The 72,089-nt window shown below is 34.2% G+C and overlaps 4 protein-coding genes and 1 long non-coding RNA gene across 11 annotated transcripts; 1 reads left to right on the top strand and 4 right to left on the bottom strand.

The window, feature by feature from the left end:
- Nucleotides 1-30,115: 30,115 nt before the first annotated feature.
- LOC148597151 (ras-related protein Rab-11B-like) lies at nucleotides 30,116-40,536 on the bottom strand. The gene is made up of 7 exons (XM_088563263.1): nucleotides 40,377-40,536; nucleotides 38,956-39,010; nucleotides 37,743-37,854; nucleotides 36,971-37,054; nucleotides 36,012-36,205; nucleotides 34,752-34,832; nucleotides 30,116-33,303 (listed from the first exon to the last, which is right to left on the bottom strand). Exons 2-7 carry the CDS (start codon nucleotides 38,990-38,992, stop codon nucleotides 33,200-33,202), a joined length of 612 nt encoding a protein of 203 aa, XP_088419389.1. The 5' UTR covers nucleotides 38,993-39,010; nucleotides 40,377-40,536; the 3' UTR covers nucleotides 30,116-33,199.
- LOC148597150 (methionyl-tRNA formyltransferase, mitochondrial-like) lies at nucleotides 40,501-52,642 on the top strand. Of its 7 annotated transcripts, none has more exons than XM_088563257.1 (11): nucleotides 40,501-40,616; nucleotides 42,030-42,371; nucleotides 42,926-42,980; nucleotides 43,964-44,106; nucleotides 45,664-45,786; nucleotides 47,751-47,853; nucleotides 48,236-48,311; nucleotides 49,177-49,268; nucleotides 50,160-50,232; nucleotides 51,554-51,654; nucleotides 52,469-52,642. In XM_088563257.1, the coding sequence occupies exons 2-11, from the start codon at nucleotides 42,064-42,066 to the stop codon at nucleotides 52,619-52,621; spliced, it is 1,227 nt and encodes a 408-aa protein (XP_088419383.1). In that variant the 5' UTR covers nucleotides 40,501-40,616; nucleotides 42,030-42,063; the 3' UTR covers nucleotides 52,622-52,642. The 7 variants fall into 7 exon arrangements, with proteins under 7 accessions (XP_088419383.1, XP_088419384.1, XP_088419382.1 ...); XM_088563258.1 differs by having other exon boundaries at nucleotides 40,535-40,653; XM_088563256.1 differs by having other exon boundaries at nucleotides 40,535-40,669.
- Nucleotides 52,643-55,544: 2,902 nt separating this feature from the next.
- LOC148597149 (phosphoserine aminotransferase-like) lies at nucleotides 55,545-61,698 on the bottom strand. The gene is made up of 10 exons (XM_088563200.1): nucleotides 61,557-61,698; nucleotides 60,726-60,786; nucleotides 60,073-60,142; nucleotides 59,474-59,679; nucleotides 59,140-59,217; nucleotides 58,523-58,617; nucleotides 57,616-57,785; nucleotides 57,289-57,417; nucleotides 56,777-56,914; nucleotides 55,545-56,482 (listed from the first exon to the last, which is right to left on the bottom strand). Exons 1-10 carry the CDS (start codon nucleotides 61,608-61,610, stop codon nucleotides 56,380-56,382), a joined length of 1,104 nt encoding a protein of 367 aa, XP_088419326.1. The 5' UTR covers nucleotides 61,611-61,698; the 3' UTR covers nucleotides 55,545-56,379.
- Nucleotides 61,699-65,370: 3,672 nt separating this feature from the next.
- LOC148597148 (uncharacterized) lies at nucleotides 65,371-67,334 on the bottom strand. Its single transcript, XR_015918975.1, has 2 exons — nucleotides 67,061-67,334; nucleotides 65,371-66,560 (listed from the first exon to the last, which is right to left on the bottom strand). It is a non-coding gene; the product is annotated as an uncharacterized LOC148597148 (long non-coding RNA).
- A 2,364-nt stretch (nucleotides 67,335-69,698) lies between these two features.
- On the bottom strand, nucleotides 69,699-70,232 carry LOC148597147 (uncharacterized protein B0403.1-like). Its single transcript, XM_088563001.1, has one exon. The coding sequence runs from the start codon at nucleotides 70,230-70,232 to the stop codon at nucleotides 69,699-69,701; it is 534 nt and encodes a 177-aa protein (XP_088419127.1).
- Nucleotides 70,233-72,089: the final 1,857 nt, after the last annotated feature.

The raw sequence follows: 72,089 nt of genomic DNA, 5'->3' as shown, positions 1-72,089 counted from the left end.
AATTCGTCACGTAATATTGACGTCATTTTAAATTATGTCACGCAAAATAGGTAACAACTAAAGCAATGGTAGCTTTAGTACCAGGTTTATGCGGATTGAAGAGAGGGGCTAGCCCTCCCCTGAAGAAAAATATTTTGTTATTCATGTAAAAACCTGAAAATACTATGGAACCGATATTGTTAAATGCATTATCACATTTTTTATCATTATCAGAATAAAATCATTATCATATTCCTTATATGTTATTCTGGAGGAAAATAATTTGTATCGCTATTTTATAGTGTGCAACGAATAACAAATGTCGTCTTCGACTCATTCAAATCTTGGGTTTGTATGGAACGCATAACAGTTGTCTAAAGACGCGAGTTTTTACTATTATATAATGATTCAGTACCATCACATAGAAAAGTACCACAATAATTCAGTGTAATTTTTTGTAAGAATCAGACAAAAATTAGAAATATAAGAAACATGCATGAAACCGAACTGACAATCTAGTTTCACTCAATGATGCTTTGACTATCTGAAAAGCACCGTGTTGGGAAAGATGTCACGTTCCTCGCACGTTAAAGAACCCTGCTGTGGTATTCGATATGAGTAGGAACCTTTGCGCTCCGCCACAGGCTAAATTTCCCGACCCTACCCGTCCCTCCCTTTTAACCTGTAGCACTAGCTAGTACCACAAGATAAAAATAAAAATCAAACGCTTAATACTACATGTATGAACCTAAGAAAGAGACAAGTTGGAATTTACTGGATATGTCGCAGGTGAATGTCTTCTTTTTCTTTTAAAATCAGAGGTCAACGAAAGCAGATCATTGCTCAATAAATATATGAAAGAGTAATCAAAGGAACCAAGGTTATAGCGGTAATCAAAAGAATGTAAACCAGGGACAAAGACCAGACATGGAAAACAGACATACACAACAAAGAACATAAAGTAACAAAAATCATACATACAAAGTAACAAAAGTTACCAGGTGCACCGGTAGGGTAAGCGTCCTCTGCTTTTCTAGAAACACCCGCCGAGTTGCTCATAAAAAGTCAAGTCCGGGGTAGACAAACGAGGAAAGGAAAACTATGACCCGTTGAATAAATCAGTTTTCATGGTGCTGATGGATACACCATAACAATCCACGAGTTCATGATGACGACCATAAAACATGAATATAAAATATAATTCAATATCTTTCAGCAAGAAGGCGGTGTTGAAAACAGACAACAGTTGTTTGTTTATTTTTCAATTATTTATCAGGTAAACATACACTAAAATTTCACGTCTCTTTTCATGAAAACTGCTATTTTCTATTAACAACTTAGTGGAAAGACCATAACTGCAAAAAAAATAATACACATTCATAGAATTTAAGCTTTATATGTTACTTGCTGGTTATAGCTATATACAAAAGATCAGGTAAAATATCGACGACCGAGCAACCGTCTACAATATACAAGTAAAATGGTCATATCTGACCCAAAACAATTCGACACAAACATAGAAGTCTAGTGTAGAGTCAACGTTTCAAACGACACCGAAAATAATGATTGATTGATTGATTGATTATTGGGGTTTAACACCGGAGCAGCAATATTTCAGCTATATTCAGGCGATGAACATGAAGTGGATGATAAAATGAACATGAAATGAACAAAAGGGATGGGACACAAGGATAATAGGGTCAGCAAATTGTGATTGCCACAAGAAGTAGGGAGGGATGGGTAGGGTGTGGCGGACCTCAAAGGTTCCTAATCCTATTGAGTACCATAGCAGGGTTCTTTAACGTGCGAGGAACGTGACATCTTTCCCAACACGGTGCACCACTATGGTTTGCGGTCAGGTTTTCCGTATTATAACCTGACAACCCCAGCATGTAACACGCCAGGGGTACCACATTTCACCACCTGGGACACACATTCCAGTTTCTCTGTGGCCAGAGCGCCTAGCTCCCGGCTAGGTTTCTGAGCACTATTAAGTCGCCTTTACGACAATCTTAGCGCTGCTGCAGGCCTATTCTTTTGACCCCCCGGACCTTCACGGGGCCGAAAAAAAATGTCTGGAAACCAAACGTTACGTAGAAACAGAACCTAAAACCAGGAATTTAGTCTTGATCCCTTCGACTTTTGTCAGAAGTAAATGAAAAACCAACTTGAGGACTTAAAGAATATTAAAATATCTCGCTATAAAGCAGCTATGGCGTTCCACAGCGGCGAATGCATAGGACCAGAGTCGCGGATGTTTGACTTATTATCAATACATTGTTACATATTGCACCATTACATCGGCTCTGGCAATTGATATGTTATGAATAAATTATGGATAGAAAACAATTATGTGCCCTTCTAGATTTGTTTCTCCATTGTTTTTATTAGTGCTAATATTTCTTGTTTCTAAATAACTAAGAGACATGATCGAAGATTGAAGCCGTAATAGTATTGTGGTAATAGCTCACCTAGAAAAACGGGAAAATAGAGCATTTTTTTTTTGAATTATAACGTCATTGTCAACTTAAAGAGCTGATGGTACGTTAGCCACATCACGTAGATTTAATGAATGGGTATAGGCAAAAAATGCAATTAGAAAAAATTCGTCTTGTAATATTGACGTCATTTGACATTATGAAAAATAGGAGACAAACTAAAACAATTACGATAAAATCTGACGAGATAGCTTCAGTACCAGGCTTAAAAAATAGCGACAGCAACTATTTTCCTCCAGAATAACATGTAAGGAATATGATATTCAAATAATGATAATAATTCTGATAATGTATTTAACAATATCGATTTCAGAGTATAAATGACAATTAAAATATTTTTGTAAAAATTTCTTCAGGGGAGGGCTAACCCCTCTCTTCAATCCTCCTAAGCCTTGTACTAAAGCTATCAAATTATTTCATGGGGTCCAAGAAAAAGATCAATCCTCCTAAGCTTGTATTTGTTTACGTAAATTGCTGTCTTTTTTTTAAAAAAAATTGTTTAATTGTCTCGGGAACTGAGTTTGGGACAAAAGTGAGTGGAAGGAACGACAATGATTGCAGTGTGACGTTCTCAAAATGTAAACATTGTACGTAATTTCAATCCTCTTTTGCTATTTAAAGCTGCATTAGCTGCCAAATTTGTTCCGTTTTGATTCTACTGAATTTTGCTGATTCAATGAAATAAGTTTGTAGTAATGCAATTGAAGCAATAAATGTCGATAATACCTACCGAATATTGTGCAAACAACGTTTTTTTTAATCAAAGAAGGTTACTCCCGAAGATTGCCGACAGGGCATTCACCTGGGTTAAAAATAATACAACCTTTGTAAAAGAAAATAACAATAACGGATACACAGATAAGCACATTTAAATCTTAAGGACTCATTTATTATTTGCAATTATGACTACCGAAAAATGGCGGCATGATAAACTGTTGAGTTATATAACGTATATAGTAAGCTACAGAACACCGCAAGTGAATTGAAAATGTTTTTCAGTAGCATCACGATTGTAATTCTTTTTCTTTCATGTTATAAATCATTTAAAAGCAGATTGTTTTACATTTGTTTTGTTTTCTGTCATATGAATTCTATCATATCTTTCCGTCATTGCCATCCTTTGTAAATAGATTAAGGATTTGTATATACAGAAGTACGGGGATAGTGGGATAAAATATTCCAATCTTTACGCCCTGCTCGTCGAGTCGAATGTCTTAACGAAGGTTCGTCCGTTCTTCTGTCTTTTGACAGTGACAGGGAAAAAAAGAAAGAAATATGATAAGACCAATTCCCAAGTACAAATCTAAAATCATTAATATAGTTGATTGATTGATTGTTTGGGTTTAACGTCCGAACAGCAATATTTCAGCTATATTCAGACGATGAACATGAAATGGATGATAAAATGAACATGAAATGATGATGGTGATAAAATGAAAAAAAGGGATGGGATACAAGGGTAAAAGGGTCGACAAATTTTGATTGCCACAAGAAAAAGGAAGGGATGGGTAGGGTCGGATCGGCCAATTTAGCCTCCTGTGGCGGAACGCGAAAGTTCCTACTCCTATCGAATACCACAGCAGGGTTCTTTAACGTGCGAGGAACGTGACAACTTTCCCAACACGATGCACCACTATGGTTTGCGATCAGGTTTTCCGTGTTATAGCCTGACAACCCCAGCATGTAACACGACAGGGGTACCCCATTCCACCACCTGGGGCACATAACGTAGTTGCTCTGTGGGCAAAGCGACCTAGCTCCCGGCTAGGTTTCTGAGCACTATTAAGTCGCCTTTACGACAATCTTAGCGCTGCTGCAGGCCTATTCTTTTGACCCCCCGGACCTTCACGGGGCCGAAAAAAAATGTCTGGAAACCAAACGTTACGTAGAAACAGAACCTAAAACCAGGAATTTAGTCTTGATCCCTTCGACTTTTGTCAGAAGTAAATGAAAAACCAACTTGAGGACTTAAAGAATATTAAAATATCTCGCTATAAAGCAGCTATGGCGTTCCACAGCGGCGAATGCATAGGACCAGAGTCGCGGATGTTTGACTTATTATCAATACATTGTTACATATTGCACCAGTACATCGGCTCTGGCAATTGATATGTTATGAATAAATTATGGATAGAAAACAAATATGTGCCCTTCTAGATTTGTTTCTCCATTGTTTTTATTAGTGCTAATATTTCTTGTTTCTAAATAACTAAGAGACATGATCGAAGATTGAAGCCGTAATAGTATTGTGGTAATAGCTCACCTAGATAAACGGGAAAATAAAGCATTTTTTTAATTGAATTATAACGTCATTGTCAACTTAAAGAGCTGATGGTACGTTAGCCACATCACGTAGATTTAATGAATGGGTATAGGCAAAAAATGCAATTAGAAAAAATTCGTCTTGTAATATTGACGTCATTTGACATTATGAAAAATAGGAGACAAACTAAAACAATTACGATAAAATCTGACGAGATAGCTTCAGTACCAGGCTTAAAAAATAGCGACAGCAACTATTTTCCTTCAGAATAACATGTAAGGAATATGATATTCAAATAATGATAATAATTCTGATAATGTATTTAACAATATCGATTTCAGAGTATAAATGACAATTAAAATATTTCTGTAAAAATTTCTTCAGGGGAGGGCTAACCCCTCTCTCCAATCCTCCTAAGCCTTGTACTAAAGCTATCAAATTATTTCATGGGGTCCAAGAAAAAGATCAATCCTCCTAAGCTTGTATTTGTTTACGTAAATTGCTGTCTTTTTAAAAAAAAAATTGTTTAATTGTCTCGGGAACTGAGTTTGGGACAAAAGTGAGTGGAAGGAACGACAATGGTTGCAGTGTGACGTTCTCAAAATGTAAACATTGTACGTAATTTCAATCCTCTTTTGCTATTTAAAGCTGCATTAGCTGCCAAATTTGTTCCGTTTTGATTCTACTGAATTTTGCTGATTCAATGAAATAAGTTTGTAGTAATGCAATTGAAGCAATAAATGTCGATAATACCTACCGAATATTGTGCAAACAACGTTTTTTTTTAATCAAAGAAGATTACTCCCTTCATTATTTAAAGCACATTTAAATCTCAAGGACTCATTTATTATTTGCAATTATGACTACCGAAAAATGGCGGCATGATAAACTGTTGAGTTATATAACGTATATAGTAAGCTACAGAACACCGTAAGTGAATTGAAAATGTTTTTCAGTAGCATCACGATTGTAATTCTTTTTCTTTCATGTTATAAATCATTTAAAAGCAGATTGTTTTACATTTGTTTTGTTTTCTGTCATATGAATTCTATCATATCTTTACGTCATTGCCATCCTTTGTAAATAGATTAAGGATTTGTATATACAGAAGTACGGGGATAGTGGGATAAAATATTCCAATCTTTACGCCCTGCTCGTCGAGTCGAATGTCTTAACGAAGGTTCGTCCGTTCTTCTGTCTTTTGACAGTGACAGGGAAATCTTTATAAAAGAAAGAAATATGACAAGACCAATTCCCAAGTACAAATCTAAAATCATTAATATAGTTGATTGATTGATTGTTGGGGTCCGAACAGCAATATTTCAGCTATATTCAGACGATGAACATGAAATTGATGATAAAATGAACATGAAATGATGATGGTGATAAAATGAAAAAAAGGGATGGGATACAAGGGTAAAAGGGTCGACAAATTTTGATTGCCACAAGAAAAAGGAAGGGATGGGTAGGGTCGGATCGGCCAATATACCCTCCTGTGGCGGAATGCGAAAGTTCCGAACTCCTATCGAATACCACAGTAGGGTTCTTTAACGTGCGAGGCACGTGACATCTTTCCCAACACGATGCACCACTATGGTTTGCGATCAGGTTTTCCGCATTATAGCCTGACAACCCCAACATGTAACACGACAGGGGTACCCCATTCCACTACCTGGGGCACTTAACCTAGTTGCTCTGTGGGCAGAGCGACCTAGGCCCCGGCTAGGTTTCTGAGCACTATTTAGTCGCCTTTTACGACAATATTAGCGCTGCTGCATTCTTTTATCACCCGGACCTGCACGGGGCCATAAATATAGAAAATTATTAAAAATGATTGATTAATTGATTGAACTGTCCGTCAGTTTTCTTTATTTCCTTGTGAGATAAGTTAATAAAAAGCTCAATTAAAGTCTTTTGAAAATTTCAGCAAAGATCTTTGCACATGATTTTTCACACGGTTTTCAACTGAGTAGGGAAAATGAAATTTTTAACAGAGTTCACTCGAAGTTCATGTGATTCGAGCCTTTACGTAAATTCCATGAAAGCATTTTACATGGGTTCACGTGAACGTCGATTTACAGATCATGTGTATATAGGTCAGATATTACACGTGTAGTGTATCCTTCAAGCGTTAAGGTCCTCTTCGGAAATTATAATTCATATTCTCTTTTTTTTCTTCAGTTGACCAATTCCGTCAATGTTTTCACAATGAGACTTATTACTCCCATCCTGATTTTTGTTTCAGCCAAAAAGTCTTGTCGTGATAGACCTTATATAAGTATAAGAAAATCGGCCATAAAGTCAAAGCAGATTCGCCTACGGCTCGTGCAATATCGGTTTCCGTGGTCCGTATCACTACCCTTGGATATTGTCCTCTCAATCATTAACTTTTCGGAAGTATTGTACAGTACAAATCCATTTGCTTGATATCTGAGTGCGCGTGTCTTCTATCGACCGCAGTCTTGCGGATTAGGTGCTAATTGTTCTGCGGAGAATAAAATGTTATCATTCCATAAAGCTCATACTAATATCGATTCTGAGAGAATGGAGCAGGTATGTTACACACGTAAATATATGTGCTTAAATGTATAGGGGTATAAATCTTTATTATTCTTTTACCACAGTTGTTTTTCGCGACATTTGTATTAGATGATATTTTTTATCCTAATATATAGCACGACATTTATTTGAATATCGAGAACGGTTCAGCCTTGAATGAATATTATTATATTGGTTTCCAAATGGCATCTTTTATACCATACCTTTGATTGGAGGTACTCAATTACTAATTGGATAATTAATTGGAAAGAGTAAATAACAAAATATCACGAGTGCGGAAGAACATCTAGATTTAACGAGTGTGCGGAACTTATTTCAGTGCGGATCATCGAAATCTATTACACTGGGAACATTCGATAAAACACCTCTCTCGATATAATAATAGTACATATTTTTCCAAATACACGATTGTCCAAAACCATGCAAACCGAAATCACAATATTTCAAAGACCAACAACATAATGTCGTTGAAAACCAAGGGAACCAAGGTTATAGTGGTAATCAAAAGAATGTAATCCAGGGACAAAGACCAAACATGGAAAACAGACATACACAACACGAATGTTCAGTTGACATGATTTTCATACATTGAATTGAAAAATATTTCATTATCTCCAAGCAAAGAAAAATAAATACAAAAATTTAGTGTATAAGGGGTTGGCTATTACTCAGTTGACATGATTTTCACACATTGAAATGAATAATATTTAATCATCTCCAAGCTAATAAAAATAAATACAAAAATTTAGTGTATAAGGGGTTGGGGTTTGAGAAGCGCTTGGCTATTCATCAAGCCATTTAGATGACATTGTTTCTGTATTTTACAATATCAGTATAAATACGTTTACACAAATACTCTGGTTTATCCACAACATTGCTTATTTTTGACATACGAAATTCGGAAATAAACAATATAATTATATAATTCGCACTATTAAAGGATGGTAGTTCGCATTATTGAAGAATGGTAAGGTTAAAGTTCACATCAATACGTATTTATAATCACAGATTAAATCGGGTTAAATGCATTTATTTCATTGTCCTAAATAGACATGTTTTCCATGAAGTATGTCTCTTAAATTATCAAATTTCCTCTATGGAAATGCCAGGATCTGGACAATTGCTACATGTGACATGTGTTGGCTATTAATTTATAGTAAAGTAAAATTTAAATAAAACATATCACTCGAATGGTGTCAAGAACAACAATAATTAAGATTGAGAAGGGCGCATGCATTCCCTGAGAAAAAAAGACCAATTTTTTTGGTTTGGTTTTTTTTTTGTTTTTTTTTTGTTTTTGTTTTTTTATTTATTTTTTTTTGTATAAAATCGTGATCTCCGTAACCCCTTGTCTTCCCAACTTTTTACACATTGTCCAGCTTGCTCACCTCTGTTTTCCCTCAACCAAAACCTAAAAATTTGGATCCACCCTTATGCATCACATGAGAATATTGAAAGACTAAATTTACAAATTACAGTACAAGGACACTTGTCTAGTGAGTCACCTTAGTTTTTCAAAGTCCTGATTAATCAATCCAATCCGTGACATGAGTATTCCAGAACCCTGAACATCTATTTTATTTAATACGTCACCTGAGTTTTCAAGAGTCCTTATAATCTATCTAAGCCATCACTGATTCTGAGTATTCCTCCGCAGATCAATAACCGTTTCCGGATTGACTACGTATCACTCCGCTACTCTATAGACTCTGTTATGCTGAATGTGAACAAGTTCACATGTGGCATGAGCACTACTAATTAAAAATCCGCGAGCTGTTTCCGTTTCACTGGTCTAATTTTCATAAAGGGGTTCGGTTAAACAATGAATATGACAAATGTGTAAAGCTTTGAAATAGCGAATTTATCCTCTGTGCAGAAAATTGTCCATAGTCTTGATTAATCTGTATGATTCGTCACCGCTCTTATACGTCGCCTGAGTATTACATTTCTACAGCAGGAAAAAACTGTGATTAATACTCACAAAATTGATACCCAATTCCTCCATTTGATAACATGCACCTTTTGATCTCCATTGATTTGGATCTAAATCTAAATATAGGAGCTGCAAAATGATAATACTTTATATAGATTCAGTGAAATTTAAACGGAATTTCATTTAGCGATGTAGGAATAACGAGGAATAACGAATAAGAGATATGTTCCCAAGTGTCCTCATATTCATAAATGACAAAGTCCATGTTTTAAAATGTGAAGTCGTAAAATTAATTTGGAGTGAAACCTAAAATAAAAGGTCAACAATTGGAACATGTAATAAAGGTTCTGTGAATGATTCATTCAATTCCATTTGTTAAAGTACAGCCCCGTGCAGGTTCGGGTTTTAAAAAAATAGGCCTGCTAAATAGTGCTCAGAAACCTAGCCCACAGAGCAACTGGGATGTGTGCCCCAGGTGGTGGAATGGGGTACCCCTGGCGTGTTACATGCTGGGGTTGACAGGTTATAATACGGAAAACCTGACCGCAAACCATAGTGGTGCACCGTGTTGGGAAAGATGCCACGTTCCTCACACGTTAAAGAACCCTGCTGTGGTATTCGATAGGAGTAGGAACCTTTGCGCTCCGCCACAGGAGGCTAAATTGCCCTACCTTACCCATCCCCCTTTTTCCAGTGGCAATCAAAATTTGTCGACCCTATTATCCTTGTGACCCATCCTTTTTTTCATTTCATGTTCATTTTATCATCCATGTCATGTTCATTGTCTGAATATAGCTGAAATATTGCTGCTCGGATGTTAAACCCCAACAAACAAACAAAAAAACAATCGTTAAAGTACATGCAGAGTAATGGATAAGGGATAGGCACCTATCTGCGTAACGGACGGACGGACGGATGGATGTACATATTTGTACGGACATCCCTGTCACTATATAAATATGGGTAATACACCACCTTAGTATTTAAGAAGGTAATAGAATTGCATGAACAATTTCAGAATTATGAATATTCCGTCTAATTCGCCACCTCTTAAAATCGTCATAAAATTATCCAAGAATCTGAATTAATGAGTATAGTGCGGATAGGATCACTAAAATTAACTCTTTGTCAGGCTTTAACTCCAATTTTAAAGGCTGCACCATTTCATTTATCTTGCAATATCAAAAAAGAAAACGTCCTCGTCGTTATTACTATTGTTTTTTTTTTTCACAGTGGCCAGATTCAAAAAGGGAGGGTTGTGATCACTCCAAAGGTCTTTAACCCCGTCACATTTTTTGCGCCTGTCCCAAGTCAGGAACCTCTGGCCCCTGTATGTTTTGCTTCGTTTTCACCTTCATATTACTTTATAATGCTGCTGGAGTTTATAAAGTCAACTTATTCGCTGTACATGTGTTCGGATAGTTGTCTCTTTGACATATTTATCATATCCAATCTCGTTATATACCATGATTAAAAGACACTCCTGTCATTTTCCGGTCGTTTGTTTCACAGTTATGAGACTGAATGAAAAAAAAGGACTTTTGTTATTATAAAACTCCTAGAATTTTTGAAGCAGAAATGACTGCGGAGTTTCAATTGTGGGTCGTTGACGTTAGTGTATTTACAAAGGGTGAACACTACTCATTAAACTGAAATCTTCATTCTTTTTGGTGGTGTATACTTACTTACATAAAGAGGCGGGGTTACGTACTGAGTAAAGTTTAGTTATTAAAAACGTTGATGTAATTTATATATATGAATCTGCATGTGAGATTGTAATAGGAGGCATGTGTGACCCTATAAGAGGATGAAGTTGAATAAATAGTTATATTCAAACTCTTTTTGTCGATATTTTACACTATTGTCGCCTTTTCCAGACACCTTGACATTTCTTGTCGCTAAATAGTCAATCGGAACTCCGCAGCCTTTCTAGTTACATCGAAGAAAAACGTCGGAGGTACTAGGCGGAAGAATTTGTCCGGAATTTTGACCGATCGGATTCTAAAATTATAGTTTTACTGGTTGAAATTTTGACCATTACTTTTTTTTCCTAGCGCCTCGCTTCGCGCCAAAATTCTTGATTGAGTTTTGTTCTTTATTTCTTGTGATATCTAACAAATGTTTTAGCGCCACCTGATGGATAGGACTATTTTGAGTCGCTTTTGACTACAATCCGGCAACTTTTTCAAGAAAAAATTCTCCTTTCTGCATCCGAGGTTATTTTTTTTAGTATAGCGGAAATGGCCGAGTAGTTCCGATTGACTAATTAGTGAGACTTTCTAAAGCCAGAAAGGCCTGCTCTTAAGGCATGTTGGAAACGAAAAAAGTTATATGAATTTTAATATTATTGAAGACCAATTAATAAACGCTTTTAAGTAAAGAAGATGCGAATTGTGTATGGGAAGCTTCGAAAGACGTTACTTTCTGTCAGTCCTATCAGACTGAAACCAGACTGTCATTGGTTTACCTTGCATTAAGTACTATTATGAGGACTTCTATCTCTATAAAGTAGGCGTGAATTTGTTCTGAGTACAGTATAGATATAAAAAGAAGCTTTGTTTCATTTCAGATAATTGGAAGAAATACATTACACAGAGCCGTGACAGAAAAGAAACTAAAGCTTGTTCGTATCCTCCTAGAGGGGGGTGTTGATCCCGATCTACAATCATTCGACGGTAAGACGGCACTGATTATAGCCTGTTGTGTCTATCGCCCCGGTGCAGATGAAGAAGATCAATTTGGGGTGGTCCGTGTTCTCCTTGAACACAAGGCTTCTTCCAATGTACAGGATATGCACGGCCGTACCGCTCTGATGTACGCCTTCTACCACAAAATGCCAGTCAGTGTTATAAGATTATTGCTGTTGCACGGTTCGGATCCGAATATTCACGATGAACAAAAAAAAGACTCGTTTTCGTATATTCCTTCAGTCGCATGGCCGAAATATATCGACTGTCTTCGACCGTTCTTTAATCAACGAACTCAGCTGGACAGAAATGGAATGAACATACCAGTGATAATTACCGACGACGGAAATAATAGTACGGTTAATGTTCTGAATTTGACACGGAGTAATAGTCGGAGAAAACAACAAAATGGACGTCTCTTTAAGAAAAGAAATTTGTTTGAAATAGACCTACCGAAGCCGCGTGATCAAAGTCATGAAGAATCGCGTGATCAAGAGTCTCCACCCTGCATTTACAGAGATGCTAAATGTGAAGATAAAACAGAACAGTCAAATGTATCTCTTCTACAAGAAAGAGGGACTGATCAGGTAAACGAAGATATTGACACGTGTTTGTCAGATCAGTTTGAATTGGATGCACTAGAACAAAATGCTCAAAACATTGAAAAAAAGGAGTTGGTATACCCTTTAGGTGGTCAGGAAGGTTTATCGAGAAGTTCTTTATTTCCTGACATTCCACATTGCGCTTTTGTACGACGTCGATCTTGCCCGGTTACTAAACATGGAAAACGTTCCAGTACACTTGAAGCGATATCTAATGTGCGACAAGGGAAAGCGTTGAGTAATGACGATATAAAAGTGAGTCAAATCGAAGCCCATTTAAAAACCAGCATGTCAATATCACATGTCGATATGAATATTCTTAAGTGCAATAAAGTTAGGTGTCTACCAAAATTACCTCCAATAATGAAGAGTTCGAAGCAGGGCGGTTGGATGTCCGAGGGAATTAATGCAGACTAAATTCGAACCTAAACAACTAGAATATGACAGGAAATTATGGACAACTTGATGAGTAACATGCCACTTCTGCATCACACGCCGTTCAGATGTGAAAATAAAGTCACACTATAAAAAATAACGTGATATATTTTGTTGTGATTTCAGTTTCATGTTTTTCGTGGCTTGAAACCAAACTTCGAAACAGCGTTGACGTCTTTTACCGCCTAGACTCGCGTCAAACCCCTCCTCAAAATAACTACTTCCTGATTTAGGTTACGGCATCGTTGTTTATTCAGCACTACTCTGCCTTTCGCGTTAGGTGTATCGGAAATGACGGAGTAGCTCCGATTGTCAATCGTTGTTGATGTTTTAATTTAACATAGTGTTAGCACTTATCATTAAAAATCTGCGAAGTTCTTACTAGTGTTTTCGCACTAAATTAAAAAAACGGTAGGATTTCATTAGTACTGAGTATAGTTTAGGCGTTACAGACATTGATTTATGTTATGTAAGTCTCGTCATCTGACTCAGTATTTTAACGAGAATGGGTCCTAGTCTACCATTCAAATGCATGGAGATTTGTCATTCACAGAGATTTGAGTTAAGTATTAAAAGCAATGTTTCTTTTCGTGTAAATACCAACAAAATGACAATGTGTATTTCCACTTAATGAACGTGTTAAAAAATGCTTACCAATGTTATTATCCTGAATTGTGCAACGGCTTAACTTCCGGTTGATTAGACAATATTGTATTTTTCATTTTATATTCGGGGTCTTAGTTATTGTAAAAGACGAAAACTCATCCTTGGCTTGACCTTGAGCTTGATATCATCGGGTTGATTTATTAATGGTTAAACTAAGAAATGATCCGGACGTCCACTGGTGAATTGTCACAGTTAACATTACTCGCTGTCCATTTACCTCAGTTAATCGCAACACAATCGGAGCTACTCGACCATTTCGGATACACCGATTTTTTTTCATTATTTATTATTCTGTTTAGCAAGAAACTTTTTAAGGCTGAGTAGTTTTGATTGCATGAAACGTTGAACGAATATTTTTCCAAGAAAAAGCATTAAATCAGATATTTCAAATTATATATATGAGTCTATGATTCTAGGTGCGAATCCCGCTGAGGGAGCGACTAAATTTGCATCGATTCTAGAGTTGGGTTGTAGTTTGTAATTAGACTTGATTATATATATGTATACATCCTTGTATTAACATACTATGTTGATCCTCGCCGTGCATACTATGTATCCACATAGCAATGTACTAGCAAGTAAGATGGTAGAGTTGCCTCACCCCATTAGACTTCTTATATGTATTATATACTTAGTGTGACTGTATTTGTATACTGTTGCAGATCCTCTTTTGTCTTACTCGATACCATCAGATGTTGTCCTATTCAGTTACATCATATGATAATGTTGGCGCTCTAGATTTACCTACGAGGAAGTATCACTTGGTTAACGAAAGCTATATTTTTAAATAGCCAAGTTGGCCGAGTGGTCTAGAGCGTTGGACTTAGTGCAGGCGGTGTTGCCATAGATGTCACAGCGGTACGAGTTCGAGTCTCGCGGAGGGAACAACCAATAATTTGCATCGCAAATTTTACAGTTCTAACATCGTTGGGAATTTTTAACATTATCATCCCTGTATCAATTTGATCCGATGGAGCAGTGTCGTCACAGTCTGTATGACGCTAGCGTGACGTTTAACAGCGGAATCAGCACAACGTTTTTCTGTACCTCCCATCCCATCACAGGGCCCCTTTCCGTGACCACTTTCGAAATACTGCTATTCCGTCAAACAACTCTTCATGCCTTGCAATGATACCGAAAATTGACTTGTTTCGATACTGTGAAGTCGGGGAATCAGTAATGTAATGGTTGGTTTTGATGTCCTTGTTGATCTTTCTTACTTCTTCAACAACTGTTTCCATGAAGGCAAACACAGTAGACGCGTTGTGTGTAGTTTCGTTGGAAACTATGACACAAGCTTTGTGATTTAGCTTATTGTCTCTGTCTGTCTTAGCGTAAATAACAACTTGATGAAGAGTGACAGTAGCTTTTTCGAAGTAGGCAGATTGTACCTCGTCAGCGTGTCTACAAGTATAATTCTCGGCAAAGTTCATCTGGCAAATCGCGTGATTAGTAGACAAAGTTTCCTTCAACTTCGCAACTTGTTGATACTGTGTTTTGACTCTTTCAATGTGTGTCTGAATATTTTCTATTTCTTTCTCCATTCGAATTCGAAATTCTCCCTTGGGTTATTCGATTGTTACAATCTGCATGTGTTTGAGTGTTCTCTCCTTGTGTTCAACATCGAGACTCGTTTCCATTGACTGAATTTAACCCGCTCTACATCAGCGTCATCTATCTTTGACAAAATCTCTGCAGTGTTTTGTTGTACTAGGTTATCTGGACTATTTGTTGTGGTAATTCCTAGATGTTTCAAAGTTTTTACTTTCAGTACCAAGTTTTGATTGTTCTGGCACAAGCATGTCTTTTTGTCACTGTATTTGACAAGTTGAAAGTTTTAAGGATGTATTCTATTAAAGACAGAAAGACTGACTTTTATATCTTAATTTTCTGACAGAAATTTGATGTGGAGATTGTAGAGATAATCATTCAGGACTCGCTTTTGTGTTTTCTTTCCAGTAACTTTCACAGCATCAGCCTTTTCCGGTAAACATGTACTGGTATCATCCCGACTAAGTTTGTTTGTTGGTTGTTTGTTGGGGTTTAACGTCCGAGCAGCAATATTTCAGCTATATTCAGAAGATGAACATGAAATTGATGACAAAATAAACATGAAATGATCAAATGAAAAAGGGATGGGACACAAGGACAATGGGGTCGACAAATTTTGATTGCCATTGGAAATAGAGATAATGTGGGGTCGGGTAATTTAGCCTCCTGCGGCGGAGCCCTATGGTTCCTACTCCGGAAGAATACCACAGTAGGGTTCTTTAACGTGCGAGGAACGTGGCATCTTTCCCAACACGGTGCACCACTATGGTTTGCGGTCAGGTTTTCCGTATTATAGCCTGACAACCTCAGCATGTAACACGCCAGGGGTACCCCATTCCACAACTTGGGGCACACATCCCAGTTGCTCTGTGGGCAGAGCGCCCTAGCCCCCGGCTAGGGTTCTGAGCACTATTTAGTCGCCTTTTACGACAAGCTTAGCGCTGCTGCAGGCCTATTCTTTTAACACCCGGACCTGCACGGGGCTCCCGACTAAGAAATGTGAGCACTTTATTGACTATGTTGACTCGTCTAATGGGTAAACTTCGTTTTTAATACTTATTTAATTTCATCGCTTTTAGGGCTCTTTTTCTGGGTATTCCTAGACTGTTTGCCAGTGTAGATTCAAGCCTATATTTCCGAATGAGATTTCCACAAAACATGCACGTAAGAATGTGGTTTCTCCTTCTTCTGACTGCATTTTTCTCGAAAATTCATTTTAACTTGATCAAGCAAAGTGTACTGAAGTTCAAGTTTCTTTTTTAACAATCTATCTTTAGGTTTTGACGGTGAAATACCGGCTGATCGAAGGTCTGATCTAACTCTTCTCCTTGGTGTCAATTTTTAAAATTAATGGTTTTAACAAGAGGAATGAAAGAAAAACTGGCTCGGACGTCGCCCAGTATAAAAAGGACCGAACCTGACAGTAGATCGGACACTCTGTTGTCTTGTAAGTATGTGATGTCTCCAGATGGGAATCTTAGCACACTCACATCTGGTATGGAAAGTGCCCCGACCAATTCAACTAAAAGTACCCAATCACACGTTCAGTCTGCAGACCATCTATTCCATTGCAAAAATTCTGACTATTTTAAAATTATCAAACCATGTGCCTGCACTTTAAACGATATATTTGACTACAACGATGACGAACCTCATTTTACCATATCAAAATGTGGTATTAAAAATTGCAAAACATGCAACATTCTTATAACCGACCCTTACTTCTTCAGTTCCCTTACAAACAAAACCTTCCATACAAGAAGTCACGATGACTTAAGTTGCAAATCAACAAAATTAGTATATGGATTAGAATCCAACTTCTGTGGTTTAATATATGTCGGAGAAACGCAAGAACGATTAAATAAAAGAATGTGCGGTCATCGTTCGGGAATTAACACCACCAAATTCCCGACAATTTATAAACACTTTAATCAACAAGATCATTCAATCCTCTCCATGAACGTTCGTATTTTAGAAAAAAATTAACTTCCTACGAACAGTCCCGTTCTAAGTAAAAACTATCGTAGGGAAAGAGAGGACTACTGGATACGCAGACTAGATACTGCAATACCTTACGGATGCAATGACAACATCAAAAGTATAGGAAACCTTTCAAGCCAATATAACAATAACATAAATGTGATGAATTTATGACAAAAATCCAAGACGGGAAAGGAGTCATGGCCATCGCCACTATACGTCACCTAAGTTACATGATATCTCCATAGATGGTCTCCATCCTTTCATACAAAAACCTCTTGGACTTCATTACATTAGAACCAAACTTTATTATATACCTCTCACTCTACTACACTCCCTTTACAAAACAAGTCTTGACACTCCTGTTTCTGATCCCATCTCATCATTATACAGACTTGTTGCCATCATTTTGGATATTGGTTTCCACAGGCTCTTTAAACCAGTTTGTGCGAAAAGTCAAGATGAAGAAAAAACGATCATTTCTTCCACTACCATTTGTCAACAAAGGTATAGATGCAATTAATTTGGCTAACATCCTCCATCAAAAAAACGTTACCAACAAAATTCCCCCATATTTCAAAGACAAATCCATACCAATTATTTCATATTCCTATACTTCACCCATCGCATCCAAAATTTTCAATTATAAAAGGCTATTGCAGAACCTCGAGATTGAGGACTTCAACGCTAAACCAAGACTGTTCTTGCAAAACCTCTCCATTCAAATATGGTCCTTCTGGTCAAGTCGTTACGGGAGATTTAACCATTATCGAAAACGAATCTCTGCGTAATATCCTTTCTAAAGGTCCCGAGTACCGTGAACCACGCTCCATAAATTGGAATTATAACTTTAACGTTCTTATGAATGCCGTCGAGGACTATGCAAGAAAATGGATAAAACGAGAACAAGAAGACATTGATTCTCTGTCAGAGTGGTTGAAGGCCGTGAGGTCTTTAATTTTGAAACGAATGAAAGTTTTAAGTAGGTCAATGAGTGCCAAGGCTACATCAGTTTTCAAAGACCCGGATGTAGCAAAAACATTGTCTACTATACATGACAAATATGTTGTTGTACCAGCAGACAAAGCCCAAAACAACATTGTTTTTGTCTGCAAAATATTCATCCAATGTTTATTATCAGAGGTAGATGTAGAAAATAATAGTAGTGATAAGACCTACACTGCTACCACTCTCTTCAGAGAAGAGATTGTGGAAAACCATAAATCTGTGCTATCCTCTTTTGGTCTCTCTACCAAGGACGATGATTTTGATTTACCGTCTATGTACTGGATTCCTAAACTTCATAAGAATCCATACAAACAACGTTTCATAGCTGGATCTGCAAAATGTACCACCAAACCTCTTTCAAAACTTTTACCTTCTACACTCACAACTGTCAAAGAGGGTCTACAGTCCTACCACAACACTTCACTTGTTACTCCCGTAGTGTTATTAATTCAATGTGGATCCTGAAAAATTCGAAAGATCTTTTGGAGACAATCAGTTCAAGACTGTTATCTGAATATAATAGCATTAAAACCTATGATTTTTCAACACTTTATACTTCTATTCCCCATACTCAGTAAAAATCCCGACTTAAAAACATTATACATCGTTGTTTTTCCAAAAAAGATGGTACACCTAGATACAAATATATAGTTCTTGGTAGAGATTCCTCATACCTTGTAAGAAATAATTCCAAATCATCTTCCAAATATACAGAGGAAGATGTTTACAAAATGCTGGAATTTTTAATCGACAACATATTTGTCCAGTGTGGTGGACGTGTTTTTCAACAAACGGTCGGCATTCCAATGGAAACAAATTGTGCTCCTTTACTTGCTGACCTATTCCTTCACTCTTATGAGGCTAACTTTATAACTGACCTGATCAGAAAAAAGAATATCGTTTGGCTAGATCCTTCGATCTCAGTTTCCGCTATATAGATGACGTATTATCTTCAAACAATCCTAATTTCGGGGATTTGATACATCGCATCTACCCAAAAGAACTTGAGATAAAGGATACTACAGACACTGTGAAGTCAGCCTCATATCTTGACCTACACTTAGAAATCGATGGTAAAGGAAAACTACTGACCTAACTTTACGACAAACGTGATGACTTTCCATTCAGAATTGTCAACTTTCCTTTCATCTGTGGCAACATCCCTTCGGCTCCTGAGTATGGAGTGTTCATATCACAACTCATACGTTATGCCAGAGCTTGCCGAAAATCGCAGACTTTTTGTATCGCGCTAGAACTCTAACAAATAGGCTTCTGAAACAGGGTTATGTTGCTACAAGATTGAAGTCATCACTTCAGAAGTTTTATGGTCGTCATCATGAACTCGTGGATCGTTATGGTGTATCCAGCAGCACCATGAAAACTGATTTATTCAACGGGTCATAATTTTCCTTTGTCGTTTGTCTACCCGGACTTGACTTTTTATGAGCAACTTGGCGGGTGTTTCTAGAAAAGAGAGGACACTTACCCTACCGGTGCACCTGGTCCATGCTCCCAGTTTTTAGTGGAGTCCGAGTTGCTCATTTACTTTTGTGACTTTGTATATATGATTTTAGTTACTTCATGTTCTTTGTTGTGTGTGTCTGTTTTCCATGTCTGTTCTTTGTCCCTGGATTACATTCTTTTGATTACCGCTATCACCTTGGTTCCCTTGATTACTCTTCCTTTGTCTAACTCCTAACTGAATAGTCTAAGTTTCCTGACATTGATTTACTTTGCCGGTAAGACTTTTTTTCTTCTGATTCTTTCATTTGATCGCCTTAAGTTTTCAACTGGCGATTGAAGTTCCTTGATCTTTTTATTAGCCCTTGCAGTGGCTTTACTTTTCTTTGCTGTTGTTTCAAAGTTCATTTTGATATGCAGCTGTTGATTAGATGCAAGAGGAAGGGTATCTGTTGTTGTTTGTTTGTTGGGGTTTAACGTCCGAGCAGCAATATTTCAGCTATATTCAGACAATGAACATGATATGGATCATAAAATGAACATGAAATGATGAAATGAAAAAGAGATGGGACACAAGGACAATGGAGTCGACAAATTTTGATTGCCACTGGAAAGAGGGAGAGGTGGGTAGGGTCGGGCAACTTAGCCTTCTGTGGCGGAGCCCTATGGTTCCTTCTCCGGAAGAATACCACAGTAGGGTTCTTTAACGTGCGAGGGACGTAACATCTTTCCCAACACGGTGCACCACTATGGTTTGCGGTCAGGTTTTCCGTATTATAGCCTGACAACCCCAGCATGTAACACGCCAGGGGTACCCCATTCCACCACCTGGGGCACATAACTCAGTTGCTCTGTGGGTAGAGCACCCTAGCCTCGGCCAGGGTTCTGGGCACTATTTAGTTGTCTTTTACGACAAGCTTAGCGCTGCTGCGGGCCTATTCTTTTGATACCCGGACCCGCACGGGGCCAGAACGGAAACTGAAACTGGAACGAGACTTACAAACCCTTTTAGTATACTGCATTCCTCATATGTCAACTTGCCTGATTCAGAAGGAAGCCTTCCAATATACTCATAACTGTTAGATAATGAATTTTTGTTTTACATTGCTTTGGCTAATCTCCTTTGCAGATATTTAACCGTTTCCTTATTTACTGTGTATCTCCACACTAGCTTATAGGTTCTATTATACAGAATGAGAAAAAAACTCACAGCTAGGGCAAGAGTACTTCTGATTACAAATCCTTGAAGCTGTTTCTGGTGTACTGTACTAATTTGCATAAATGGGTGGAGTTAAGCACTGAGTGTGACAGAACGTAGAGCTTTGAATTAGCGAATACACCCTCTGTGCAGGAGATTGTTCATTGCCTTGCTAGATTTCTCTTTGGCCACAACCTCTAGCATTTGGCAACCATTCCATCCCAAATAATTTCATTAAAGTTTTGTTAACTACATGTATGATAATTTTATCTGGAACTTAAAACGACCTGTTTTTTTCCAAACTTAAGGTTTCTTAATACAAAATGTGGTACCTTTTGAGCAATGGTGAATTGTACAACAAAATTTCCTTGTCTCCATGTTTATGCAGAAAGTTGTAATAAGTAGGCAAGGACGTTGACAATGAATAAGATTTGTCCAGTAGACAACTAATCGTATGTCATAAATTTAACTCATTTTTAACCCCTGTTTATCCGATTTTTCGACGACCGGGTCTTGTTTGTTTTCTGAGTACCCTTCACCATTTTTCTTTTGTCATTTGTCTGCTATGTATGTTTAATTATGCATACGGTAATATCCCTTAATCTATAACTTGCATCTATAAACTCCTGCATGGACAATTGGTGTCATTATGAATGTGTGTTTCATTTCCCAAATTAATGTGGGTGGTGTGATTTTTTCTATTTAACCTTGCTTCCCGGTTAGATACTATATTTGTCATGTTGTTAATTATGCGAATGAAAAATGGTTGACAATGCTGTATAGGGAAAAGGTGTGTTTTGGGTCTGCTGATCAGACAGCTGTCCGTTTTATCGCCAATCGGAATTACTCGGCTATTTCCGCTATACTATAAAGTTGTTTTTCTTTTATGGCAATCGGAACTACTCGGCTATTTCCGTTATACCAAAAAAGTTGTTTTTCTTTTATGGCAATCGGAATTACTCGGCCATTTCCGCTACACTAAAAAATTCTTCCGCTTAGTGCCTCCGAAGTTTTTTTTTCTTTGTGTTACTAGAAAGGCTGAGGAGTTCTAATTGCTTCTGTGGATTGCGGTATATGCGGATTCAACATCAATTCAGCAGGGAAATACTGGGCGTTATTCAAAGGAAAAGACAGGTTCTAAGCGAGATGAAAATAGATTTTGAAAGGAAGTTTGAGACTATCGCCGTCCCATGATTTTACGAAATTAACAAAAGTTGCCAACAAAAGGGGGTTCCTACCCCCGGAATCCCACCCTGGATTCGCCACCGGGCAGTTCTTTTTTCGACTTACAACAAAGGCTTTGCCTGTTTACATTTATTCAATACATATTTAACATATACAACCGTTATTTGATCAAATTCTGAGCATTTTAGAATGCGCAGAAATGCCTTGGTGAACTATGTAGTTTCAAGCTAAGATAGTTGTTGTTCAAAAGAAAATGACAATCCAGATATTCTTTGTTACAAAGATGAGTCATTTGTTTCAACTATTTACTCTTGTCCCACATGAAATGTCTACGATAGGACTAGATCGAAGCGCCTTTCGAAACTAAATGAGGGTTTTTAAATGTCATTGCCCTCCCTTTTGGAAAACCAAATGGGAAATACGGATATTTTTGACGAACAAGAAACCCCCCTTTCGCTGAAAATTTCACCCTATCAGAACCTCGTTCTAAATTTTAACTTTACAAGGGAGTTGATCATGTGGAGGTTGTAATGAAGGGAAACAACTCGTTAAGGGTAAGTATTTGTAAGAATCGAGCGAAATGGGAAATATCAGAAACATATGCATGTCAATAACCCACCAACTGACAAAATTAATTCATTCAAAGATGATTCCTCTATTCGAAAAGACCACTATTTGATCTCTGCATCGATGGATTTATTCAGAATTTTTTTCAATAGGATATTTGTAAAGAGAGATTTTTGACAGAGTAATCCATGCCCACTTTAGTGCATTTCAATGAAATAATGAATCATTTCACTAATATAATATGGAAAATCTTATTTCCTTGATTCTGAAACTGTAAGTAGTCTAAAACTCTTAAAATTGTGTTTTGTTTTTTCCATACCATTTTACAGTAGCTGTGTGATTCTTAAAGGGTGAGGCAATTACCGGCATGTTTTATCTTTACCATACCCTTAATTTGATAGCAAATCACTCTACACGTTGACGTACTCCCAAACAGTTACAGTGAGGAAAAGTTGTCGGTCCCACGTGGTGTCTGGGAGTAGACCAGAGCGTCAACAGAGCAGCCCTGCCGCAAGTAGGACATACTCTGAGTTCCTCGGTCATGTATCCCGAAGGCTGGGCTCCGCTACCTCCAACTACTAACAGACATTTACGAACAGAATTGCCGTAAGGGGCGGTCGTGTGGTTAGATCCCTAAGGATAGTCAAGACCATAAAAACACCAAGTCATCATGATTGATAGCCGAGGACATTAATGACCTCTTAATTATTTGTGAGTATGCCAAAAATAAAAACCTAATTATATGGCTACATTTAGCAACCTTATTAGCTAGTTTTGCAGTGAGTGGGAAGGCTGGCACAACATATAGTATTAGAATTGTATCAAATCCAAGTATTATATTGATTATAAGAATCCATTGATCAAAATACTAATTATGACAATTCAAGGGTTGACAAATCTTATTTATATGCTATAAATAAATGTCTATAAATGAATGATTCTGTTATTGTTAATATCATCATCAGAAAGAGTTCGTTACCTGATCAGAGTTCTATGCTTTGTCATGGTGAAAATAGTTTTTTGGCCAAGTAATTATCCCTGATAACATTGGCTTAATTCATCTATAATATGCTTGTGTTAAGCATGGATTAATTGAGCTACGATGATTTAGCTTACTCAGAAGTACTAGCAGTGGAACTACAAATAGGACGGAGGGGTCTATGTTCACACACGGTTGATTTCAAATGATTAATTGATAGCAGTTTTTTTTTACGGTTTGTATAATTTTGAAAAGAAACTGACATAATTTTGGTAGAAAATTGTTTTATATATATCGAAGATCAGAAATCTACTCTAATGTTGAAAATTGTGTTGTCGGAGCGGAGAGGTCGAGTGCCTAGAACGGCTCCTCCGAATGTCGACTGCCTCTCCGTCCGACACGTTTTACGTAAAAAGTCATTTAGATATCTTTTGTTACTCGGGGAACACTCGCTCATGGTAACGTCTTGGTAGAGAGGTAGTGTTTTCTTACTGTTTCTGGCATTGTTTTTGTTTTGTGTCCGTCGAGGCTGCCCTGGTGCAGTAAATAAGTTTTATACTTTATTTATCCAAACATACACAGTGATCCAATATATTTTTTTCTAATTCTATTAGTTTAATATTATTTATACTTTTATTTAATTAATGAATACTTTTAGTTTATTTATTTTAATTAATCAGAATTAAATATAATTATGCTTAGTTGCTTTAATGAAACTTAAGCTATAGACTTTACTTCTAAAATTGTAACTATAAAAGTTAGAAATCAAATATAAAATTTTAAATTGTTTATATAATTACGTACCTGGTAAATAAAGACATTAAATTTTATACTTTATTTGTCCTAACATACACAGTGATACCAGGGCTAGGTTGAGCTCCAGCAGTATCACATGCTGTCGGACAAATCTTTATTTACCAATGAAACCTCTTTTTTTTTAATTACCGAAAATTAAGATTCAGATTCAGTATTAGATTATAGTGTCACCGCTTGTATGACATTACATATAATACATTTAAAACAACAAAACAACACAGTTATAATACACAAGTGCCATTCTATAATTAGAACAATGAGAGACTTTAAAACATATAATACAACTATATACATAATACATTATTTTAAGTATTTAAGAATATAAATGTAGTCCTTCTACTTAGAGTGTTGAATCAGGTTTGGCAGCGTAATGAAAATGCTCATCGGATTTAAACAGAAAAAAGGTTAAATTCGAAACTATCTCTGCAGACTTCATTAAAAAGAGCAGTTCTCAAATCTGGGTATAATGGACAAAACATTTGAACATGTTTCTCATCAGCATCTGCATATATAGTGTCCATATCAAAACTCAACGTTATGCCAGAGCTTGCCGAAACTACGCATACTTTTTTTATCGCGCTAGACTTCTGGAAGCCACCATTGCCTTTGCTCATAACAATAAGTAATCTAAGCGTTCTATTGGCTGACCTTGCCACTGATTGCCAAAGATGAATATTCATTACGCCTAAGTATATGAGACCTTTTTGGTTATCTAAGATTAAAAGTTTAAGGTTCTCGGCTGACTACTACATTACACTACATAGTAAAATTCAAGCGAGAACCAGTTTACTCCTGGGAACTACAGTACATGTACTTAATCAACCAGTTTATTTTTGCGTTAACTTTTAAGTGGGTTTATAAAGAACAATACAACAATGTTTCAAGTATATTACAGAAAATATTGCGAGATATGTATAATTATAATAAAGTACAGTTTAAAATGCATAATAATTTTCAGCACACCAACCCTGACGGCCTTTAATTTCTGAAGCTATGTCAAGCCTAGTCGATTTTATTCCGTATTTTATTCTTACTTCAAGGTAAATCTGTCTCTTACACCCAGATAAATCAGAAACCTTCTGTGATTCCGATCGGTGCAGATACACAACTTTAAGAAAATATTGTAAAATAAAAAAGGGTTCCAGTCACCTATTGGTAAATGTTTGCCCCAAATTTACGAAGTATTAACAAAGATGTAGCCCAGGTGTCGGAATGCCCTAGATCCGCTACATATCTGAGATATTAACAAAGATGTAGCCCAGGTGTCGGAATGCCTTAGATCCGCTACATATCTGAGATATTAACAAAGATGTAGACCAGGTGTCGGAATGCCCTAGATTTTCTACATATCTGAGATATTAACAAAGATGTAGCCCAGGTGTCGGAATGCCTTAGATCCGCTACATATCTGAGGTATTAACAAAGATGTAGCCCAGGTGTCGGAATGCCCTAGATCCGCTACATATCTGAGATATTAACAAAGATGTAGCCCAGGTGTCGGAATGCCCTAGATCCTCTACATATCTGAGATATTAACAAAGATGTAGCCCAGGTGTCGGAATGCCCTAGATCCGCTACCCCAAGTATCACAAAAAAGTAGTGGCGGCATTTTCAAGTTATTGTGCTAAGTGTGACGGACTGACGGACGGGTAGATACTGATGCCTTGCCATCATGCTACTACACATTTTGTTTCCAAAAACGTAATTAATACTAATTCTAGTAGAAATCCAATGACCATTTAATGAGTTGGACTTCTGGAATGAGATGATATTAACCCTTCAGTTGGATTCCCCCTATTGTAGTTCTACATCCAGAACCATCTGCTTACATGAATATTTAAATATGATGTCTAATTTTGCTATCAAGTTTTTCAAAATCCATTGAGCCTTTTACGTGCTTACAAGAGATGCGAACAAGGAAGATAAATTGATTACAAAAAAAAAATGCCAATGAAAATAGACGATATAAGAAAGTGTGAATCCATGAGTAAACATGAACATATTGATGTACAGACAAAGTGATTCCTATAAACTGCCCAAAAACTTTGCTCTGGGTATAAAATTGTGTTTTTGAGTGTTAACTCTACAGAGAAGCATTGACTAACTATATACAAAAGTCATGTAATTATGTTGTAACAGATGTACTAGACAGTGAGAATAACAACAATTTAAACTGCTGTCCTCCTATTTCATAGCGGATCCAAGAGAGGGCCCGAGCCGCACCCTCCTTTTTTATGTTTGAAAAGTTGGGTTGATTATATAGAAAATGCTGGGATTTCCGGATTCTCCACTGTATTTGACCAGCCTAAAGCATTGACTGAATTATTATATGTACACGTATATAAAATTTTATCTTGAAGTTTGTTTTGTAGATATGCCAGGATGTGGTCCACTTAGGGTAAAAATCTGTGTTTATTCAGTGTTACAGTTCAAAGAAAACAAAACATTTGATATAAATTATGTATGAAGTTAACCTCCAGTTGTATATTGATTTATTGTCAAGTCATTGCTGTGATAGGTTTGTTTTTAGTAACTGAATAAAGCTCTTAATATTATGTAAATTTTCTATTTTTCCTCAGTCAAACATTTACAGGATAAAAACTCTGATCAGATACATGTATGTATTTCAATTTTTTCAAAAATGTCATGAATGTAGTTCTCAAAATTTAAAAGGAAGTCATGCCTACAACTTATGTCAAATAAATGGTTAATTTTCCTTGAAAAATAGAAGGAAACTATTCTTAATAGTTTAGATTCAAGTCTGAAGTTTTACATTTATATCTGATTTGCCTGATTTTCCTGAGTATGCAATAAAAAAACAAAAACGTAACTTTTGAAACTCTGCACCAAAATTGAGCCTCTAACCAAGATCTTCTACCCGTGTGTAAAATTAGCGTTACCTACAGAACGTTTTAGGAGGACCCAGGGTCATGCCTCTTTTGATGAATCTTATAGGCTCTTGACCTTTTCTGTAAACCTTTTCTAATCACACGTACGATAACGTTAATGCTTGCATTATGTGCCTTTAAACTTGCCTCTACCGTGCTAGAGTGACATTTTTTTAATCTGAATTACCCAGTTGCAGAGACGGCGATTATAAAACGGGGGTTCCAGGCTACTTTTTGCTCAGTTTTTCCGAAATCCTGCATGATATTAACAAACTTTCCATTGAAAGGGGGAGCTCCAACCCCTATAACCTTTCCTTGGATCTGCCACTAATTACCCTGAAAGGAACACTAGAAAGTCTTTTTATTTAAAGACTGAGATTGAAAGGAATGAATGAAGTGAAGACAGATTTATCTGATGGGTAGAAGAAACACTCAATTGGAAAAATAATAATACCAAATAAAACCGAACTATTTCTTTCTCCATCCTCCCAAGTCAGGTTTTTGAGTTCAGCTTCCGTCCCTCAGAGAAGATGGACCCCAAACCCTGACTTGGGAGGATGTTTCTTCCCAAGATAAACGGCAATTCTAGAACACGATCCGGCGATTTTCCAACCCTTATTTTGGTCGGAACTAGGGCTCCAAGCCTAGAGAGAAAGCTGCTAAAAATTTCCAGAATTCCCAATATTGTCTTGAAACCTCGTCTTAAGATTTGTACATGTTTGAAATTGAGATTTTTTAGAGGAAAAAATCTTCCTCTACTCTATCAAGTTTGTCACCCAGAAGTCACCTCATGGACTTCAATACAACGGAAACTGTAATGGTCCTCATCAAGGATTTTATTCAGAACTTTTTTTTTAAATACCGAATAAAAACCCATGTTCTCATGTTCATAGATCATTTCCAAATTTGCATGCCCTTTTTTCCGATGACATGGGCCCCATGTACCTTCCCTTAACCAGTAGGAAATCACTGCCGATACAACTGTCCCTTCTTTTAGTCCTAGTGTATTAAGTCCCATAACTCTGCAATAATAAAGTCAGAAAACAACCAACAATGATTCAGTGCTCCATGAAGAAGACAATCATTTACATTGTTTAAAGCATTTTAGAGTTATTATATGGTGGATAAATGGACATACAGGTCAATATGGGTATACCATAATACATGTGGGTTCTTCCTAAATAGAGGATTTCTGTTAATCACATAGCCTTTTTGTCAGAAAAAAAAATGCAATTGACAGAAATCGTTATCTAAAGGGAAAATACCTTAAATTTTCAATGTTTCAGTGGGAAATATTTTATGATGTCTAATTAGATTCCTGTCGAGTAAAAAGACAGAGAAGTGTTTAGAAAACTGACATATTTTACTAAAAATGTATTGTTCTTTTACTCATTTAAATACATTTTTGAATAAATTTTGAAAGAAATATTCATGAATTTAAGAGGCAACTTCTATGTTTTTTGTTCTTTGAGTTTCTATGCTATCTACAGGTATGGGATTGAGTGGAATCCGCTATACTATGATTTACAGGTATGGGATTGAGTGGAATCCACTATACTATGATTTAAAGGTATGGGATTGAGTGGAATCCACTTTACCATAATTTACACTCTTATGGGGCTGACTGTATAGCTGACGTGATCCTTTAACGTCAGTTTCCGCAATATTGATCACGTCTTATCTTTTAACCAATCTTAATTTCGGGGATTTGATACATCGCATCTACACCAAAGAACTTGAGATAAAGGATACTACAGACACTGTGAAGTCAGCTTCATATCTTGACCTACACTTAGAAATCGATGGTAAAGGGAAACTATTGACCAAACTATACGATAATTGTGGTGACTTTTCATTCAGAATTTTCAACTTTCCATCATTTGTGGCAACATACCTTCAGCACCTGCGTATGGAGTGTTCATATGAGTTGAATCCAGTTATATGATGTACAGGTATGGGATTGAGTGGAATCCGCTGTATCATGATTTACAGGTATGGAATTGAGTCAGAGTGGAATCCACTATGCTATGATATGCAGGTGCGGGATTGAGTGGAATCCACTATATCATGATTTTAGGCTTTCCCTACAAGAAACAGAGTACTCAAATAACCTTGGATTTTGTTTATAATGCACAGCAAGGTTGTTATTTTGCTGGTATCACAATAAACAGGAATATGCACAGTGTGTCTATGCTGAAAGTTCAAACAATCCTTTTGGAAACACGTCATTTCCACAACATATCACTTCAAACAGAACGATTTTAAGCCAGGCATTAATGTTTCAGAGCAACTTCATATACTTTAGGTATCCCTGATTGTCTATAAATTGCGAGGGAAGGAAACCTTTTTTCGACACAATGGGTGGTAGCGGTCCTCAGCAAAGTTGTCGGACAGTACTGAAATTATCGAAAATATGTCTACTATTGATTTAAACTCAAAAACAGGCATCAGCTTGGACTGAAAAAGTAGATAAAGGCTTCCATTTGGACTACTATGGTCCAGTTAACAGACTCCATGTTTAAATTACGAGTATAACCCACAGAAAAATTCATTAACTTTGAACAAATAAGATTTTGAAGATATCAACTTTTAATAGAGACCTACCAGCAGATGAAGGTATCCACTTGGGAAAAACTGTCATACACTGTATGTTTTTTATTTGTTCATAAACATGTTCCCTGACTGATCCTAAACATATTTCTCCATATGATCAGAAACATATGAAAAACACATGTAAACTTGCCATATGATGCAATTTTTTTTCTGTGTATAGAATGTCACTTATGCTCTGCCCGATAATATACAACTATTAAATTGAAAGAATATGACTTATGAATAAACATATGCACACTGTCATGTCTTATATTTAAGTATTCATTTAATAATTCATAAATACAATAAATGATGCACACAAAATTTTCAGTCTTGTATTATGTACAATGTATATATTATGAAAACTCCAATTGTTGGTAGATTCAACTGTAAAAAATTCACATAACATCTTGCAAATCTAAGGCCATTCACAATTAATATACTAGTTCTCAGGCCAGTATTGTATAAAAGAGCAAATGAGTGTGTAGGCATTTTTTACCCTGCAACATTATGGTGAGAAAAGGAGGATGGCAAAATGTTCAAAATGGCTTAACTCAAAAAACTACATTTTGAAAACTGAAAAATGCTATATTTTAGTGAACTAACACTTGAGCAAAGTTTTAAAAATATTCATTGATCCCCTCTCAAGTTTTCATCTGTAAACTGTCGGAGGACGGACAGACATGCTTCTGTTTGGAGGGTGTCACATTACACCTCACTGCTTTGTGTTGTGGGGAATAAAAACAAAATGTTGTTTACAGTGTTCATAAACATGGAGATGAGAAGGGAGCTTTTTTTTATTTTACTGATATGGCAAAAAAAATGTGTTGTGGGACACTCTTAGAAAAGGTTACAGGGGGCCTGAGAACCAAGTACATGTTGTAATTTACTTTGTTAGGCCTAAAATCTACAAAAATAACCTGATAACATTCCAACAATGTCATTTTAATACAATAACCATATAAATATTATAAATAATATATATTAAAAAACCACATAACAAACACGCATGCCCCACTTATCATGTTTATAAAAATAACACAACAACTTTGTTTCAAACACATTATGGTAGAAGTACCACAAATTTGTCTCACAGAGATTAATCAAATCTAATTTCTTGTTCCTTGGACATTTTGATAACCAAATATTAGCACTGACCTGAAAATTTTCATCTGGTTTAAATTTCTAAGTAAAACTTAAATATGCTGCAATCATTGTTAATTTTAAGTTTAAATTTGATTTTGAAAGATTATAGATGAAGAAATAAAGTAGAATATAGCTCGATCTGAAATTTTAGTTATAGGTGCCTCCAACAAGCAAGAAAACATTTTTTTCGGGATTATATAAGTTCAATTATAGTGCATACCTGTTTACCCTTCGACATTAGAGGGGTAACACCAACAAAATTACTGCAAAATTTAGAATCTCTCACATAAAAATGATAGATTTGTGAAAGGTTTTTGGTTAAAATTAGTAAGTCTTCTGCGAAAAACACTAAAAAATGGATTTTTACATAAAAAATTTGCTTTTACATAACATGTATATTCTCCAACATAAGACAGTGTCAATAGTGAGAATATCCCACATGAACTATAAGAAAGGTTAACAAATATGAAAAAGTGTATAATTTTATTTTAAAAAAATGAATGCTTAATTAAATGCCTGTCTAAACCCATAAAAATCACAACCACACAGTTCCACAATACAAATGTCTTAGTTCATTGAAAATATACCAAAATGAAATTTTAAACAGTTTTATTAGATCTGCATCATAGTATGCAGCAGCCTGAGATGAAAAAAAAGAAAAAATAAACAATTAATATACTGTAATCTATTACAAATGTAGAAGTTTGGTTTGATATTCATATTTAATCATTCACAGTGACTATATATCTTTTTTACCCAGATTTCCAACTAAAATAAATCTAAAATTTCTAGCTATTATCATGCTATGAAATACATGTGTAGTGAACATTTCAACATCATTTCACAGAATTCTACTTCATCGTTATGGTGTATCCATCAGCACCATGAAAACTGATTTATTCAACAGGTCATAGTTTTTCTTTCCTTGTTTGTCTACCCCGGACTTGACTTTTTATGAGCAACTCTGAGGATGTTTCTAGAAAAGCAGAGGACACTTACCCTACCGGTGCACCTGGTCCATGCTCCCAGTTTTTAGTGGAGTTTGAGTTGCTCATTTACTTTTGTTACTTTGTATGTATGATTTTAGTTACTTTATGTTCTTTGTTGTGTATGTCTGTTTTCCATGTCTGGTTTTTGTCCCTGGATTACATTCTTTTGATTACCGCTATAACCTTGGTTCCCTTGATTACTCTTTACCATACCATAGATCTAAAGTTCTTCATGGTAATCTTATTTACAGCATTTATTTTACATACTAATAATCTAAGGAGATTAAAAGCAAATATAATCATGATGACATAAATATTTTTTCAAGAACTTGCCATAATACATTAATTACAGTATAAAAATATCACCTATATTCAACCAACTTTATCCAGATCAAAATCACAAGAAAAACAAAGAAAAAAAATAACTTACCAGTAATATGATATGTATGCTATATCAAAAGTGCTGAAGGAAGTTTTATTTCTAATTAATTAAGTTCAGATCTTAATTTTTATTATGGACCTTAAAACCTTTCAAATTTACAATAATAAACGATTTCAGATCTGTTTATGATACATGAGCTGTAACACAATCCATAAGGTACCTTATTTTATGAAAATGATCCATAAAAAAAATCTTGAACTTTTTATCATTTTAACATAGGTACCATGGAGAGATTCACAATCCATAATGTACAATTCACGGTCAAAATTTGTAGAAACCATGAAATATCCCCCCAAAAAATAAATTATATACTTCTGTAATTACAATGAAGATATTAGTGTACATAGGTGGACCAAGGGGGGCAGCCCCTCCTAGAATGGAAAACAATAGTTGATTCTATAGGAAATGACTGAGCCATGACAGAGCTGGACCCCTCTTTTAAGAATCTCTTGATCCACCTCTGGTATATGCAGCAGAATGCAGAGCAGCTTTACTCTGGTTAGTTCATGGCACATAGAAGTAGAAAGTTCTTCTGTATCAAAGAAAAAATTGTAGAATCAAGGAGTTTTTCCTAAACATCAGCAAATAGTTTTACATACGAGCACTATATATTCTCAACACTTATGTACTCCAAGGGAGCACTATAGATTTTCAAGATACACATAAGTTGTTAACTCTTTTCTGATTAGTTAGATCCAATGTACACTTTCTTTGCCTAACAGTTTACATGCTTTCATCTGATTGGTCAAACAACTATAAATTTTCATATGATTGGTCAACAGCCACAAGCACCACTGTCATTTGCTGAATCACTAGGTACTATTCTAGATGTATTGTCTGCTTTAGCTTCTGCATCTTCCACTTGTTTCTTATAAATATCTACAATGTATCAGGAAGAAATTTTAAATAGTGTGATGCATCCATCTTTAGCAAAATGGATTAAGCAGAGTAGCTATATTTATTTCATTCGGGCCTGATTTTCTGAAGTCAACAGCAGACCTGTTTGCTACTTTAAGGACATCCATATATTTTTGATCATATTTTTTATTGATCTGTAAATTCCTGGAATATCAATCTGAACTCCCTTCCTTTCTAGTTACACAAAAGTAAATCCTTGGATGCACTAGACAGAAAAATCAGCTTGGAATTTAAACAACCTGCTTAAACTGGTTTAATTTTTTAACATTACTTTTTTTCTTAGCTCCTCGATTCACATCAAAATCATGAAAATTCTTGTCAGAGTTATTGTTCTTTATTTCTAATGATATCTAGCTAATTTTTTTGTGCCACCTGGTGGATAGAACTATTTTGATTTACATATGACTACAATCCTAGCAATTTTTTTCAAGAAGAAAATGAAATTCTCCTTACTGCATCCGAGGTTATTTTTTAGTGTAGCAGAAACGGCCGAGTGGATCCAATTGCCTACATTATGTGATTTTAAAACAGAGATAGTTTGCAGAGATTTACAATCTGTATAGTGCAATTTGTTGTCAAAACAGATTTACAATCAGTATAGTGCAATTTGCAGTCAAAATCATTCTCAGTGCAAAATACGAAAAATTCATTAAAGTTAATATCTTAAACCAACCGAAATCAACAAAATCAATTTTAAAATAAGCTTTCTGATTGGCTGATTCTCTTTAATCAAACCAGGTTATTTCGTATAGCCTGGCTTGGTACTGTAATATTTTCAACATCAGTTGGTCCACATCCCTTATTCAAATAATCCAAAACAAAATAATGTTTTAATTATGAATCAATTATTAATTTTTGACAGAAACTGAATTAAGGGATATTCTAATTTTTAAACAGGTTATATTAAAAAATCTGGTTTGGGCCACTTTACACATTTTTTTTACAATAAGCTTTACAGTTTATAAGTATAAACTGCTGCATACCTGGTTATTTCGTCTGACCTGTTTAAAAATTAAGAACAATTCTGAAGCAGATTAAACATGGTACTTAACTGACTACATTGTATTAGCTTAAAATATCAAAAATGCCAAGTAATATGTACTGAGAATACAAACAATCTGTACGAGGAAAAAGCACATTTCATCCAAATAAAGTTAGTGCCATAAGGCCAAAATAAAAAATATTTACTAGATTCCCATCCCCTCCCTTTTATTTGGATTTTCCCCCAATTTAGATTAACTTTTTCAAATTGGCAGCATTTTCCAATTTCACTTAAATTGATAAAAAAAAGAAATAAAATTTGCCGCCAGCCCCTAATTTTGAAAACTGCAGGATGAGAATCTAGAAATTTTTTTTTGGCGGCCTAATAAGAATAGAACAGATTTTTTTCTGAACTACATGTAGCTTACCGACTAGAAGATTATTAAAAGCTTCACCAACATTTGTGGAATCTAATGCTGAAGTTTCTATAAATGAAAATCGCTTATCATCTGAAAGTAGAAGAAAATTCGATATTTGTTCAGTATATGATCTATTACTCTATGAAATATACCAAGAATGGGTATGGTGAATATGTATGACAAAGAAACAACAACTCCAGTTGCAGATCCAGAGGGGGTGCGGGGGGTTGGCACACTCCCCCCCTTTTTTTTGGAAACTTTGTCATTTTCATGTGTAAAATTGACAAAAAATGGCAAATAATGTCCTAGCACCCCACTTTTTCTGAGAAACCTCTACTGGTACCTCCATTTCAAAGTGTATGGATCCAGCCCTGAACCCATCTGGATGAAAAATATTGATAAATAAGTCTGATTACTTTCCGTTCAAAAGTTATAATGTATCTTTACACTGCATTTACTATACAGCTTCTGTTATTGAAGTCAAAACTGTGATTTTAATTTTTGCGATTTTTATAAATTTGTGCATCAAACTGTTAAAAGCTCCATTATGTGAGATTTAATTATTGCAATTTTAAGTCTGTTTCATTTTCATTGTTGTGGAATATTACTCTGTAGTTTCAATGTAATTTTAGTTCAATATCTTTTTAAGGCTATTCCTTTTAGGGTTGGAGCCATCTGTACTCAAATGTTCATTTTGTCAATGAAACAGGGTTGATTTCTTGACCTACAGGATTTTGTAGGCATTCTAGAACACATGCTCTGTGCCTGCATTAAAAATTCAAAATATCACTTCCGAATTAAGGAGGTAGACCTAGAGTAAGGGACATAATGCTTTAAATCAGTATTATGTTTATATTATATTCAATTTCACCAAAGCCAATCAAGCTTTCATTTGAAACAGAATGAAATCAGTCCAACTTTTATAGATGCTTATATGAGATTTATGTAAAATGCTGAACACAAATGTTCCAGTGATTAGCAAGAGTTGTGTCTTTTACCCTAGGTCTACCTCCTTAAGTACATCATTTCTGAAAGAAACATTTTGAGACATTCATGTTTCAGACCAACTACATACATGTATATAGGACATCGCTATCACAGTATCCTAATAACCTATTCATGTCCGTAATGCTATTTTAACTGGTAACCTGAAAATGCCCTTCGTCACGGGTAAGGCTTCTCAGTTTTATCAATATGATTGTAATTTAAAACTTGTTTCGATGTTTCACCTAACTCCACACCTTCAATCTATAATTTTCTACTGGTTACCTGAAAATGCTCTCCCTTCATCATGGGTTACACTTCTCTGCTGTTTCAGATCTGTTTTATTACCAACAACCATTACACAAACATTAGGATCTGCATGCTGTTTTAATTCTCCCAACCATTTGTGTAGATTGTCAAATGTCTGTTTCTTTGTGATGTCATAGACAACTAAAGCACCAACTGCTTGGCGATAATAGCTGAAAAATAACAAGAGAATGAATGTATTTAAACTACTGATTTCTGGCTTGGTATACCTCTGTTTGTGGGGTACCAATTTTTCATGGTTTACGTAAATAGGTCAAAATCCAAAGAAAAAAACAACTAGTTTCTTTTAAAAGAGGCTTGAACCATCTCACTTTTGATGGAAAATTATTTTTAGTTTGTGTAAAATTTGGGAAAAAATCAGCAATTGACAGCCTATGATACAAAAAATGTTAAATATCTTATTAATGGAGTTGCATGTGTTGATGTGCTTAGTATCCCCCACCCCAATAGTACAGAAATTCAGTTGATAACAGACAGCAATCAAATAGCTTGCCTTGTTGAGTAGGGCTGTACATTTCAATTCATACTTACAATCATTTGATGGATAAATTGAACACTAACCTGGAAGCCCAGGCAATAGTTTCTTACCACAAGTTTCTCTCAAATATAACCCTGGGTCACCAGTGAAGTCTTCTGTCTTTTGATTGGTTGAGCGAATATGTTGTTATTTTATTTACCCTTATACCTTCTAATAATCAAATTTAAAGAAAAATTCATTTAAATATTTTTTCAAATTACTTTTTATTATCTTTCGATATAAATGCACAATTATGAAGTTAATTCAGGTAATATCATCTTTGTATTTATTTTATTTCATAAGCGGCAATTTACTCATATATTGTGCATATCTATATTTTCAGTGATCCTAGGGTTGCTTATGACATTGACCAGGGAACCAGATTAAAATGGACACTTACACACTAGTTATAGCTCTATATCTTTCTTGTCCTGCTGTATCCCATATCTGGGCTCGAATTGTTTTTCCTTTTATTACCATGTTCCTGTAATTAATTCATTCTAACTGTAAGTCTCAAATTTGTGCATGGTGGAAAACAAAATCTAACATATGAGACAAGGACATTCATATTTTAACAATAGGGAACCTATTACTTTTAAGTGTTAGTTATCAAAATTGTGTGACTTTATACAAAAATCAAAAAATATATTTTTGTTTAGACTTTTTAGTGTAATGTCAGGACTACTGTATGGCAAGGTTGCTTCAATACATTTACAAATCATTTATTGTATGAAGTTGAAACACATTTACAATAAATGGTCATGATACAAATAATACATCATATACAAGTGTACATATAAAATCCACGAATAACTTAGAGATGTTAAGATACATCTTTCTTTACTTAATGGAATTAGAAACAAAAAATTGCACTCCATAAATAATACTTAAAAAAAATATAATATTTTCACTATAATTAATGAATAGTATATTCCCATTGATGTGTATACTGAAAACTTCAAAACCATGAATTCAAGAATCCACGAAATTGAGTTTCTTCCCTGATCCATGAAAATTGGTATCAACGAATTAAAATACTTTAACAGTATAATGAGAATAGATATGGTGAGACAGCAACCCTACCAGGCTCAGGCCCTGTCAGCTCAAGGCCACCCACAGGTCTTATTTTCAAAATTTTTTCACCCATTTTCACTAAAATTTTAAAGTTTTACCTAGTAGAAAATTCTACTCCAATTGTAGTTTTACTTTCAGCATCAAACTCATTGCGGGTGTATCGTGATAGCAGGTTTGTTTTCCCAACTCCTGAATCTCCTATCAATACAACTACAAAAGAAAGAGATCAACTGATACTGTTAACAGAGAAATTCTTGAGCCATATTTCTTTTGTGGTATCAGCAATCAATACGTTTTTGTGCAGTCTTGAATTCTTGATCTTTTCCCAACTTGCACTGTAATGTCCCTTGTCAAAAATATTCATGACAGTTTATTTTTTTTGTGTTACGGGTCTTACCATGAGAATAAAACTGCCTCAAAAGTTTCCCTATTTACAGTACTTTACTATCATTTCTTTAATATCTTTACTACAATATATAAACAAACAAGGAAAGGATGTCATTGTTGTTTAGAATTCCAACTACTCAAAAAACAATGTGAATTATCTCCCTTTGAAATAGTTGTACTTCATACACATTACAGCAGATAATCCAAAATGAAGGGAGATAACTCTGTAAATGATATAAATGGATTTTCAATGTTGATTATCTCCCAAGAGCTGGCAGATTTGAATGAATAATTACACATTTCACAGTATAGACCCATAAAACAACTTAATTACAAAAATAAAAATATGTAGCCTATTTTAGGGTGTATCACATTTTCCAGATTTTGCATGATTCTTACATAGACAGCTACTTAACATATAGTGCATGATATTGAACTGTCCTTTTAGCAGCTTCTACAAAAAAAATATAGAAACATGCCTTTTTGTTTGGATTAAAAACAAAGTTACCAATTTGTAGAATGTTGCGTTTTTAACATGTTTAACTGAACACAACATCTTTGATATTTTACATGTACACTTAACTGTTATAGTGGGCTTCAAATTGGTAATACTTATAGTAGGAGAAAAGCCAGGATTTCAGGTGGGGAGTGTGAGTAGAACTAAAGGTATAGTGAAGCAAGGGAGGAAGAATTTGAGGTGTTGAAAATCAAAAATTTCATGCAAAAAAAAAAAGAAAAGACTTTTTCCTATGCTGCCCCCTCTTTCAAATGAATCTGCACCTGCAAAAGGAGAAATTGAAGATCATATAAATTCACATTTCTGCATTTATTATTCCATCTGACATGTCAAGATTCCTCATACCTGATTGGACGAAAAACTGTTGATCATCAGACTGTTTTTTCTTAAACATTAATAAATATTACCTTTCCATATAAAATCATAATGCTCTTCTGTGGCCATCTTAAAGTCTTCATATATCTAAAGTATATATAGAAAAAAATATAAGCATTTACAAAAAAGCTTTCCATTTCAAAGGGCCTTAAATATTTCACAGAAGACCAGAGGTTGAAATTCCTGAAATTAGCACAAGTCCGAGGACCGGGACTCTCAATTTTTAATGCGGGAGCATCAAAAGTTCATTTAGGTCCTGAACCCACCATACCTTACATTTACTGAGAACCTTCAACTTTCTTTTGTTAGACCATCCATTTCATATGCAAAAAGGTCCATGTCCTTTCATCATGAAAGTATATATGAGCCCCAGAATATACATGCATAAACATTTAGTGTTGAAAAGTTCATGCTTACTGGTGTTTTCATACATGTTAACTCCACCACATGGCCATATACTATTATAATAAGAGAGCAAAGCTTGCTTTTGTATTTATAGAAATTTGTCTAAAAATTCATCATACTGACACTTGAGAAACTTTCATCAAAGCAAAACACTGCATTGCCATCTATTGAAGTTTTAGAAAAAGTCAAAAATGTTAATTAACTGGAAGCTACTACTGGTTGGAGAGACTGTGATAAAACCCTGCATTCTATGTTCGACCGTTAAGTTAACGGATATTTGTAATGTCCCTGGTGAATATATATCCCAATCAAACTCAGCAAAAATGATAAATGGCATGAAGTCTACTTCATTGAAAAGGGAACATAGTACTCTACCTTTTGGACTTTGCTTGCACATAAGTTCAATACCTAAGGTCCTTCCTCATATCACTCATTACATATGAAAAAGGAGAGTGAGTTTTGTCAATACATGTAGTCACTCAAACTTTATGAAATAATGGAGTCTTCTTAATTCAAAGCAAAATGTGGCTAGATCAGAAATTGATGTATATATTAATATGACACTAAATATGAGCAAGCTATCTGGCCACTAAAGGAAAGGTAATCTCTTTTGGGATTCAGTGTTACATGCTATTTTTTTCTGGTCTTCCAAGAGGTACAGGACCACAAAATCAGAAAATAGCTTCAGACACTGATTTCAAATTGTAATAGTGAAAAGGCAGTCAATATCAAATACGATTTTAGGCTTTGCTTACATGAGGGGCAGGGGTATTTAAAAACTCAAATAACATTTGACTTTGCTAGAACATCCAATCAAAAGACAGAAGAGAGAAACTTTCAATCTAAGTTCTTAATTTATTACATATGAATTATCTACTCGGAGCAGGGGGGATTCCTTTGTTTTGTTATTTCTCTGTATGAAAATCTGGGTCATGATGCAAAATTAAATTAAAGATGACATAACTATGAGTCAATCGTGTTAACCTAAAATTCCAGGTGTGCATACTTCTTTCATTTCTATCCAGTTCACTTGAGAGAATAAACTTACTGTTAGGACTGTAGTTATACTAAAGGCCACGTCACATTATCAAATATAATTACAAGCTCTGTTGTTTACAAACAAATCAACTTTATCCCTTCCAGGTAAATAAATCACCTGTCACCTGTCCAGTACTTAGACGTGTAGTTATAGCCGCTCTACGTATTCAGAAATGAGACTAGCTTTGCCTTCATGCAGTATTGGGAGTTTCGTATTTCTTGAACTGCCCAAAGGAAGATTTGCCTCTTGGTATATGTAATGTGGTTGTATTTAGAAATGGACCCAAGTAAATAACGAAAAACGTAAACTTGCCTAATCCCTATAATGACTACCAAATGCAACGATCGTTTCATACCTGATAGACGACTTTAATCAAGTAACCCGGTACAAAAAACAGGAACTCATATCCGTAACTGTACCCAATTCACATTTAGTCGATTTCCAAAAATTGGTTCATTTCTTCAAAATTATGTTTTAGTTTTTAAGTTTCAACAAAAAAAAATTCACTGACTTTATTTTACAATGTGATGAATTACTGTGAAAGTACTATTGTTAGTGGGGTACCAACTTTCGTGGTTTCGTGGGTAGACCAAACTGCAAAATTTGGCTCCGAACGAATAAGAGATTTCCATTGATGGGGACACTGATAACATTCAAAGCAAGAATTTAAGAATCCACGATCTTGTGTTTCTTCCCTGATTCACGAAAAATTGGTATCCACGAATTAAAGTACTTTCACAGTAGAATACAGAAACGTGCAAATACAAAATGTTTTATTGTACCAACACATTTACAATATACGGTCATGACACAAAACCAAATAGACTCAATGGTTAGCTAGTACGAAACAGTTAGGTCAATATGAAAATGTGGTCTCATTTTGAGGAAATAAAGCTGTTTTGAGGCAGTCCAGACAGAAATTTCAAGTGTTATTTTGTCCTTTATGACATGTTGCGAAGGGACATGGAAAAGCCGGGCGTCCATCCATATGTTCATCTATCCGTGTTTTCTGCATTTTTATCCAAATGCTTCTACTATATAAGTTTATTTTTGTTATGTGGCCTTATTATGAAGAGTTGCACATTAAGTTCGACTTTAGTTACGGTTGAATGATTTTTACAGAAGTTACGGCCCTTGGACTTTGAAAATATTGGGAAATATAAGTATAGATTTCATGTACATACATGTATTTTGGTACCCAGAAAATTTAATTTAATTTTTATCATTTCATATTCTAAAGTTGGTAGAAAACATGTCCAAAATTTAAGGCTCTATCCAGATGACAAGACTGCTTCATAAAATGAAATTTTAAAAAAATGAAGCATTACCAGGCAAAGATTGGCTATGACCTAATTATGACTAACACATTGCAGACATAAGGGATATAAAACATAGAACTCTCAACTGGTTCAGGTTGTGTGGGAAGTAATTAAACTAGAATCTGATGTAAAACAAACAATGGCTAATGAAAAATATGTGAACACCATTTTTATTGCCTAAATTTTGGTGGACACAGACTTTTAGTTTGATTTATATGAATTTAGATGATATTTAATATTGCAAAGTCACTTGACTTTTTAAAATTTTGGTCAGGTTAACATGTGCATTCTCTTGATCCTGGTCAGATCAGTCTGTTCATGTTTCTACATTTTCTTTCCACAGTGAATGACTTCCAGATCTTCAGTGATTTTAGGAGATGAACACATACTGCAGATACAGAGCTGTTAATATTATTATCAAGACCTCAGGAACATTACCAGTAAATGCAGTGTTAACAGAGACTTCAAAATGTAACCTGATTTTTTCAAGAATAAAACCATGGAAACCATCTTTACAAAAGAAGGTTGCCATGGGCAACACGAAAGCATTGTTACAGATCAGGCGTTACTGTCACGGTACATCAACAAACCAGAAGTTAATCAGATCCTCACCTCCATGGAGAATTCTATTTTTTGGAAGTGATGAATTTTCAATTTTCACTCTGAAAAGCATAAATGAGAATAGGTACATGTACATCTATTAAAATTCACACTTGAAGTATTGCAAGCATATTATGGTATTTTTTAAGTAGCCTGATAATGAAACATAAAAAGTATCAAGCAGTACAACTGAAAAATTATTTCACTTGATTTTCCCATGCATTTCACATGATTTTTATTGCCTAGAAATAGCTGAAATATTGCTGCTTGAGCATTAAACATCAACAATCAATCAATCACACGATTTTTGGTCTGAATTAAGCAAATAAAATTTGTGACAGAGTTCATATGAAATTCATGTGAATAGAATGTTCATGTGAATTTCTTGTGGTATGTTTTGCATGAAGTGATGTTAAGTGAATTTTACATGGAATTATGTTTCGTTTGAAGCTGAATTTACATGAAAATCATGCTACAGTACTTTCGTTTGAAGCTGAATTCACATGATTTTCACATGAACAATGTTTACCTGTGTACCCCTGCACTTCAATGTTTTCAATAAGAGCCTCTCAAAGTTCATAGAAATATCCTCATCATTGTTACTTGTTAAACTCCACAATAATATTAATTGGTTTTCAGGCTTCAACAACAAGACAGAGTTATAGAGAGTTTAGAGGTTGTTACAAAAGGTCATGTGAGTAACTTTTAAGTACAACTCCAGCTAAGAATCATGCGAAAGGTGATTCATGGGTGAAAAGCCTTCATATTTTTATTTTTGATATTTTATTTGAATTGACAGAAATTAACATTCAATTATTCATATAACTTGTGTTCTTAGGAGATAAAAATGTATAGAATGCACTGTACATAGATTTCAAAATTAAGGGAGATAACTCTGAAAATGACACTCAAATACAATAGAATCTGTTGGATTTTCAGCATTGATTATTTCCTAAGAGGAGGTAGATTTGAATGAATAATTACACATTTCATAATATGGAGCCATAAGACAACTTAATTTCAAACTTTAAAATATGTAGCCTTTTTGGAGTGTATCACATTTTTTCAGATTTTGCATGATTCTTACAAAGACAGGTACTTAAATATCTTCACAGGGGTAAAAATTAGCAGATGTCCAGTATCCTATAGCTACTAGAATTTGACCTGGGCTTCCATACTTTTGGGTAAAATTTAATTGTATAGAAAATATTAAATAAAATATGGTCTGGGCTACCAGCATGTATTACCTTATTTTTACCCCTGCTTCAATTTATAGGAACCAAGCAGTCTTGAAACTATTTCTGAATGTTTAAAAAAAAATACTCTTTAAAATGCATCTATGTTCAAACAAACCAACCTGTGTACAATTGGTAGAGATAGTCAGTGCCAATTAAAACTCAATTATTTATGTTTTAAAAATACATTTAGGCTTGAATATTTTTTTGTTAACAGTTCCTTTCAATTTTTCATTTATTTTAGATTTTCAGCAATGTCATAAGAGGTAAAAAAATCACAATCTGTAGTGGTCAGCAAGATTTATATAGATTCACTTCCTTTTGTGAATCACAATTTATGGTTGTCATAAATGGTTACCCATGTTGTGTGTGTCCATCTTCATTATAAGTTCAATCAGTCACTAACCCTTTGTCCCTATTACTTAATCCTCTTCTATTACAGTGTCCAGTAAGAAGATATGCAACAGATGCAGGTTTGAAGATTGACAGCTGGCCTATAGAAACTCCTGTAGACAGATATGATCTTGGTGTAGTGGTGTCATTTGGACATCTGCTACCATCAAGAATTATCAGAAGTTTTCCATAGTAGGTGTATGTGTTGCACAGATTTTATTTTTTCCTTTCGCTTTAAAATGAAATTCAGATTTTCTCATATAGGATTTCAAGTTATGACTTATTTACAGCTGAGCAAAATCATGTCTTATTGAAGGAAAGAGTAATCAAGGGAACCATGATTCCAGTGGAAATCAAAAGAATGTAATCCAGGGACAAAGACCTCATATGGAAAACAGACAAACACAACAAAGAACATAAAATAACTAAAATAATACACACAAAGTAACAAAAGTAAATGAGCAACTCAGACTCCACTAAAAACTGGGAGCATGGTGCACCGGTAGGGTAAGCATCCTCTGTTTTTCTAGAAACACCCGCCGAGTTACTCATTAAAAGTCAAGCTGGTGTAGACAAAAGAGGAATGGAAAACTTTGACACGTTGAACAAGTCAGTTTTTATGGTGCGGATGGATACACCGAAACAATCCACGAGTTCATATAGTCAACCCTTTAATATGCATATTGACAGGTATGCAAGCACTTTTGACCTAGAACTATTTTAAATGCACAAATTTCAAAATCATTTGATGGCTAATGTGAATCATGTTACACAAAATTCATACTTGGCATCACATAAATAATAAACAAATATAAAAATCAGAAGTAAATCTGAAATGGCCTTATGACCTGCTTAGCAGTTTCACAAATCAACTTCTCCTCACTAAATTAAAATTCTATAAATATGGTGACATTGTTATCCAGCAGCATGATGTTTACATTGTTAAATTGGTCATGATTCTGTTACCAAGTTCAATTTTGCCTAAAAATAACAAAAATAATGTTACACTTTGAGCTATGAAAAGAAAGACAACTCTAAATTGAAAATGAAACTCTTGAGAAAAATTGCATGTGTTGCCAAAGGTGGAAGCAAGTCAAGGAGTTAGGTCACTCACATATCCGTCCTCAACACTTTTTTTTTCATTTTTCATTGCATTTTCTTCAGTAAATATAGATCAGTTGCAGTGCAATGCAGGTCCAGACATTGATTTGTTTAGCTTGTTTATGAAAAACATGATTGTCAGACATTCACTATTTTTCATTACATGTACATGGACATTTTGCATTGTTGGATAATGTTTCAAGTGTAAACATTGAAGGAGAGTTATTGTGTTAGAATTGTTTTGTCTGTCACAGACCTTTTCTTCTTTCGACAAGAGAGTTAAACATGAAAAATATTACTGGCTGAACAGAAAATTATCCTGAAAACATTGCAAAATTGTAATTTTCTCTGGTAAAAATTTATTGCAATGAGTAATATAAGAAATGGAATCTAAGAACTGTATAGTTTGTGCTCCCTATATCTTATTTGACATACGAAAATTGAAATAAAACATTACACATTTAATGTAAACTATGAAATCTTGACGTGGGGGTAATTTTCACCACTTTACGCTAAATGGTTGTGAAAATAACCTCCATGCGAAAATTTCCTTAAAGTTTTTCAAGTCTTTAAGTTTTCTGACTCTGAAATTTGTAGCATGTAAACACAACAAACTCAAATTCTATTTAATTCTGTTTCTGATTTTAGTGGTGTATTGAATGTTCATCCCAGTCTGTTACCAAGATGGCGAGGAGCTGCACCACTGGCCCACACAATATTGAATGGCGATACGGAAACTGGTGTTTCTATTACAGCTGTCAGACCTAAGCAGTAAGCAGATTTTTGGTATCAAATTTGATCTTGTTGTTGAGTCTTTTAATGCTGGTTCCAAATTCTCTTGATTTTAAACAGGACAGACTTTGTGTAACTAAGTCTTTCTATTACAGATGTCAGACCTAAGCAATTTTTTTGTAAAAAGACTCATGTTACGAACAAAGTATACTGTGAAAGTCCTATTGTTCGTGGGGTACTAATTTTCATGGTTTTCGTGGGCTAAGGCCAAAACAGGAAATTTTGGTTCCCAATGAAAAGGATATTTCCATTTTTGATGTGTATACTGAAAACCACAAAACCACAAATTCAAGAATCCACAAACTTGTGTTTCCTCCCAAATCCACGAAAATTAGTATCTATGAATTAAAATACTTGCACAATATGGAAGTTCTTTAGTTTGAATGTAAAGAGAGAGCATAGATGAGATTGTAAATAGACTCGAATAACTTCTTTGGTAATTATTACCAAGTGCTACAAAAGAGTAATCAAGGGAACCAACATTCTAGCAGAAATCAAAAGAATGTAATCCAGGGACATAATCCAGTAAGATCATACATGGAAAACAGACAAATGCAACAAAGAACATAAAATAACCAAAATAATTCGTACAAAGTAACAAAAGTAAATGAGCAACTCGGACTCCACTAAAAACTCTGAGTATAGACCAGGTGCACTGGTAGGGTACACATCCTCTGCTTTTCTAGAAACAACCGCCGAGCTGCTGATAAAAAGTCAAGTACAGGGTAGACATCTGCCAAAGAGGAAAGAAAATCTATGGTACAAAATGTTTGAATTTTTTATTACCGATTTTACTGAAACTTTTATAGTAAGTTTCAGTGACCGATATTGAACAGTAGCTACTTGCAAGGAATACCCAAAAGATGCTATGTAATTGTCATAGGACTTGAAAGTTTGGTCTTGTGACCATGTGAATTTACATGAATGTGTCCCTAACTCAGAAAGTTGTTGTTTGTAGTGTAAAAACCATAATCAATGAAAACCTCTTCTGTGTAAATACAGTGTTAAAAATAACTACTTCTACATTATAATAAGTTCGACAATATCACAAAATAGAAAATCCTGACAACTATGTATCATATTGATGTACCTACAAATAGAAAACTAAGTACAAATTGGTTTTCTGTTTAGAACGCTTTTAACAAAATTAAAAGATATATCAAGAACATGATTTACAGCTACTTTTTCCTAACCCATACATGTTAATCTTTGGAACAGTTCACATGGGAAAAATGTAAAAAATTAATTATTTAGTATTTTTTCACAGAAAATATAGTAATTTTATTCAAAATCCTCCCACAAATCTTACATGCCTATGTTGGAGATTCTAAATTTTAAATTGATTGTATTGGAGTCCCCCCTCCCAAATATGGGAGAGTTAACTGGTATGCTAGCTATATTTGATAATGACTAGATATGTCCAGTCCTATGTAAATTAAGAAAAAAAAAAGATATTAGAATCAGTAGCTATTGACAGTGTTCTTCTAATTAAGTACCAGTCCATATAAAATTCAGACACTGGCAATGGTAAGGTGATTCATGGTGTATAAAAAAACAATGGATCAGATGATGCTTTTTGGTCTACATATGCTATATTTTTATGTGGCAATAGTCCTTTCTGTATTCAGATTTGTACTTTTTAATTACACTTCAACCTCCCACTAAAATCAAACAAATCAGACCAAATCAAGAACAGTAACTCTTGCAAAGTACCAATTTCATGTATAATCTCTATAGATTTTATCTCAATAGTGCAACACCCGAATGAAAAAATAAGACTGATTATGTGATCTATAACAGTCTCTGAACATGAAATAAAACTGAATTTGGTGGGTTTTTGACTTGCATGAATCTCCTCTTGTCTGATTTTTATAAAGACTGATACTTGAAATTTAGTTCTCTACATATGGTTGGAAAAAAACAATATGTTTTTTTTTTTGTAGTTTTGACATTGGACCTGTTTTTATGCAGGAGAAAGTACAAGTTCCAAAAAATTGTACAACTAGTCAGCTGAGGGACTTATTGGGTCCTATTGGAGCTAATATGGTTTGTATATCAATTAGATATTTATCTACTGTGTTTAATTAGGTAGTCAGTCATAGGGGTTACAACTGCACATTAGTTCTGTGCATACTACCATTTTTTATGGGAAATTTGAGTTTAGGTTCTAATATTTGTTATATTTGAGAGATTCTGGGTATTATGAAAGTAAACGCTAGCAAATTTTAAGTCCAAATATTAAACAGTTATTTCCTGTAAACTGTATATATGGACACAAAAAATAAAGATGATAGGACTAATAATGAAATTTGGCATTAGCACAAATTACCCACTGTATGGTATATAACTAGGAATAATGAAGCAGTGATGATGTATCACTATTTAGTATAAATAATAATAATACCTTTACAACATGTTTTACTTTTAGCTATTGAAGAGCTTAATTAGTCTGCAAACACTAGAAAAACAAGAAATCTCCCAACCGCAGCAGAATATAACATATGGTAAGTGTCGTAGTTAAATCAACTTAGTCATGGGCTCCATGTGCAATGGCAGACACAAGTGTAAATACATCTATAACAAATAGATTTGACTATTCATTGATACATCTGTAAGCTAACACAACTATTATTGCTTCCTTGTTCAGTGACCCCCCCTGCAAGCCTCTCCAATTTGTCCTTATTTTAGATTACAATAAGGAGATCTAGTAAGTATGAAGCACATCTTCTGGTGGATAGACAATGATGATTATAGATGATTCCTCTCTAAAATCATCAGTTTCATTTTTCCATGATCAGATGTTTACTACACACCTTGAGAAATCCCACACCAATATATTTTCCACTCTCCACCGAGCTGTAAGAGGTTTGGAGTAATAGAAGTCTGAATTTTAAGCATGCTCTAGAATTTTTTTTCAAACCAAATAAGTAGATCAGAGCTCAAAATACTCATTGTCTGGTTTAAGAGATGTTTCATTAAAGAAATAGAAGAGGAACTTTTTTTACTTTGAAGGGAAAAAAAAACATCCAGCTGATACAGGAATCTATCATTGGACTGGTTTTATCATCAGCAGGTTTTACCATACATCAGTGCTTGCCTTTAGCCACTAGCTCGATGGCTGGTCTAGTAAAAAATTAATTCAGGCTAGTGAAATGATATGTACATTTCATGTTTCGGGCTTTATTGAATCCTGTACAGTCCTCTGTTATTCGGGTTAGTTGTTAAAAATTATGAAGCAAAGGACTGCATACATGTCTATACTAGGAGTCCTAGTATTACACTTTTTAGAACATGTTCCTATTTTGTGTAATAAGTTGATTAGGTCTTTAAAAAAGAATCATCTAGTAAATTGTTTATCTTTTTTTTCAGCTGGTAAAATCATCCCTGAGATGACATGGGTTGATTGGGAGTACCAGACGAGGGATGATATAGGTCGACAGTACAGGGCTTTCCATCATATTGTAAATATGCACTTAAAAGGTTTTGGAACATTCATTTTTTTCAGGAGATGGACTAGAACTTCTTATACTGCCACTCAAGTTGTGGGTGGTATATTGGAATCATCTTGTCTGTCTGTCTGTCCTTCATTCTGACTGTCCAAATCTCATCACAATTGTCTTGTCTCCATATTGATGGATTGACTTCAAATTTTGGTCTCTGGCTTCATATAGATGGGACATACAGGGGCAGATTCAGTATTTGAGTTTAGGGTGGGCGTGAATTGAATTAAATGCCATACAAAGCAAGGCAAAAAATAGTATTGGGTGAAATCTGTGGTGAAAAAAATTTTTCTTACCGATTTGGGGGGGGGAGCGTATGTCCGGTATGTCAGTCCTTGGATCTTCGCTTGACATACTTTGTAAGGGATTTTTGTTGCTCTTTGATATCATTTTACTGTTTTATGAGATATTCCCATTTTTTACTATATGGAACAAAAGGATTACCTAGCACAACAACAAGTGCAAGTTCATATTTTATTCTGGAATCCTTTTTTGCAATATTTTTCTAAGTTTGAAAAAAAATATTGTCAAATTCAACTTGAGGGTACTTTTTGGCATTACAAGTGGATGTATTCAATGAGATCACTTGGTCATAGATTTGTTATTTACTCTGTATCTCTCTGTTGTAGAAAAAATTGAAATATAATTAAAAAAAAATATTGGTAGAGATTTACCAGTTGCCATTTTGTCATTTTAAGTATTGCAACAACCTTTTCCATAAATCAATGATGAAGACAAGATGTTTTACAGAATTGGAATTTGATCACAGGTAAAATGTATAGTACAAATCAAGTTTGTTTTTGTGTTTGTGCAATTCTTTGGACTTATTTTTTTTTTTCGTTTTATTTTCAGCTCCCACTAAAAAGTCACTTTGGAGATATAACAATAAAATTACTCAACATGGTGGATATCACAGATGAACTAGGTTAGAAGTCCTGTAAGATTTGTTATATCTGTAGGCAGGAGAAGGCAGTTTTTAATATCTACATTTGTATGTTGTATGAGGATTGCTTTTAGTTTTTAACCAAGTTGCATCAATACAATTAAAATAAGACCTATCAATTGTTCCATTTAGTCATTGTATACAGGATCTACATGTAACTAGATTCTACTTTCTGTTCTGATGACCTTTCTAATCATCCAATCAGATGTCATCTTTCATGTTTTTGAAAGCATTATTCAAAAGAAAAAATCCAAGGATTCTGCAAAAGGTCATCTAAACAGAAAGTAAAATGGAGTGACGTTAGATTTGTTTGATTTTAATTAGATTGTTCTTGCATAACCAAATTTAGGACAGCTTTTGCTTCTTGAAAGGCAAAGCAGTTTATTAATATCCAAGGTTGGTTACTATTTTGGGATTATTTGAATCACAGACTGTGGACTAATTGTTGTTGATAATGTCCAAGTTCCAATGTAGTTTATACAATATAATATAAGTTAACCAAAGAGGACCAACCAGTCAGAAGGCGTATTACAAATCTAATTAAATTATTTCAATGCAACATTATTTTCAGAGTATAGTACAGATTGTTTGAAACTCATTTTCGAAAATTTGTTTCTTAAGTAGCACTCAGGTAAGGTTCATGCAAAATGTGATACGTGGAAAGTCAACATTTTTTTAATTTTTGATATTTTGTTTAAAATGCTTAAGTAAACAGAAAATAACTTGTGAATTTTCAAAGAAACCTTGTTCATAAGAGATATGAATTATATAGAATGTACTGTAGAATTCAAAATAAAGGGAGACAACTCTGTAAATGACACTAAATACAGTCGAAACTACTGGATTTTCATAGTGAATTATTTCCTAAGAGCAGACAGATTGGAACGAATAATTATACATTTCATCATATAGACCTATAAAGCAACTTCATAACAAAAATAGTAATGTATAGCCTTTTTTTGGATTTATCACATATTACAGAATTTGCATGATTCTTAGTTGGAGTACTACTTTAATAAAGCAACATGTAATAGGAACAATTTCATGTAAACAAATTTAAGGAGTACTGAAAACTTATTAAATTTCACAGTTGCTTATTTTTATGCGAATTCTGTTTAGTGAACATGTTGGTGGGTTCAAATTTCCGTGTTTCAAACACTGATAAGTGTTATATTGTGATAAAAATCAGTTTTGCAGGTTCAGTTCTGTTTTGCTTTTCTGTCAATCATGTAAATACCAAAAATTATTTAATGAACAATTTTGCTCTCTACTAAATTTTATACCCTGTTTATATTTTTATCAGATGAAAGCATATTGTATTTACATGGGGATACACACATGAACTTGCCACCAGGGACGCCATGCTTTGGTAGAAAGAGCCAAATTTGTTGGATCAAGTGTATGGTATGCATCACTATTATATCCATAGAATTGAATTTATCAAGCTTTACCTGTGTAATAAATTTCCGGTGTATGCTTTTGCTCGCTACACTTACTGCATGAGCACCTGCATTTCACGGATATTTGAATTGAATCGGACAATATTCATGGTCCAGTGGTTTGTCGCATGTAGAATTGAGGAATAACATTGCCGTCTTTCAGAATAAAATTATATTTCCTTTTACAGGTTCAATTTTGCAGCAGTGGACATATTTATACATTAGCAGACCCACACTCATCATTTTTTTACTATGACATTACAATTTACTTAAAGGACCACTCATGTAGTGTAGGGTTAGCATGCTTGCCTTGTATGCAGGAGTTTGTAATTCAATCTGTGTCTAAGTTATTCTAAAAATTTTAGAATTGGAGTGCACTTCTGTGCCAAGTGTGTGTCATATAAGGGTGGTGTAATTACAGGTTGGCTTGGAGTCCAAATAATGTGTCCAAGTTAGGTGACATGCCTACCTGCTAGCTGTTGCTTCTGTGAACTAGCACGACAAAAAATCTGGCTCAGTGTGTTGGATTAGTACAAATCAGGGTCTTTTGATTGGTAAAATATTCTCATACTGAAATGCATGAAATAACAGCCATAGTACATTCCTGGGTGGACATTAACAGAAAATTAATCAGTTTACTTAAAGTGACAAACTTGTAAATGAATATATACTCTTATGTTATAAATTCAATATATCGTTTGATTATGGCTGAAATATTGCTGCTCGGACGTTAAACCCCAACAAACAAACAAACCATAAATTCAATATTTCTTTTACAGGATGGTTGGGTTGGATTTAGGAATTTTGTTATAAAGAAGGAAATTACAGCAAAGAGTTTCAATAATGGTTACCTGAAAAATTCTATGTTTAAAGACTATAGTTTTTGTCATCCTAGTAAAAGTCATTGTAAGAATACTGGTGTTATATTATGATTAAAATTGATTAAAAAAGAATCCTACTCTTGTTTTTTTTCTAACTGAAATGCATGCTTATATAAAATTGTGGTTATAGGTAGATATAAGAGTAAGAGTAGGAGCCTGGTGCCTGTCTCTCGTATGCTTGAAAAGTTTGGTTGATTCATATGAAAAAAAAAATGGAAATCATCGGAATGCCTCCTCTACCACCAGCCCCCCGCCCACTTTTGAGGCCAGTTAGAACCCCCCTTTTTCAGAATTTCATGATGATGTTGTTTGTATGAAGATTAATTGCATTATTAAAATGTAATTATGGAAAAGTTTGAACAAGTTGTCATCAAAAAGTTTAAATTTGGTACAAATTACATGTATTTAGGATTTATCCACTGAGAGTTTTCCTAAAATAAAAAAAAAATATAGAATAGAATACATATATCAATCTCAGAAATAAAAAATGGAAACAATTATTTCAAAGTTGGTAGTGGAAAAAAAATCAAACATATATACGGCATGATACATTTTTAATGTGAACACCCTTGTTGCCAATTCTATCCCTGACAAAGTTTTCATTCATTTCTCAGTATCCTATTATTGATTAATAAAACAATAAAGAAATATAATCTGTGATTGAATAAGATCTGCAAGTTGAACTCTTTGTTATGCAAACAAAGGGATTTATTGGCAAATGTTATGGATAGTCTATCTTTACCTGTGTTTAAACAGTTTGTATTACTGGTACTTAAATGTTCATTTATTTATTTCTCAGGTTGGAAATTAAAAGTGTTGAGATTTTAGAACCAAAATATTCCCATATGTGTTGACTTAATATGGTACATTGTAGTACTTTCTACATTAGTAATAACTCAGAACACACAAGTCTTGATGTTTACATATTACAGTAGGGGTTAAAGGTCATAACTTTTCCACAACTGCTCACAGGCTTAACATACTAATGTTTAGAATAATTTAGTCATTTGAAAAGGTTAAAGGTCACACCAAGTTTGGATTTTATCCTTTTCTATTGGGCAATGTTCTTTTGTTGGTTCAAAAATTTTCCTAGAAACATAGGAATATTACCTGTTATAGGCTTCTATTCATATGTGACGCCCCAGAATTAAACCCAGCAGAACCTTTTGTCCAAAAATGGGTTCAGTTTCAAACATTCCACTTAAAGTTTTTTAAGGTTTTAAATGATTTTGCTAAGGCCAAAATAAAAATATCTTAGATTCTCATCCCTTCCCGACCTTATCTTTTTTTAGCCCCTCAAAAATTTTATTTGATTTTCTGTCCACATTAAGTCAATTTTCTTCAAATTGACAGAATTTTTCACTAAAATTAATTAAAAAATAAAATTAGCCCACCCACCCATTATTTTTTACTATGTTGGATGTGAATATAGGAATTTTTTAAAATTTGGCCTAAATATGTATGCTTTTATTTTACTTTTAAAACAGACTTTTTCTCTGTATTCCTAACTATTTCTTTTCATTTTCATTACTTGATGATTCCTATTTATACCACACTCTATTTTCACGGGACGTGTTATGGTATACTGCTGTCTGTTCTGTTTCCATCGTCAACACTTCGTATAAGAACTCTGAAATGCTTTAATTCTGGCATTGAAGTAAAACTTAGGTTAATTTTTCATACTGATGGCAGAAAACTCTTTAGATTAAAATAAATTAAAAAGTTAGTTTTAGAGTAATAGGACTTCTTGCATTTAAAAAAGGGAGGGTTTTCTGTGGTCACGCTATAACTGAAAAAAAAAACCACTTTCAGTCAAGGCCACGAAACTTGGAGATATTCTTTGTATTTGTGGTCATATGTTCCCTTTCATTTTCTATCAAATTTTTATTTCAAATTTTTGATTATTGGCTCTTTTTCATTAGGGGGGAGGTGGTTTTTCAGTTTTTGTGCTTAAATAATGGGTGTAACATGCCCTAATGGTGCAGCTCTTTATTTGATTTTTTTTGTTTTTTCCTTTGTCAGTATGTCTTGTATAACAAGTTTTGCCATCCAGGGCAATATAATACTTTCACAATGTACTTTTTTGTGATGAATAGGTACCCAACTGGTGCACCTGGTCCATGCTCCAAATTTTTGTCCCAGTTGCTCATTTACTTTTGTAACTTCCTTTGTATTGCTTTAGCTACTTTGTTATTTGTTGTGTATGTCTGTTTTCCATGTCTGGTCTTTCTGAATTACATTCTTTTGATTTTAGAATCCCTTGATTACTCTTCTGTATAAGTAATCATAATACATTGACTGCTTCTTTCAGAGGACTTCAGTGTGGAAAGTGTAGCTATGACAAGTCAAGAATGAAAAAAGTACTACATAATGAAATTTTATTATCACGTAGCTGAAGACAAAAATTTAAAAAAAAAATCAGAAATTTATGGTTGCTGCCAAATTCAGGTCGAAATCATTGTTTGTTCCACTTTTGACAATAATTAAGCATCAGACTAAATAGAACTTTCTCTTTGAAGTTAATTTTAATATTATGCGTAATCTCCTCGGTTGTTTGTTTTGACCTGTGACTATACACCAGTCTTTTAAAGTAAGTATCGTACTACATATGTACAATAATATGTTACAACAATGACTTAAAAACCCTTTCTTGGAATACTAACAATTGTCAGTACAGTGAGGAACTCGATAGTCAAACCCTAGCAACATACCAAATATCAAATCCATATCTCGTCTAGACAACTGAGCAACTGACTGTACATGGAGACACATGTTCTATAGTCTACTTCTGATTCAATAAGGAATTTCAATTTCAATTCTAATCTGATCCCAATGGAAACCAGAGAATACCCTTTACAACTGATATAGTTTACAATATACTTTGGGTCAACAAGCAGTTTAGGCTTTATAGTAATTTAAATATACTTCATTATTCACAATTCAACTGTTGTCTGACAAAGTTTCACATAGAACAAATATTTCAAGATTTTTTATTCATTTTCCATAACGTAACATAACAATACATGTAATATGACTGTGTAATGATATATATATATACAATGCTGGATGAATAACAATTTTTATCAATGTCAAACAAAAATTCTAATGAAATATCTGAGTCCTTACAATACTATTAAATGCCCCTTTCTTCTCAGAATATTACAATATATAATATCGAGGACTGTGGGTAATAGACCAAAGGTCAATATTGTATGTACAGTCTAAAATATGCCCTATTTCAAAACAATATCACAGTATACGAGTATACATTTGTCATAAGATGTACTTGTACAAGCCACTACTATCTTCAACAGAATAACCAGATCAAAACACTTCCTTGAGCATCTGCATAAACACATCACTGACTGTTTATATATAAAATGGAAAACAAGTTTTGGCAATGCTTACATGTACATTGTAAACAATCACAGGCTGTTATTACAAGTAGTATGTAATCTAGTCAACGGTAATATCAACCTTTTAAATTGGCAGTAGTATGCAAAAAATACTTGACTGTTTGCATTTTGTACCTTGAATGAAGCTGGCCACTTAATACAATGTGCATGAATTATGAAAACAAGAACACAAACATTTTTCTTGAAGGACCAAAAAAGTTAACAATGATGATTGTGTTTACATTTGGAAGGCACTAAGAGTTGGTGACTATAACGTGTCTTTCTGAACATAATAGACTTGATATGCATGGTATGCTCATGATCGTTTCAAAGAAAGATTTCGTTGTCAATTTGGCCAGCTCACTCTGATGACAGGATTTATTGACTGTTTGTATCTAGTTCCCGGAGATTTATTCATTGGTGCTTCTCAACGAATTCTTGCATGTAAGTCACTAGTAACATACATTCTTCTACAGATAGAGCATTATACAGAGAAGCTCTTATTCCACCAACAGCTCTGTAAATAGAAATAAGATTTTGCTCAGTTAAATAAAAAAAAAATTAAATTTTTCATCAAATAAATTTACTGAGTTTTAGAAAAGACATTGAAAAAAAAAAAAAAAAATCCCAAATTTATCAGAAATTAACATCAATTTTAGTTCCAGTTTCTAAATGATTGGTTTTAAACATTTCTTTGGTCAGTAATCTAGATTTAATAAAGTATCTTTTGTAAATTTTAAAATTTTCCAAAACACTCCATTCACTTAAATCCTCCCATAAAGAGGTATTTAATAATATATTCAATATTTACCTGTGTCCTTTCAGTGATGTTAGACCCCTCTTCTCTCCCTCAGATACAAACAATTTCTCCAACATTTCATCCCCTTCAGCTGATCCTATTCTGAAGGTGACATTCATCCTGCTACGACAGTCCTTTTCTACAGGGGAACTGCAAAATACCATGGATGAATTGGTAAAACCTGATGTATAGTTCTTGTTTAAAGCAAAATATTTTTCTCAAAATCATTTTTCAATTTCAGCAATGACTAATCATTATTTATTTTAATTATCTAGTACTAGAAACTTGGCTATGTTGTGCTGTTGATGCTTGCATTAAAAGCATAAAAGAAAGGAAGTAAGCACCACTCAATTATCAATGAGAAATTAAGCACTATCGTTGAATCTTTATAAACAAATATATGGCAATCATAATGAATTTGTTACGTAAAAGCAAAACTACTATGATTATGAATTTGTTTAGTAAAATTACAACTGAAATAGCGACATGTAATATCATGCAACATTAAAAGACATCCTGCTTACCAGTAGAAACCTTTTGAGTTGTCTATGACATCATAAACAGCTTTTGATTTGATGGCAGCATATTCATCCATTTTCTCTGCGCCTCCATTGTCTTTAAGCCACTGAAGCACTAACCCAAGGATGTATATACTGAAAACAAAGAACAGGGTCAAAATTTAGGATCTTTGGAACAAAGCAGTGTTTTATATAAGGAAGCAAATATTTGATTATTATGGGGATAGGATCAAATTTTTTATCCTGCCTTTTTATCTTGAGAAAATTGAGGTCCTGAGCAGAATGAAAACCAGGTAAAAATCTAAGTTAGTATTCATTATTTTCTATACTTACTTGTATGTAGGTGCTGTGTTGTATAGAGAGTTATTTCCAACTTGTATTTTGTAGTCAAATATGACTGGACAGGACGGAACAGCGTGGCCTAACAGATCTTCTCTAATAATAACTAAGGTGACACCAGCACAACCTATGTTCTTCTGAGCACCAGCAAAGATAATTCCAAACTGAAAAGTAAACAGATAAAATGCTTAATTTTATATATTTCATTGGAAGGCAAGTATTTCCAAGGGCTGCCAAGCTTTTCAGATGCAAAAGCATGAGATTTGGCAGAAATTTGAAAGATCAAAGGAAAATACTGCCATATCAGCTTCTACATGTTTTATCAGTTCGCAATATTGTATTTCACAAGGGATATACGTTCTGGTATACAATGTATGTTTACTGTCAACTAAGATGTAACTAGAAATTCCTAATAAGAAAACTTAAAGAATTGTTATTTTAAGACATGTACTATAATTCATCTTGAACAAATACATTTCAACATGATTTAACTTCATTCATTATATTTTCATTATATATTCATATTTGATTTTAACAATCTGTAGTCATCATGCAAGTTTAATGTGACATACGAGGATCTTAAAACCACTAAAAACTAGTATGAGCCAGTCTCAACAAGACAAAAGCAAAAAATATCCAGATCAAAATAACTGAAAACACAGGTAAAATTGATGTATGTTAAGGAAACATGTGTCTGTGACGTTTGAAATATGACCTATAGATTTGTTCATGTATTAAGTACATACATAGGTAAATATACAATTTGCCCAGCCTAAGTACTGAATTTCAAAAACAGTGACTTTAATTTTTATAAGTACTAATATATTGCTTTATAGCTTGTATGACAATGTCAAATAAGCCAGTGTCCTAGATAGACAAATTTGTGGACAAAATGTCTTACCTTTGAAACATCAAAAGGACGAGACAGCATGTTTGAGGACATATCACAGACAATAGGAACACCATTTGTTTCTGGTATAAACTGGAACTCAACACCTGAAAAAAAAAGATTTAATACATGTACAATTGAGTAATATAATTTCATGTATGCATCAGTGATCTAATCAGAAAATAGGAGAAGCACAGTCACTAAAAAGGGTGAACTTCATTCCAGCATGCTTAACCAAGATCATCATACCCAGTTTTATTGAAATTTGACCCCATTTTTTGCTTAACCAGTAAGGCCATAATAAGAAAATTCCAGGATTTAATTCCAACTTTGTTCAAAATTTGGGGTGGGCTTTTATTTTTAATCAATTCTTGTGTAATATGCTGTCTGTTTTAAAGAAATTGAGCTAAATTGGACAAAAAATCAAAATAAATTGTTTCGAGGGGGCTGAAAAAATTACGTTTGGAGGCGATGACAATCTATGATTTTTTTTTCTTATTTTGGTTAAGTATTCATTTGAAGGCAGGGGATGTACCTCTTTACTTGTTAAGGGGGAAGGTAAGACTGAATGTGTCAAATAATACATTAAGTCTGAAAAATGAACAATACCTCAGAACTATTTTACTTACCATGAATAGTTTCATTAGCACAGTAAAATACATAGGAAGCTTCAGGATTGAGATTCCATGTAGATTGGTCTGGGATAGCTGAAAAAAAAGAAATATATTAAAATACATTTGTACATGTACTACAAATTCCAAATAAAAAGGAGTATTTGCCTATATTTGTAAATTCAATTCTGTTATATTTTACCAATTCATGTGCTAGCATTTAAAAGAACAATACATATATTTATACCCAACTTTCAACTCATACAACAAGATAAAATTCTGACTGTTCTAGAAAACCTTATTTTTAAATCTGTTAACTGAACAGAACCAACGCTTGATCATAAAAACCTACCAGTGTATTTAGACATCTTTGAGATAACTCTGTTGACTTTTCCATATTTTTCTGCTTCCTGTGCGGCCTTTGCTGACCAACTTCCTGTGACAATGTAGTCTGCAGTACCACCAGGTTTGAGGTTCATGATGTTGAGTGGAATGGCAGAGAATTGACCGGTACCACCACCTTGCTTAAATATCACTTTATAGTTGTCTGGGATGTTCCTATAAGTTAAAATAATTTAAGAATATTATCATGAAGGTTTGCAAGGAATTAAAATAAATACTTGTAAATTACATGTACATTTTAATAACTGTTGGTATTACCCCTACTGTGCAAGAGGTAAGATTCAGAACATTGCTTGCAAGACAACCTCTAGTTTTGCTTGAGTATTGTTGGTGCATGTATGTTCAAGACAGGAAATAATTGATCAAGTTAGTAGTTGACAATTGTACTAACATAAGTATAATCAATGAACTTCTATGAACATGCAACTTTGATGTGGAGAATTCATTTTTTTCTCATTCTTACTATTCTTATATAATGCTCATAACACTTATATTCTTAAAGGAAACAAAATCTATGTTCTATGTCTTCCTGCCCTACAGTAAACTTACAAGAGTTCCCTCAAATCATTTTCTGCCTTAGTGATGATTTTTGTGAAAGCTGCTGATCTGTGGCTGAGTTCTGCAAGATAAAATTAAACCAAATTAAGTTTTAAATATATTGACAATTTCCCACAAAACCATGGATATGTTGGTTCAAGCAGAAAGGGACAAGTGTTAAACTGATTGTATATTTTAGATAGACTGTTTAATATATAAATTTGCATGCTATCATTTGGTATATGTCAATTTTGTGAAAGCGGAATGCTTTTAAGTGCAATCTGTTGGCCTTCAAGTGAAAAACGGAATGAAATGACCAACCAACATAAAATGTACAAGAAAGGCTTAAATAAAAAAAAAATTAACCTTTGGGAACCATTTTTCAATAATATAAATGAAACATGGCCCTTTGGCTAGATTAAGTCTTCAAAACATTTTTTCCATTAGTATGTATTCATTTGTGTAGAGTAGTCTTCAAAACATTTTTTCATCAATATTTAATCATTTGTGTATTGGTGACTTGAGGCACAGGTCGGTGACCTCTAGTTTCAACTTGTCAAAACCGGTGAGTGTCTACCGTTTACGTAACACCAACCTAACTAGATTTTACCAGTTTAATAATGGTTGTTACAACTGGGATTAAAGGTCACACTAAGTCTATTTACCCAAGACACTAATTCCCAATCCATCATAATTCAGCATTTCTTTCTGAGCTCTTTCCAACACCTGAAATTATATAATATTATTTGCAATGAAGGTCAATGTGGCTAATTTACATATCTTCCATAATAAATCTGGTTCTTTTCCAGATCCATGTCGTATTTTCCCCGTCATAATATGTACAGGGTAACCAGATGAACCCAATATGCAAATTTAAAGGGTCAAATTCTCACCGGAAAATTTCTGGTCATCTGCAATTATTATGAAAATCGCAATGTTAATGGCATCCCTGTCATGTGCTATTTAAAACTATTATTAATTGGGCAGATGACAAATTACTCAAACAGTTCTCGTTAATTTCATTATCTCACCTAATCGCCTGCCGGCCGGTCATAATTTATGTTAATTATAAATATTGCCCCGCGAACGCATTTCTATCAAAATCGTCTACAAAGTGATCCCCGACTCAAGATGTTACAAAAATTATTTAGGACCTTTTCAAATATACAATAAATACAACTACATTTCAGAATACCTTCTGTCACCTGCAATATATCCCAAAATATCAAGTGAAGTGCGATTATTTTGACAGAACAGTTGACCTAATTCCTACATAATTAACCTAAGGCCCTGTAATCGGCGACGTGATCACGCTTTCGACTGTCAGACGATTTAAAAAGCTTTTATGCAACAACACAGGACAGTGATAACTGGCTAGGATGATGTATGCAGAATTTATATAACATCAGAAATTCCGTCGATTTGAATTTAACCAAATACATGCGTACTTAAAAAATTACAATATAGGTAATAGAAAAAAAATAAAATTTTCTTACCTCAGTAGGTAGCTTGGCTGGTCCTGCAGAAAAGTTAATTACTCTATTTGCCATTGTATTTTGTGATTTATTTCACTTCAAAAGTAAATAAAATATATTTAATCACTTCCGTGTTATCTCTAACAGTTAACAAATTTGTGAGGCAGATGAAATGGTATTCATCGGTTTTATGCAATGATCAGAACCAGAATTAAATTTGATTGGTCTCCTCGCTAGTGATCCTCCATTTTCATTGGTTGGAATGACAACACGCACTGACCTAGTGTTGGTGAAAACTCCAATATGCATTGCTATACTTTTCCGCTGACCTGGCGCACAAAATTTCGTCTTTTATGTTGAAAATCGGTGGAATATGGATATATTTATAGACTTACATAACAAATATCGAGATTTAAAGCGCATTTTATGACCAAGGACATTTGTTTTAGGTGTAGATATGGAAGTTTTTTCGAGTTGTTGAGGAAAAAAAAAACAACTGAAATGAACAAAATTAGTTTATTTATCATAAGTTCGTGACCGGGTCAACAGAATAATAAAATATTTTCCAGAATCTAGTCATAGGTCTTCTTTTCAAGTTTTGGGAAATCCAAATCTGTTGAATAGCTGGTGATCTGTCATCTATTTATTCAATGTCCCCCATTATCAAGACTCATCATCTTTCAGGGGCGGGTCTAAAATTTTAATTAGGGTGACAGGATCGAGGAGCGTGGAAAATTAATGTGTTTATATAAGACATATCTTCATCGAACTTCAAGATGAAAGTAAGTAAAGGGTTAAGAAAAAAGGGGTGATAACCTGCTGCACGAAATATTAAACAAAATATGAAGTTCCAACAAAAGGGGCATACAAAATAAGCTAAATTAACACACCCGCGCAAAAAAATAAAACATGTAATAATAATAAAAAAAATGAGGATTTATAGGAAGAAAATAGACAAATAACTTGAAAGCATATGGAAAGCCCCATACAAAATACTTACAATCGGTAGTTAATATTACATTAAATTTTACTAAGATTAAAAGAACTTTTATAATAATATTTTTTTTTTAATTAAAAAAAGCGTAACGGTGTGCAACTTCATTTTTCTTTAAGTATCATTACTTCAAATAAAAAAAAATATAAATATATTTAAAGTCAATTCGTCAAGAACAATTCTAAATTTACTCGTAAGACTCGTTGGTTCTCGCACGGGTCGATCACCGTACTGCAGTTTATTAATTCATTAATTTATTCATACAACCGCCCTTTAACTCTATTTACGTTTCTTATGCTGAAATCCTGCATGGATCCGGTCCGCCCCTGACAATTTTGACACGCAAAGAAACCCACAGTTAATTCTATTACGTAAACGGACACGACATGATATGACTGTAAGCAGATTAAACACGCTATTCTAAAAGACACTATTTAACATGTATAATATAATAGATTGAGTTCACTAAAGGGATATTTTATGCAAATCATACACTGAATCAACTTTACTCTCGAGACTTAACTAATACAAATGTATATTTTTACCTAGCTGTGGAAAACTTCACGATTGACCAATAATTGTTGAAAGTACCACAAAAATAGCCATTGGGAGCCGCATCATCTCTGATTTTTAATATCTTTATGGTTCTCCCCAGTCAAAATCACGCACATGCACATATATACACATAAATACTTCCATTAACAATTGAATAAAATAACTTTTCAGTACATGTCTTCTTTTCACTCGAAATATATGAATATATCGATTAAGGGAACTAAGAGATTTTTAGAAAATGTTTCGATTTTTCAAGGCGCTTCTTGGCAAGCTCCGAACAGCGTCTGACGTTCGAAATTAGTCCGAATTTCCTCTGACCCTGCAACCCTCCTCTTTTTTATTTGGATATTGATGTGTCGGGTTGGGGTCAGAACGATGTGCCATACAAAGAGTTGGAGATTCAGCGGTATCGCGGAGTATCGCCGTTCACGCGCTTCTTACGACTTTCATGTTAAAATCGTGTAGGTGATGCATACCTAGTTCGATTCGGGATTCATTTTTCTTTATGCTGATGTAAGTTTTATCGGCTATTTGTCATCAAATCTCGGTAAAAACAAGTTTGAAAGCCTTAGCCCAGGGTCAGCAGCCATTTGCTTACGATTTCCAACTTGAGTGACGCAAGCGAGATTTGGTTGTATGCAAATGAGATTCCGTCATGCACAGATGGTCACGTGAGATAAAAAAACACCGCCTTCTTTGTGTGTCTAAACAAGCGCGTGTACTGGAACAACATATGAAAACACGTGGTTGGATCCAATTTACAATTGGCTGCATTACTTTTGGTTGAAGAAGGCAATCATATACATTTTCTACTGTATTTTAAATTGCTTCATATTTTTAAATAGAAGTTTATAATTATGTTTTGCACTTATTTTTAACCTTCAGTTGCTAGGATTCTTAATATATTGAAGTTAAACATAATGTTATTTCAATGCGAGATTTTAACTGGCAGTGTAACTTGTGATGAACTGGATGTCTGTATACCTGTTTCTTGTTGTTTTTTTTAAAGATTCTATGGGAACGAGAGGGCTTAGGGAACCCAATTATATTAAGTTTGTGAAATATTTTTTCGTTCACAACCAAACATCTCTGCATGGATTTATATATAGCATATTTAAGCTTTTTTGTTTCCTAATGTTCATGTCTGACTTTCTACACAAAAATGTAGTACTTGCAACAAGTTAAAGATTAATATTATTTTCTGAAAAAAAAACCAGCAATATCTCTTTGCATTTTATAAAAAAACTATCAGTAATACACATACGTCCTACCTCATATGAATGTATGGTTGATTCTTACAACTGAATACCAGTGTGGTTCAGTTGACTACATGTAAATCCTAACAAGTTACCATAGATGAGGACATAAATTCCAAATTATACTCTTTGGTCACAATAAAAGATATCTACAAGTATTCACAGGTGTGAGTCCAAATTATCTCTAATATTTATACAACCCCAAAAATTGTTCACTCGCATATTGGTTTGGATTTGTTGTGGTCATCTGGAGACACTTGGTTTTTGTGAAAATTTGAGTATTAGTTGGTTGATCTTTATAAATTTTAAAACAAGGTTGCAAACTACAACAGGAAGGTTGGTATAGATTCTGGGGGTTAGAATTAGGGGCATAAATGGGTCCTAAAACAAGAAATTCATTGAATTAAAAATACAACTCTAATAAAAGTATAGCAATGCCTATGATATTGCTTCACAATTTTCTATACCACAATAAACAGACTTGGATGGATTGTTTGGGTTGTGACTTAAGCCAAGTAAGAATAAGGGGCCCTAAACAAGTATTTTTCCCCTTGATTCAAGAAATAAAGGGGAAAAATACTTGTTTATTTCTGGTTTGGTTTGAAAAAATTTTGTAGATGTCACATCAAAATCCTTGCTTGCGTTTTTCAATTAGATTTCAAATATCTTTTACAGTTTTCAAATTATAAAGGAAGCCACGCCCTAACAAATCATATTTTATGAGATAATGAAGTACAAAGTGTTCCATGAATGCACTCTAAAGCAGACCTTTATACTTCAAAATGTGCAATATTGTGTCCAAATGATTTGTTTTGTCCATAATGAACTGTGAGACTCTGTTAAGTGCGTCAATAACTAATATTGTGTCCACACTTGTAGAGTTTAATTGACTGTGGTTGTATCATTCTGCATTTGGCAAAGCTTTTTACACATTCTTGTATTGTAGGGTTTTGCATTTGCTTTCAATTTGTTTAATTGCTGAGGAGTTTCTTCACCTATGTATGTTATGGTGAAAGTTATAACATTCACATTAGTTAATTAAAAGTTTATTTGGAATTTACTTGAGTATCTACATGTTTAAACAAAATGTTGCACTTGTCTCTATTACTATGTGCATGCATCATAAATAAAACAGGTTTATACATTAGTAAACTTAGTTACATCTTCCAGTGACAATATTCTTGTAGGATTTAGGGGGCAGGGATTTGATGTCAGATAAGAAATTTATGTTGCACAAGCACAAACATTTTGTTTTAATTCAGAAGCAACTGATATCAATATTTCATTTTGAAAAAAAATGCCTTGTTTAGTAATTGGGGAAACATAGAATCATTATTATTCTACTTTTCAATGGAGGAGTAAAATATTCCTTTCAGGAATCTGGAACATTTTTAAAAGATTACTTGCCCCTTGCTAATAAAATGGTCGATGCTTCAGAGATTGAACAAAGACAGAATAATAAAACATAATACATGGTCCATTTTACAAATCATTTTTGTGCATCAATGCCAAAATCATCATTCTGTACAAAAAACATTGTGATTTTAGGATTTGAGAGCCAACACAAGTATTAGTTATTTCAATTTGCAGATACACAAATGTACATGTACATGTATATATAACTTTTAATTGTTGGAAAAAACTGACACATCAGATGCCTGACTTAGCTCCAATACCATAGATATGTCCTTATGTCTTTGGTTAAAGTTGCAGTTAGATTGAAAATTGTGGAATCTATTTTACTTTGAATAATTCAAACTTTTCTATGGTCCTCTCTAAAATCTAATCACCTGTAAAATTAAATATGGTTTTTTTTTTTGTATTGTAAAAAAAAATAAATATACAATGTGTGCCAACTCAAACAGTAACCCTTTACAAAAATGCCCCTTTTCATGTAAAACACAAGTTATTACACATGGGAGTCAGCTACCAGTACACTGTGGGTTTGCTTTTATTAAAATATATACAAATTTGCTAGTAATGTTACATGTTGTAATTGTCATTTTAAGTACATCAACAAGACATTCATGTAGATTTTTAAATGTACTGCATACATGTCTTTTTGTCACTATATATGCAGTGATATGCAGTGTGCCCCATCATATGCAACTAAACATATTTTTTTTTTTCAGAATGTTTCTAACAGGATGTCTCTCTAATGCTTTTTAATCACATAGTCTGGTGATGCCAGGAGAATGGTAGCACAACCTTCTTTGATACCTGAAGCAAAAATCAGTTAATTGAAAAGTTGTCAGTTTTCCAGTGATCATGCTAAATGTACACAATTAAACAAAACAATTTATGGACTTGAATTATTCATTGATTTCACATTTCCAATACATGAATATATTACATTTTTGACAAGACACCCCCTCACTTTTTTCCCATTCCTAATTCATTTGTTCATAGTTACACTGAAAAAAAATCCAGATTATTTTTAACTCAATGACAAACGCATACACCATCCATTTTGTGTTATGCCTTCATAAATTTCATATGAAGAAATCTTATGGCTCTTAGTTTCTGCACTTGTTCCTTGATAAGATACTATTAATAGGCTGGTGTGGTGAGCTAATGGACTGAAAAATATAAAGACATCAGCCACCATTTTGATGGAGTTGCAAAATTTGGTTCAATTTTTGGGAATAGAATTGCGGGAACTGAATTACAAAGTGCAGGGGACAAGGGATAAAATTAATGAAAAATTAAGTGACACTTACTAAAACTACTGTTTAAAGTCACATTGAAATTTGCGTCCATCAAATATACGACGAACTCTTTCATTTACCACTTCGATTCCAAATCTACCAGAGGGTACGAGAACACAATTAATTCCCCTTGGTTTTCGTTGTATGTCATATTTACCCCATCTCCGAATTATATGTATTAATTTCAGAAAATGATGGTAAAATTTTCTACAATTTATATATAAAATCCTGTTTGTACATATCTTTAGGCCAGAGAAGTTTTATTCAGTTTGCGCCGCTGGAATTTTTTTAACCAAGGGGAATTAATTGTGTTCTCGTACCTGCAGCGGTAAACGAACGCGTATACCGCTGCGTGGAGTTTGATTTCTTGGCTGAGGGCTTGTAATTCCTGCACAAAATCTCATTTATTTTATTACCAATATATCCCCATAAAATCAAAATATTAAGGACATGTGAAAGAAACAATAAACGTATATTTTGGATTGAAAAACCTATTACCATTGCCTAATCTAAAATTACCAAAAATATATGTGCATGAAAAATTCACATTTAACACATGCATTTTTTAAATATAAAAATATGCATTTTGAAGCATGCAAAGTATGAAAACTATATACAGAAAGTTTCAGTTTACCATATATTTCAATGGAATAAAGCGGATGACCGTAACGGCCTTCATTTCAAGAGTTATGTCCCTAACCCTAGGTCTACCTCGTTAGATAAGTATTTTTAAGGGTCAATATAGTGTTCTAAATTATACGATTAACCGTAATTAAATACGGTCATAACCATCCAATCCAAGCTAAAATATATACAAAGAAAATTTTTATTTTATTTTTTTCTGCCCTCCCAACCCATTTTCTAAACAATATTTCATTAATACTCTTTATAAGTTTCAAATGAAATGATTTCTTGGTAAAACTTCAGATCTAATACATAATTCCTGCTTAATGTTTTAGTAACTATACAAAATTTCCTGAAAATTTCAGTAATCATAATTTTTACATAATTTCTAAACAAGCCAGTTATTACACAATGTACATATATTTACTGAAATTTTCGGTCATTATATATAATTCCTACTTATACATTTCTACTGTAACATTTGTATGGATATGTTACAGTAAATGAGTTAAATTAGTTTTTATACATAACTTTCAGGAAATTTGTGGAATCACTAAACCTAGCTTTTACGGATTATATGCAAAGAGTTTGTTCGTGGAGTACTCTTTGGCTGGACCGTTAAATATGGATAGTTCTTAATGTATATGTGTATGTTTTTGACTCTTAAGTAAATACCTACAATTTTATATGTTTTTATGTTAAAAACTGAAGGCTGGAACTGGAATAGACCATAGTGCCTTTAGTTTAAAAATATTTTATTTATGAATATCAAATATATATACAAAATAGATCAAACAAAGTTTGACAAACAGAATTCGAAAACAAGCACTAAGTTTTTATTAACCCGTCTCCTTATCAATACTGACAATTTATACATCTAAACACACAACTAGCATGCTTAGGAAATAAGAAACATCACGTACATGTAATACTATGTAATGCAATATAGATATTGGTAATGAAAAGCAATTAAATTTAAAATATTTATATTTAATTATGTATATAATCTAGTTGGGAAGAATAATAGGAGTATTGAAATGCAGTTCAACAGAAGCATTTGCTCTGAACAATGTACTTTTGTACAGTTATAATACATCAATATCATCATCAAATGTTAGAATATCTGACCCATACAATAACAAGTTTTTATCGATAGGATAATTAAGTGTATTTAAAGTTAAAGTACGAAGCTGGTCATACTTATGACACTGAAAAAGAAAATGATATGTTGATTCGACATGACAATTAAGTGTATTTAAAGTTAAAGTACGAAGCTGGTCATACTTATGACACTGAAAAAGAAAATGATAGGTTGATTCGACATGACCACATGATCAGTTTGGAGAGTCTACAAGATTTCGCGCGAACAGACTGTTCGTTAAGGGTGCTCATGCGAAGACTTGCATGTAGAATCTGTCCTTGCCTTGTCTCTATATAATAATATTTTGGACATGATTTTTTTTATGTGTCTCTAGTTTTCTTTTAAATATGCTTAATGAACCAGACATTCGTGTTTCCAATGGCAAACAATTCCACAGGCGGATTGCAGAGGACATAAAGTATTCACAGTACAAGTTTGTGCGTGTACGAAAATAAACAATGCTATAAACTTAACGAGTGAAGTGACCGTGTCGATCACCAACTGAACTAGGAATAAGGTCACATAAGTAACTTGCTGATTCCTTGTTTACAATCTCATATAACAAAATAAGTCTATGTTTAATTTTTCCCTCCTGGACGAAAGTGTCTACCAACCGGTTTCTTGATAGCTTTTCGATCATCATCATCAGGTTCATCAGGTCTCGAGATCGGTTAATTCGTAACTACGCTTCATCGCGTCTCAGATCCATATTGATAAAGTTTTCTCTTTTAATGCCAACGTCCGGCCCATAGAAACTCGGCACAAATTTTACTGGATAGTTTTTCCAGTGAGCGTTCTGGGAACTTTTAAAACTATTTACACTTTTGGATTTTATAACATCCGTTCTAATTATCAACCACTCTTTGTGAGAAGCTTGCCTTCCTTTTATTTGTTCGACAGTGTTGCTTGTAGATGTATGTTTTTGCTGGTGACCTCTGGTGTCGGAAATAGGTTTTTGCATTCAATTTGATCAATGTTATTGAGGATCTTATATGTTTCTACTATGTCTGATCTCTCCATTCTATATTGTAGTGTCGGTAATCCTAGATACACCAGTCTCTCCCCGTAACTTAGATGTTGGATGTTTTTGAGTAGTCGTGTAGCCCTTCTCTGTACGTTTTCTATTTCTACCGCTTCTTTTTTGTTTATGACCGACCATACTGAGCTCCCATACTCTAGAAGGGGACGCACTATACTCTTGTAAAGCACAAGAAACATATTGTTATCTATATACTTGAATGTTCTGTTGATCATTCCTAACTTTTGGTTGGCTTTTCTAACTTGTAAGTTGATATGATCCAGGAAATTTAATTTACTGTATATAGTTATGCCAAGGTCTTTTTCTTGTGTAGTAGTTTCAATTATTTCTTGGTTCATGGTGTATTGTGCTCCGTTATCTCCATGGGGAGATGTTGACATTTTGATTTGTTGAATTTGAGAGGCCATTTATCTGACCAGTCCATTAAACTATTAATATCCCTTTGCAAGCTGTTCTGATCGTCGTTTGTATTCACTTTTGCCTAAATTTTTGTACCGTCCGCAAATAGCTTTGCCATATTTTCGATTGCATTTGGGAGGTCATTAATGTAGATCTCAAACAAGATAGGACCGATAGCACTTCCCTGTGGAATGCCACTTGTGACCCGAGTCCATTCTGAGTGTTCACCATTCTAACTGAGCACTCTCTAACTTTTAACTAGATATTGGGTGTGGTTTTGCCAAATGACGTCAGCATATTCAAGGATAGGTGTGATATAAGAATAGTACATTTTCTCAATGACAAAACGCACCTTACGCAAAACATTTCCTTTCATAAAACGCTTTCTTGGCAATATATTTAATGTCATCATGCCAAGAACCATTACTTGAAAAATAAATGCCCAGGTGTTTATGAGAAGCAACCTCTTGAATGTTATGGCTATTTATAGAAATAGGCGGATGTACCGGCTTAACGGTTTTACGGGATATGGCTAAATTTGCGGATTAAATTTCACTAATCACTTATTTGACCAGTTATGAATCTTTTTCAAGATCTCTATTTAGTATGTCAGCAGCTTCAACAGATGTCCAGTCAGAACTTCCTCCACTAAGAACCACACTTTGTTCCTCACAGAAAGATAATTTTTTAACCAGATCCCCACAAATACCGTAGTTTTGGAGTATAAATAAGAGACCTCTATTCCATTCGCGGTCGAATGCCTTACTTATGTCACAAAAGACAACTATTATTTCTTTCACATTGTCTAGAGCTTTCCCGATATCGTCGTACATACATGTACATATTAACTGGATAATGGCATGGTCGCCCCTGGTAAACCCCGACTGGCTGGGTGTAATTATTTCATTTTGTATTAAAAAGTTCTGTAGATGTTTATATACAAAAATCTCCATACATTTGGAAATAACGCTTAGTAATGAGATATGTCTATAGTTTTTGACTTAGCTCGGAGAACCATTCTTAAAAACTGGTGTTACGTTCGCCCTCTTCCATTCATTCGGGAAGTAAGGCGAAGAAAACGACATATTAAATAGTTCACAAAATGGGTATTTTAAAATAGACGAGGCCTCCTTAAAAAGTCGATGATTTATGTAGTCTGGTCCAGAGGCTTTGTTAATATTCAAAATAGAAAGTACAGCTTCGACATCATTTTCATCTAAAACGATATTTTCTTATTTATGTTCTCGATTGATTGTAATGTCAGGTAGTGTAGCTTTTGTGTCATCTAATTGTGTCTGCAAAGCAAAGTAGTCACTAAGAATATTTGCTCTGTCTCCAGTTATTAATGGTGGTACGTCTGAATGTAACGGTTTGATACCAGATATCTTATAGCAGATTCTCCACCAAGATTTGAATGAGCATTTCTAGACTGAAAAACGATTAAATAAATCTGTACGATGTATTTCACGGGCAAGTCTAAACTTGTGACCTCACATTATTTCTTATTGTTCCAGTCAGCCGGTCTACCAGAACGTTTTGCCTTAGCACGAATACGGGTTTTCGATATAATAAGTTTTTTAGATCACATGTAAGTAATGCAGGACTCGCTTTTCGAATAATTACGAAACGATTCGGAACACACTAGTCCGCTGCATGTAAAATATATCTGATTACATTGCTAATAATCTTGTCCATATCATTTCAGAATATTGTCCCAATCAGTATTAGCCAACATCTGCATACACATATTAAAATTGCCCTTGTTATAATTATTCTTTCAAGTACACCAATATTTTGGATATCCAATGGGTAAGAACTTTTAATCTTCTTTTGGCAAA

Source organism: Perna viridis, chromosome 15, assembly GCF_037379345.1.
Source record: "Perna viridis isolate PV_CMFRI_1.1 ecotype Kerala chromosome 15, ASM3737934v1, whole genome shotgun sequence".
NCBI lineage: Eukaryota > Metazoa > Mollusca > Bivalvia > Mytilida > Mytilidae > Perna > Perna viridis.
This window is presented reverse-complemented; position numbering and strand designations above follow the sequence as displayed.

What these genes read in the sequence shown, in the direction of transcription:
- LOC148597151 (XM_088563263.1), bottom strand. Translation starts at nt 38,992, where the DNA reads ATGGCCACAGAAGAGCATTATGATTTTATATGGAAAG. An exon ending in GGAGTAGAATTTTCTACTAG is followed by an intron (nt 37,055 to 37,742) that starts GTAAAACTTTAA and finishes AATTAATTACAG; the next exon opens with GAACATGGTAATAAAAGGAA. An exon ending in TGAAGGGAGAGCATTTTCAG is followed by an intron (nt 34,833 to 36,011) that starts GTAACCAGTAGA and finishes TTCTACTTTCAG; the next exon opens with ATGATAAGCGATTTTCATTT.
- LOC148597150 (XM_088563257.1), top strand. Translation starts at nt 42,064, where the DNA reads ATGAACACATACTGCAGATACAGAGCTGTTAATATTATTATCAAGACC. An exon ending in ATTATCAGAAGTTTTCCATA is followed by an intron (nt 44,107 to 45,663) that starts GTAGGTGTATGT and finishes TTCTGATTTTAG; the next exon opens with TGGTGTATTGAATGTTCATC. An exon ending in TTTGTTGGATCAAGTGTATG is followed by an intron (nt 51,655 to 52,468) that starts GTATGCATCACT and finishes TTTCTTTTACAG; the next exon opens with GATGGTTGGGTTGGATTTAG.
- LOC148597149 (XM_088563200.1), bottom strand. Translation starts at nt 61,610, where the DNA reads ATGGCAAATAGAGTAATTAACTTTTCTGCAGGACCAGCCAAGCTACCT. An exon ending in CAGCCAAGCTACCTACTGAG is followed by an intron (nt 60,787 to 61,556) that starts GTAAGAAAATTT and finishes ATATAATTTCAG; the next exon opens with GTGTTGGAAAGAGCTCAGAA. An exon ending in AACACAGCACCTACATACAA is followed by an intron (nt 57,418 to 57,615) that starts GTAAGTATAGAA and finishes CTTTGTTTTCAG; the next exon opens with TATATACATCCTTGGGTTAG.
- LOC148597147 (XM_088563001.1), bottom strand. Translation starts at nt 70,232, where the DNA reads ATGTCAACATCTCCCCATGGAGATAACGGAGCACAATACACCATGAAC.